This window comes from Nannospalax galili, unplaced genomic scaffold, assembly GCF_000622305.1.
Source record: "Nannospalax galili isolate Female #2095 unplaced genomic scaffold, S.galili_v1.0 scaffold265, whole genome shotgun sequence".
NCBI lineage: Eukaryota > Metazoa > Chordata > Mammalia > Rodentia > Spalacidae > Nannospalax > Nannospalax galili.
The window spans coordinates 463,672-529,898 of NW_008353747.1; the positions used below are offsets into that span (position 1 = coordinate 463,672).

A 66,227-nucleotide genomic window follows, 5' to 3' on the forward strand; every position below is an offset into this window, starting at 1 on the left:
AAAAATCCAGGGCTGGAGATATAGTTCATTAGTAGAACACCTGCCTTGTATGTGCAAGGCCCTGATTTTAATCCCTACCACCACCACCAAAAATCTATATACCTTTGTAAAAAATTTCAATGTTCATTCATTTAAAGCTCTTGTCCTGAAGGGAAAATTGCAGAAGAGATGGGGGGAGATACACAGTGACATAATGAAAGTGAACAGCTAAAACCATCAGGAGTAGTAAGAGCTGTGAAGGGCCATCAGGCAGAGCTCTGCGGCTGTTATTCTGAATAGTGGCCAGGGAGTCCTCACCAAGGTGACATTTAACTAGTGGTCTGAAGAAAGTGAAGTCTGTGACTATCTAGAAAGAAGAGGGTTCCAGTCATGGGGAGTGACAAGAGCAAGGCCCTGAGACCAGTACTGAGGAAGCACCTGGAGGGTTTGTGCAGCCGAAGCTAGTGAAGGATGAGAAAACAGAATTGTGATGGGAAGAGGAGACCTGGCCAGATCACATAGGACCTGTGCCTGAGGGGCAGGGGAAAGGGTTAGAGCAGAGGAATGGCAGGATGTATCTTACATTTTAAAGGCTTGTCTGGTGAGGATAGATCTTGGGGTAAGCAGGGAGACAGGTGAGAAGGCCCTTGCAGGAGCCCAAGTGAAAGATGAGGTGTGGCTTTGACCCAGAATGGCAACCGAGTGAGCTGAGAAGTGGCTGGGTTGGGGGATGTGTTTTGAAGGTAGAAAGGTTAGGATCTGCTGAGGAGTTATGTGAGTTGTTCAAGAGAGGAACTGAAGATGATTCCAAGATTTTTAGCCTGAGCATCAGAAAGAAGAAATTGCCGTTTACCAAAATAGGATGGAGAGAACTGGTTTGGGGAACAATGAAATTTAGACATGTTTTAGGTGCCTGTTGGAAATCCAACTGAAAGTGTACTTGTACTTCTTTTTTCATTGAAAATTACTAAAAGTAAGTCTTTTACTTTATATTCTCTCTCTCTCTCTCTCTCTCTCTCTGTGTGTGTGTGTGTGTGTGTGTGTGTGTGTGTCTCATATTGAACCCAGGAATACTTTATATATACTCGGCAAGCATTCTACTGCTGAACTATATCTCAGGCCTCTTTTTGCTCTTTATTTTGAGACAGAGTCCCCCTAAATTACTCATTCTTTAACCCAGGCAGGCCCTGAACTTATGGTCCTCCTGCTTCAGCCTCCTGAGTAGCTGGGATTACAAGCTAGCCCCTTTCCCTTTTTATCTACTTCTTTTGATGGATCAATTGTTTGTGGTTTGGTTTTGTCCCCACCAGTACACATGTGAACGTGACTTTATATTATCTAACACTCTTTTTGCCCTCACGTAACAGGTTTGTCAGAGCTGAGATCTTTCCACCCCTTTCTTCCCCACTCCTTCCCGTCTCATGCTTTTTGCCTTTCCCTTGTAGGAGGAGATTATCTTACGTTATGACTTCAGATTCAACTATACCCAGAATCAGGGCCGTTTCCGGAACCGTGTCAACTTGATGGGGGATGCTTCCCACTATGATGGTTCCGTCATGCTTCAAGCAGTGAAGGAGTCTGACCGAGGTGTCTACACCTGCAGCATCTACCTGGGAAAGCTGGTGTTCAGGAAAACCATTGTTCTGCATGTGATCCAGGAAGAATCCCAAAGTATCTAATATTTGGGGGGAGGGGGAGGGCCTCTGCTGGTACCCCGGTCAGGTCTAGAGTGAGTCAGGCTCCAGATATGTGAAAGGAGGCACAGATCTCAGGGACCTTGGCCTTGCACCACCCTGAGAGTGACACCTCCTTCAGCCTGGTTCACCAGATGCCTGGCTCGCCTTGCCCTAGCTCTTGTTGGTGCCAGGGAGCTAATATGCAGTGAACAACAGGCCTCTGCCAAACTCCAGTCATGGCCAGGGCATTCCACTGCTGTAAAGATCTGAGAGCTCAGAGGTAGAGTGGGATGGAGATCCCAAGTTGGTTTAACTTATTAGCTTCAAGGGACTCACCATATGCTCTGAGTGAAGGGAAAATGGTCCTAAGCTGGTTAGGGATAGTAAGCAACAGAGAGAAAATAGGAAAGTACCAGAATGAGTAGAGGGTTTTCTGATTAGACTTTGTATTCTGACAGACAGTGTGCATCAAGGCCAAGTGTATGTAAGAAAATAAGGCTCAATTGTGTTGTCTGAGGGAGATGGTGGGGGTAAAAGTTAAACCATAACTCAGCAGTCAGGATGTGGCCTGTGGACTTTGTCTCTCACTAGAGCCTTCAGGAGCTGACTGTGGTTGACTGGGGGTGGGGGAGATGGCTAGAAAGGAAAGTACCTCAATGCCTCAGGCCAGACACCCACTTCTATGGAGATACCTTGTCAGTAGCAAAGGATCTCAACTGAAGAGGGCAGTCGGAGAGGTGAACTTTCTTGAACCTTCATCTCTGTGTCTTCATTCTCAGAAATGTTCCCTCTACTTCACAGAGAAAATACATGCCATAGTGAGGAGCGGGGCTCACTCCCTTCTGAGGCCTCCTTACCCACCCACAGACGTGTCTACATCTGCCCCCATTCTTATCTCCACCCACCATCCTGAGGCTGATGAGCTCCTTCCTGCCCTGGGTGCTTTGAGCATCCTGTGCTCTGGCATCACTCATTCCTCCACCAGGGGACCTCAGAGCATGACTCTGTGAGCCCCCCTCCCCCAGTCCGTGGGTCTCTTCCACTCAGCTTGTGAATTTGCTCAGTTCCTCCTCCTACCTGTCCACTTCAGCTTTTGTCCTGTACTTTGGTTTTCCTTATAGCAGCTTTGTGGAGTTATAACATACAGTCTACCATTCAGGGTGTACAGTTCAGTGGTTTTGATGTATTCAGGGTGTTGTATGGTCACCATAATCAATTATATATTTCTTTTTCAGCATAGCCAAATGCCTTACTGAAGTTTCACGTGGTGTCTACCTGGCTTATTTCCCATTAACACCTCATTTTGCTGGGCTTGGACTTCTGTTCCTGTGTCTGTTCTAGCTTACATCATCAGTGGTGCTCCAGTGGCCCATCCTCAGTCTTTTTTACCACAGTGATATTGGACACTGTGTTTTACCTACATTCTATGTTGGACACAATTAGATAGGCACACTTATATATGCACAATTATGTCCCTTGGTATCTTATGGAGGTTGGTTCCAGGATACCCCACCACCTCTCAAATACCAAAATCTATGGGTCCTCAAGTTCTTCATATAAAAATGTTACAGGATTTGCATAGAACTTACACGTATCTTCCTGTAAATTTGAGATCAAGTCTAGATTACCGATAATATCTAATATAAATAGTTGTTACATTATATTGTTTAGGGAATAATGATAAGAAAAAGTCTATGCACAGATATAGTTCTCCTCTCTAAATATTTTTAGGCTGCAGCTGATTGAATTCATGGATGAGGAATTCATGAATATGAGGACTGGTGCACGTGCGTGTGTGTGTGTGTGTGTGTGTGTGTGTGTGTGTGTTATGCATGCATATATTTTGACTCATCAAATTTCCCAGATCCTTCAAACGTACACGGCTGTGTAACTGGATGCCTGGGAGTGGTTCTTGATTCTTCCTTCTCTAATCTAACAGGTGACTCAAGCCTATCATTTTTATGACTGACTTTTGAGGCCATCTTCCTTTTAGGCCTTCACCTCATCTTGGTTCTGGCTGTCTTCTCTTCTGCATTGGACTGCTGGTCTCTAACCATTCTCTGTTTATTCTTAGCTAGGGCCATCTTTCTAAATCACAAGTCAGAATATCCCATTCCACTACTTATAAACTTGCAGTGATTTCTCCATTGCTCATAGCAAAAATTAAACGCCAAAAAAGCCCCACTCTTTCTCCAGCATAATTTCCTACCACACCCTCAGATTCAGCCTTTGCATGGCACGTGCTGAACCATTTCCAATTCCTTAAAGCACTCTACTGTCAGGACACCAGACCCCATGCATAACATCGTCTCTGCCTTTCCCGATACTGCTAACAGCCTAACACACTGAATGTTTCTTTTAGAATTCACATTAAAATTTAACATTTTCTGGCAAATTGCTTTCTTATGCTCTGCACAGAATTGGACACCCTTTTCTCTATGCCCCTTTGCACCCCATATAGACATCTGTCGTGGTGCATGTAGCAGCCTGTGGTTTTCTGTTTTCGTGTTTGTTTCTCTCCTTGGAGACAGGAACTGTACATCAGTTGTCTTTGTAGGCGACCTCTATGCCTAGAGATGTATGGCACAAAAAAATGTTTGATATATGTATTTAGAATGGAGGGTACCAGATGGGTGAAATTGCTTAAGGCCCTATTTGGCATTGTGACTATATGGCTGAACATTGTAGCATATATTTTTTTCTAAAACAATCATTTGCCCATTAAAAAAATCAGCAGCCTCTAAAATGCCTGTTATGTTTATTCATTTGGAAAACCAAAGTTTAAAATAGAATTGTTGATGCAAAAGTGTGCTTCATTATAGGTAAAGTGTAGCCTCGTCTGCCCACCATAATCTATACTTTAGGGCTAAGCAAAGGATTAGACTGGCAATCTTAGTTTAATGGAGATGGTGTCCCCAGTGTGCTAATCTGGATGGACCATGCCTTTTCCCTCTGCTTCCTGACCTGGCAGCTGTGGTTTGGCATAGGACTGTTGGAGCTCTCCACTCTTTTCTAGAATACTGAGACCCTCTCCTTGCTTTCTCCCTTTCCCAAGTGTTGGTTCCAACAACACCTAGACCTGAGATCCTGGATGGGAATCAGCTGGTGATTATCGTGGGGATTGTCTGTGTCACTCTTTTGCTGCTCCCTGTTTTGATATTGGTTGTGAAGAGGACTCACTGGAATAAGAGGTACAAGACCATCCATACCTTCAGTTGGGAGGCTGAGAGTGTAGACGGCTTCTAATCCAAAGTGGAAGAGTGGTGGGGCCCTAACTGATGCTATCACCGAAGGGGTTCCAGTTAGAGTGAAACCACCTTAATGGTTGCATTAGCATCATTGCAGGTGACTCTGCCCCCTTTGCTCACCATGCTTTGGAAATACCTGGACATTCCTGTACTATCCTTACTCGCCTTGGTGTTACACAAAGGTTACCAACTCCCTTAAAAATGGGAGTTTAAGTGGAACATAATTAAGAGTGTAAATCTCATGGGAGAACTGTAACAAATACAATTCACTGCTCAAGAGAAATAAATTGAGGGCAGGGTGAGAGAGGGCCCACGCTGGCTTTGAACTTACGATCCTCCTGCCTTGGCTTCTTATGTGCTGGGATTGCAGGTGTGCACCACCATGCCTGGCTTGAAATATGTTTAAAGGGCTGAATTTCATGGATAGCTCTCCTAGGTTCTGAGAAATGCCCAGATGCCAGGACATGGATGCTGTAATTTCACTAGCCCATATCTTTGTTTATAGAACTATTAGTGAAATATGTTGGCAGGGCAAGTTGATCTTCTAGTTGAAATCATGACAGTGGAAAAGGGCCCCATGAAGACCAAAGAATGTTGACTATTTTTTCTTCTTTGGCTGTGCTGTATATTTAACCCCAACACTTGTCCATTCTAGACAAACTTTCTACCACTGAGCTATACCCACAGCCTCACATTGCTGATGGTTAAGTGACTTCCCAGGTGAAAATAGATTCTAAAGAAGGCACTTGGGCCTGTCAGTGCTACACTTACATTTCCCCCAGCATTCTCTGTTTTGGCTTTGAATTTGCTTGGCCTTTCTAGACATTTCAGCCTAAGACCAAGAACCAGTGGGTTCCACTATCAGCTTACCTCCCTATGGGACCTCAATGTCTGCAAGAATGTCAACATTCCTGTGTTTATTGGTTTATTCTAAAGAAATACTGCTATCCTGAGACCCCCACATAGTTATAGTCACTGCAATATTGCTTATTATTGGAACATGGAGTTATTGTGAGTACAGCATCTCTCAGAAAGCCAATGATTTGATGAATGGGTGTTCTGTTCAATGCACCAGTACATACAAGTCTGCATGTGCAATGACATGGAGTGATAGCCAAGAAGGTTGTAAGGGAAAGTATGAAGTGTTATCTTGTTTTTATAGACAGGAGGTAATATGAAGCTCATGTCAGAAGCATATGTTCAAATTTATCCTGTCTGAGAGTTTACTTACACTGTCATTGACAGAGGTTCAGAAGGATAATTCTAAGGATAATTTTAATATTGTTAGTGGTATGATACTTAAGATAACCATCTTGCGGGGGTGTGGAAATTACTTGGGAGTATCAACTTCCAGCAGTCTACATTCTGTGTTATTTGATTAATTTATAATGAGAATATACAGCTTAACAATCAGAAAATGTGAAAAAAAATTCCATTTTAAGAGAAAAAATATGGTTTATTGTCAAACTTATACCTTTATTTTTCTTCTTTTTTTAAAAAAAAAAATCTGCCTTAGGCCAAAACAGAAAAAGAAAAGGAAAAGGAAAGCACATTTAGTGACAAATGCAGGAGGCAAATGGCCAAGAGACCAAAGATGAAAGGCCCCGACAGGAAGGGGTCACAGCACACAGCTTGGGTGGACGCTGGGATAATTTGGTTTGGCTCTCCCTGGGAGAGGCCGGGAGCCCTGGGACCTACAGTCTTGCTGACTCTGTGCTGCTCACTGGTGGGTCAGCTACATCTTCCTAGTCCTCGAAATGTCAGAAGGATGACACAGTCAAACCTCATGGCCTCTCTCTATTCTGTTACTTGAAATTATACCTCCCCTATGCCCACATGTTCTCTTCTCCTGTCCTCTTTTCTCCGTTTTTAAAATGGGGTCTCTTGGGCCTGTGAGATGGTCTCATGACCTGAGTTTAATCCCTGAAACCCATGTAAGAAGCCAGATGTGGTGGCTTGCCTGGAGTATTGCAGAGGGCAGAAACAATAAGACAGACCCTGCCTTGACAAGGTGGAAGGAGAGAACTGATTTCCAAAAGTTGTCGTTTGATTTCCACACACATGCCCACACTTACACGCACACCCCAAACACAGTAATAATAACAAATTAAAAAATGGGGTCTCCACATACTGCCCAGGCTGTCCTTGAACTCTTGGGTCCATGCTTGGGAAGCATCTGGGACTTCAGGTGCAGGCCACTGTGCCTCTACCTCGTACTATGGGACAGAAAGTTGTTAGAGTGATAATAGAGAAGCTATATTTCAATGTAAACTATCCTCAGTATGGCTTCCTGTTTCCTTGCTTATAGGAGTCTAGAACATAGTTCCTCCCCAGGGTTTCTCTTTTGATAAAGTGATGTAGGCAGGCGTCCCATTTGATGCAAGGGTCCCATTCAATGTGGGGTCCTTTCTAGCTACACTTGAATAAACAGTGCTGAAGGATTAATTTCATGTGCCTTTCATGCCCTGTAGTTCTACAGCCACTGTGAAGAGCCTGGAGAACACAAAGAAGGCTAATCCAGAGGTGAGAGAGGAACTGCCTGCCCTCTGAGGGTGAGGAGCATGCAGATGGACACACTCCAGTGTGAAACACTGGGGCAGTGCAGGGTGGAGGTTGTGGTTCCCTGTTCCCTTGGTAACTCTGTCTTACTCATTAGTGTTAGCTCTCAGCTTGCAGGCCAGGGCCTAGGGCACTGCATGACTCAGGAAGCCTTTATTACTGCAATAAGGCTTCTGAGGAATGGGCCAAGGCAGGGCAGGCTCTCCAGATTGGTCTTGGGCAGCAGATTCCGGGATAGGTGCAGGAAAGAGCCCTGAACTTGGAACCAGAAAGTTCTACCACCTGCATGAGCTAAGGAGTTAATGGTTAAGAGTAAATATTCAAGAACCTTTGGAGAGGATCAGGAAGGACCTTTCCCTCCAAGGTAGTTTTATAAATAGGAACAGAGAGCTGGATTAATTTCCCCGAACTCCTATATTCTCTTTTTCTCCTCCGTTCTTTCTCTCACTCCTCCCTCCCTCCTCCCCTTTTTAACTTTTAGAAATTTCTCTTTGAATAGTTACTTTTCTATCTTTTGGATTGTTTTTTGTCCCAAGAGTAGGATTTTTGCCCAACATGGTGCAGATGCCTCCAGAAGCCTGAAAATTTGTTACTTTCCCAAAGAGTGACAGGACTGTGACTCTCAAAGTCCTCAGACCTCACAGATGATATTCAGGGAGGGCTGTCCTTGCCATTGTCAATCCTCTGAGAGATGATGCCAGTTAGCTGATAATGTTATCTTGCCATGACTCTAATTGGAAGGAAGTAGCCATTATTGACAAAGATGTCTGGCAAGATAAGGGTTCCCTGCAGCTAAGACAATGCTTAGAGAAGCAAAGATGTTTGGCTTTTGAGGCAAACAGTTTGGTTCTTAGGTTGATGTCCTTTCCTGGTGAGCTAATTTCAGGGAGACCAAAGACCAAATTATCATTATTGATGACAATTCTCTAGTCTCTGTATCCCTCTGAATTTACTGGCTTTGGTAGCTGATGCCCTGTGAACAGTAGATGGCCTCATTCCTGGCTGACTTTTATGACTTTTGTATTATTTTCCCCCTTCTAGAAACATGTCTACTCATCGATAACTACATGGGAGGTGATGGAAGAAGGACCACGTGGACAGGCCGAGGCCACCTACATGACCATGGTGAGGACTGGGCCCCAGGTAGACCAGTTATCAGTTATCTGGAGGCAGAGCCCATGCTGGGAAGGATACCCTAAGCTCTGGGAAGTAGGAGGCTAGGCCACCTGGAAAGGTTTTTGCAGAGGACAGAGATTTTTTCCAAGTAGTAGAAAGCTGGGAAACTAAAGTTTGGTTAGGATGAAAAGTCATCAATATAGAGTATGGGTAAGTAAGGAGGTCTTCCCTTCATTAGCACAGTTCTGATTAAACTAGACCATAATAAAGTGTATTAGGATCCTTGGAGAAGGCTTAAACTACAAGAAATTAAAAGGAAGAAGTAGGTGTATAGGATATAGTTCACTTGGTAGAGTGCTTGTTTAGCATGCATGAAGCCCTGGGTTTGATTCTCAGCACCATATAAGCAGGATGTGGTAGTACATGCCTCTAATCTCAGCACTAAGGAGGTAAATGCAGGAGAATCAGAACTTAGGGTCATCCTCAGCTACCTATCCAGTTTGAGGCTAGCCTGGGATGCATGAAACCCTGTCTCAAAAAAGGTGGGGGTGCCAGGGAAATGGCTTGGTAAAGCACTTGCTGCATAAGCATGAGGACCTGAGTTTGAATCCCCAGAGTCCACAAAAAGCACTGCAATGCCAGTGGTTCTTGGCAAGATGAGAGGTGGAGACATAGCCTGGTGCAGGTGGCAGACAACAAAGAAACCCCATCGCAAACAATGTGGAAGGTGAGGACTGACATCTGAGGTTGTTTTCTGATCTCTGCATGTACACAACTGCATGTGTGTGCCCACGCTTATACACACAAACACATGTGTATATATCAGACACACACAAAGACACACACACAGACCCCTCCTCCCGGAAAAGATCAAAGTAGATCCTTTATGGCCATTAGATTTGTTTACTCTGGGATTTATTACTACCTTTGTACAATCTAACAGCCATTCTGGCTATAGTCTGAGTTTCAGAAAATGCATGAAATGATTCCTACTAGATTTCTCTGGCAACGCAGAGAAGTAGAGCACCCAGAAAAGGCCCCTTGCAGTGCAGTGAGTAGGGGTAGGACAAAAGGAGTCAGGGGGCAATAGTATAATGCTATTTGTAGACTAATTATGGGGCCCCGGCCTGTGATGGAGCTATATTCTGCTGAGTTAAGGAAGGCTGGCCTCCTGTGCCTGTGGGACAGTGGGCTGTGTTTACTCCTGTCATATTGCACAGAGGACACATGACTCTCAGTTGATTGCAGTGGAGAAAGTTCTGCCCAGCCACTGTGAGATCAGAAACCTGGCCCTGTTCCATCAAGTGAAACATTAGCTCCTCTCAAGCCATGGTTGAATACAGTCATTTTCTCTTACATCCTGCCAGTATTGCCATGTGACGCTCCAGCAATGTGCCAGACCTCTCCTGGCTTTTAGAGACCTGCTGACAAAGCTACCTCTGGGAGCATCACCCACAAACACAGTTTGTAGAAAGTTTTGAAGTGGAGATGGCGTAGGAGTGTCTGCTCTTCATAGTCCTTCCCCAGGTGTAGTGCAAGGAAAACCGTGTCTCTGTCCCGTTGATACCTCTGTCCCCTTGATGCAACAGATCTACTACAGTATGGGTAAGGTGAAGCCTAGGCTACAAACCCAGAGACCTCCAGAGCTGGCCAAGTTATTTAGAAATACTATGTGCCAGGCTGGGAAGATGGCTTAGCAGTTCAGAGTGCATACTATTCTTGCAGAAGACCTGAGTTCAGTTCCCAGCACCCATGTCAGCTAGCTCACAGCCATCTGTCATGCCAGCTCCAGAGGATCTGACACCTCTAGCCTCCATGGACACCTATGCTCATGTGCATATACCTCCCCCCACATATACCTAAGTTTTAAAAATCTTAGTAAGAAAAGAAACACTATGTGCCAAATTAAACAAGCCTGTTGGAGGCTGGAGAGATGGTTCAGCAGTTATGAGCACTTCCTGCACAATCATGAGGACTGCAGTTCATATCCCAACACCTGCATAACAAGCTAGGCATCCTGAAAATGCCAGGGACTGTGGCTCCAAGGGATCCAAGGTGCTCTTCTGACCTCTGTGCAAGCATAGGTATGTGCGTCTGCATACATGTGTGCGTACACTTACACAGATACACATACAAAGCCTGAGGGTAAACTCTGGCTGCTTGTTTGAAACTTTAGCAGTAGAGGTGTTCTCTGATAGAGACTGAAGATAAGGAGACTTTCATTTTGTTGTTATTGACTTGATTAAATTGCTTTAATGTTAAGTCTGTATCCTGGTTTCCTGCATCCGTAAATTCAACCAACCACAGATTGAAAATATTTGAAAATATTCTGTAATGAACTTATACAAACTTGTTTCTTATCACTATTCCCTAGACAACACAATATACCACCTATTTACATATAATTTACATTATATTAAGAAACAGATCAAACTGGCCAATGAACTCACAAGTGTAGGTAGTGTGCCACATGAGTGGCAAGTTTTCACTAACACTCGACTCTGGCCTGTGAGTGGAGTTTGATAGTAACTTTTTCTACAAGTAAAAAGAAAAAAAAAAGAAAAAAAGAAACAGAGACAATTTTAAGTCTACAGGAGAATGTATGTAGGTTATATACAAATACTATGCTATTTTATATAAGAGACTTGAAGATCTATGGATGCTGGTACCTGCAGGATTTCTGGACCCAGTCTCCCACTGATCTTTTCAGAAAGTCCCACTATACTTTCTCAGGATCTACGTGTGGTGGTTTAGATCACAAATTTTAGATAACTGGACCCAAACCCTGCCTCTGTGCCTTAGCAGATAGATGATAGTTAGAGGCCTTGCTTCCTTCTCTTAATGTGAAAAATTGCAGGGTGTGCTGATACACACCTGCAATCTAGCACTTGGGAGGTAGAGGCAGGAGGATTCAGAATTCAAGGTCATCTGCTATATAGCAAGTTCAAGGTCAGCCTGAGCTACCTGCTACTCTGCCTTAACAACCCCCCCCGAAAAAAAACAACCAGAATAATACTTCCCTCCCTGGGAGTGAGGACCCAGAGAGGCAATGCAGGTTGAATTCAGTACTGTGCCAGACACATGGAGAAAACCTCAATGAATGACAGGTACAATTATTTTTCACTACTTGTTTTTTCTTTTTCAACACTGAGGATTAAACCCGGGACTTTGCACATGTGAGGCAAGTGCTCCATGACTGATCTATCCCCCAGCCCTGAACTATTTCTTACAAATGTGTTTTCTTTCTCTTTCTTTCTTTCTTTCTTTCTTTCTTTCTTTCTTTCTTTCTTTCTTTCTTTCTTTCTTTCTTCTTTTTCCCCCACAGCACCCAGTTCGGCCCTCTCTTCGGTCAGATCCAAATAAACCAGTTGGAAAAAAGTCAGTTTGCGGAAACCCCCCAACAGAGCCAACATTCTAGAAGGAAGGAGAGAGCACTTCATCATAGCAGTGGCAAAGACTGCTTTTGATGGGTCCTAAGCCACTGTGCCAGCTGTTTCAGACCTCTGCTTTTCCGCTGATCTTGGCCTCCATCAAAGGACTGAAGATAGAGGGTTTGAAGTCTGTCAGGAAGACTGAACAGCTCCAAACAAATAGGCACTGATAAGGGGAGGGAGCCCATGGACTTGGCCTCAAGAGTGGGATCCTGGCCTGGGGAAAACTGACTGATCTGTTTTGTAGATGCATGCACGTCACTGGACCAGACCTTTCATGTAGACAGTGTTTTCTTGTTACTGTTGTTTTGTGGATGAGCTACTAGGAAGACTCACAGAAATACAAACCAACCCAAATGATTCCTTTCATAAATTATGACCAAATAAATGTGATTTATGGGAATCATCCATTTTTATGCCTAGATGAGGGACAAATTAAGTTTGGGTGAAGAATTTGCAGTGTGGAATTCCTGGGAAAGCTGATGTCCTTGGAGTAGATAGCCACAGTGACTCCACACAGGGACTGGTTTGGTCCTGGGGAAGCTTTAGGGATGGCATATTGAAAGTGGGATATGAGTACAGCTCTGGGTTTAACTCAGCGGTTCTTCCTTGCCACTGGGTACAGCATTACTGGTGGCTCCTTGCTGGATCTTTGGGGCTTGGGCATCTGTCTTTTTCAAAAGTGTTACACATGGGTTGCCAAAGCAAATGCTAGTTGTTGAGTTCTTGGACTAAAATGTAAGGTTCCTATACTTTTTGGTTGTTTTTATAAAATTTGATAGAGTTGGTCTTAAAATCCTTTAGTTTTTGAACTTGACTTCTAGCCCCTAAGGATCAGCTTGGGACTCAAGTTCTGGTTACCTTTCCTGACTACCTTTCTCATTCTCTACCTATCTTTCTCTTCACTTAGCCAACCAGGGCCCAGGTAAGTCTCCTCTAAATCTCCCTCCCTCCCTTCCTTCTTTCCTCCCTTTGAAGTACTGAGGATTGAATTTAGGGTCTTATGTATGGTAAGCAAGTGCTCTACCATTGAGCTACATGTCACCCAGCCCCCAGGTCTCTGATTTCTTTGCTTCTTTGAGACAGGGTATTGCCCATAACTAGATGGTAAGATCCTAATGCTGAAGACACCATATACTTTGGTTGCAGGACATAGAGAAATCAATCTGAAATTGACTGGGAAACTTTCTCCTTTGTTGGTTAGCTTTCATAGTGCCAGAAAGTGCTATGCACGTAACTGAGGGAGAAGACATCAATGATATTACCTAGTACTGGACCCTGCATGCTACAATATTGACCTACCAGGCAAGATGTGCCCATTGGTGCAACAGTGGCACGACTGTTAAGGGGAAAACCTAACCACTTTCTGACTGTATTTGAGGCCTGTTCCATGTGTCTGATACTGTGTCAAAACCCTGTAGCTGGGAGGTCATAAGCCCTAGGGGGAATCTAATATTATTGTTTTGGTAAATGCTCGTGTTGTCAAAATGCCTTCTACATATTTATGTTTATACTCATAAATTAGTGCTGCTCTCAATCTTGGTCAGAGAAATTTCTGTTTGTATTGAGTGACAGTTAATACAGAGACTCATAACTGATCCAAGAGCTGAAAATAAATAACTGTTGAGTGCTCAGCCCTAAATGGAACATCTGTATCAACCCCCCCTCCCACCAAGAATCAAGGAACACTGCCAAAGAGGGGGTAGAAAGAATGTAAGAGATGGAGGATGCTGTGAGATGCTAACTTCTGGATATGATGCAGCTATTGTAATCATGAACTCACAGCAGCTGTGGTTATCTGCACAAGATCTAACGAGTCAACAGTTCAGCACTGATGGGGGAGAGGCTTACGAAGCCCCATCCCTAGCTGGGGAGCTATTAGCAGTTGATGACTGCTGGGAAAGGAAGAGTCAATGTTTTTCAGTGTGGCCATTGATAGGTTGCCCATGAGCCAGTTGATGTCCCCACACCCATGAATATATGACAGTGTTAACTGGATTTGGTGAAATATTAAAAAATAAAAAAGAGAACACGAAAGAGACAGGGACTTGCTTTGTAGCCCAGGCTGACCTGGAACTCACTATAAAGCCAATACTGGCCTTGAATCATGGATGATCCTCTTGACTCAGCCTCTTGAGTGCTGGGATTCAAGATGTAAACCACCACATTCTGCTTGAGTCTCTGACTTCTGATCTACTCTTAAGTGGGGCAACTTTTTTTTTTGTTTTTTTTAAAAAATATTTTATTTTTATGTGTATGAGTATATTGCCTGCATGTATGTAAGTGCACCCATGTTGTGCAATGCCCATGGAGGTCAGAGGAGGGCATCTGATCCCTGGAACTGAAGTTGTGGACAGTTGTGAGCCACCATGTGGCTGTGGGAATTGAACCGGGTCCTCTGCAAGAGCAGCCAGTGCTCAGTAGAGCCATCTCTCCAGCCCCAGGGGCTACATTTTTGAATGATTCCTCAAACTCTCCCAAAACGGCATGCCTGTTTTGAGTTCATTCTGTTTCACTAACTAATTTTGGTTAACCATTGAAAAGAGTCACCAATTTTTTTCTTTTTCTTTTTGGTAAGTGCCACAGAGCACCTGTTATTTCTAAATAAGGAATACGTCAATATGTGTCAAAGGCAATATCCTATCCAGGATATACTATGGACACATATTGGCATGAGAAGTTGGGGATGGGACTTCATGACTAAAGTGTTCATTGAGGAAGTGGCTTCTCTTGTGGCCTATTAAGTAAAATTCTTTCTTGGGTTAAGGAACCCCTTTCTACTTCCTTAGTGTGTTTATTGGAGGATGGCCTTCAGGATGCAGAATCAGATGGATGGATGGTGATTTCACATCTGTTGTTCGGGACTGAGACTAATTGGGGTAAGAGCTGGAGAGTAAGCTGGACAACTTTTCCATATGACCCTCGAAGGGTACTCTGGAAGTATAGATATGTCCAGCTTTAGATTTGATTCATTCAGGTTGGTTTCCATCCTGGGTTCACCAAGTAGAACTGAGGAGGAGGAAGGGCAAGCCCACATCTCTTCCCCAGCCCTAGTTCCCCACAAACCGTCCTTTGATATATAGGCATAGAGTCAAAGTTGAGGGTAGATCCACAGCTATCAAATACTAGCACTGCCTAAACCCAAAACGGCACTTCAGGGACCACCAAAAAGACCTGCTTTCTCTATTACACTCGTCTTCCACAGGGGATTGCCTGTTAAATCCAGCAATGTGTAGGTATACAGGGTAGGGAGAGGGCTTTGAAGTAAATGGCTTGGTTTAAGTCATGGTTCTGCCTCTTGCTCTCTATACTGAAAAGTTTGCTTGGATTCTTTGAGGCTGTTTCCCATATAAATGCTCTTGACTTAGATAGGATCAACCGTCATAAAGTAAAAATATCATGAGTTCAAAGTGCATTGAATACAGCTGAATGCACTATCAAAGCTTACAACACACCACACTGTAGAGGTTTGGCTGTTCATGGGCTGGTTGTGGTCATGTTGCTGACTGAGAATGGTGACTTGCTGCCATTGCTAAGCATAGTGAGAGAGGATGTTATTACCTGTTGCTAGCCTGAGAAAAGATAAACATTCATCTACTAAATGCATATGGCTTTTGTACCATCATAAAGTAGAAAAAAAACCATGTCAAACTATGTTACACTGAGGATTATTTATATAAAAATGGAGATTCATGGGATTTAAAATATTTGTTTGTGTATGTTTTGGTTGTGGGTATTCTCTCTTTCTATGTGGGTTCTGGAAAGACTCAGGTTGTCAGGCTTGGCAGCAAGTGCCTTTACCCACTGAACCATCTCTCTCCAGGCTAGGATTTTTTTTTTCCCCCCAGTGACTAAATGAAATAGCTTAGGCAGTTGAGCCCACTAACTCTGTCAGGTTTGTTTTTCCAATTTGATTCATCTCTCCAGTTCTTGCCATTCTGAACTGTTCTTTTGTCTTTGGGTTCGGATGGGAGGTGGGAAGATGGGAGGGGTGAGAGGAGTAGGAGGTGTTTGACACAAGGTCTCCCTTTGTCGTCCTGCCTGACCTGGAACTTGTTCTATAGATTTAGAACTCACAGAGATCTGCCTGTCTGTGCCTCCCGAGTGCTAGGATTGAAGATTTGTGCTACCATGCTGGCCTCTTTATTTAGTCTTATACACTAGCCAGTCTGTGCCATTCAGTCTTAATAACAAAATTAAGTGGGATAGATGACGGTGCTTTCTGGTGATTCAGCCTCAGTGCCTCACTAATTTTGATTTCTTTGGGCACAAAGTCTTTTAACAAAAGTACCTAAATTTCTCTTCCCATCCAAAGAAAGCAAGGGTTAGGAAGCTGACTTAGGCGAGGTCTTTTTGAGATTGAGAGGAGACATTCCGAAGGTCGGGAAGGCTGCTGGAGATCAGGTGAGCCAGGCCTTTGTAGGAGAGCCTTTGGCAAGCAGTTTAGTTACTTGAATTTTCAGTATTTTTGGTTCCTAGAACAGCAGATGCTCCCATGTTTGGTTTCGGGAGCACATAGGCTCTTGCCAAGAGAAAGCAGAACCAAGGGTTGAGGGGGTAGGGCACCCATGAATAATGGAGAATCTAGCAGTTCCAGAATCTAGCTTTTGGAACTGGAGTCACCAGCTTGTCTCCTGCGGCCTGTAGCTGAGCCTCCTCTAAAGGGCTTCCAGGTCTTAGCTCTTTTGTTTCTTCTTATCTAACCCCCCACCCCATCAGTATGCTCATGTGTCTATATTGGCAACTTTCTTCCTTAATATGCTAAATCTGAGTGTGCGTGAGTGTGTGTGTGTGTGTGTGTGTGTGTGTGTGTGTGCGTGTATGTGGTTATGCTGACACAGGCACTCCAGTTTCTTAGAGCTAAAATGCCTTATGTTTGATATACACTTTATTCCAACCCAGACAGGTGGGCCTCTTCCTAAGCATGAAGTTTCTCAGGACCTCTGACCTCTGACCAGCTAGTTTGCAGATGTGGTCTCAGCTTCTTCAAGGGAGGTCAGGCAATCCATGACCACTTCTGTAAAACCAGGGTCACAGAACCTCTCTTCTTGGTCAACAAAATAAGGGAACTTAGAGTTTTCTCACGCAGCTAAGATCTTTATCAGAATAACAAGGGTAATGGTGATTTACCTGTTCTAGAACAGGAATAGAGAGTTCTAGACCACTCAAAGTTACCTGTCTGAATGTATGCTGTGGTCGTCTGTGTCCTGGCTCTGTCTTAATCTCTCATCTATCCTGCCTCACCACCACCACCACCACCACCACCACCACCACCACACCTTTTTGTTTAAAAAAAAAAAAAATCACACGAGCTTCCTGTTCCATTTCTCTTTGCCTTTCCTGCTTTACAGGAAACTTCTCCCTTCTTGCCTGCCCAAATCTATATGCCTTCAAGGCTTTGTTTGAGTCTCACCTGGATGATGTAGTTCTTAAATCTTCTAAGATGTTTTTTCACCTGATCAAAATTTTATCTTCCTTTGCCCTATGTTTCATGAGTGTGATAATTTATCTTCTCTCGGACAAGCTACTTTAGGCTTTATCTGTGACCCTCTCCATCTCTCACTCCATGGGGCACAGCTCCTTGCTGAAGAGAATACCTGGGGAGTAGAGTGGAGCAGCCGGTACAGGGAAGCACTGGACCCGGTAAAGTCAAGCTGGTAGAAGTCCTGCCTCTTTCCCAGACACAGACATCCATTAATTCTCATCTGCTCAGAGATCAGTAGAGGCCCATGCTGTACTCAAGACTGTACTTAAAGAGCTACAGTCTAGTTGGGGGTCAGTTGTGTGAATACATACAAGCCTTGTTCCTGTTAGCACAGAGATCACAGTGATACCAGAGGCACCTTTGCTACCTCTGACCCCAGCTACACCCCCTACTCACAGACAGGCCTGTACTTCTGTAGAACTATGAATTTGTACATCTATTTCCATGTCTTGAAGGGGAGCCCTCAAAGGCAGTCTTCATTTCTGGGGCTCCAGTTTTTCACTCAGTGTCTCGCACATGAGGCCATCAAATAGATGTTCTACTGTATCTGTATCTTTGCTTTCTGTGGTTTCAGTTAGAGATAGCCAGTTGTGGTCTGAAGATAGTAAATGGTAAATTCCAGAAATAAATCATTCATAAGTTTAAAGCTGAATAACATCGTGGCATTTTGTGCCTTCCCGTTCTTCCCAGGCAGGACATCTACTGCTTTCCTTTGTCCAATAAACTCATGTGGTGTAAGCCACCTACTCATTAGTCACTTATTAGCTAGCTCTGTTATCACATTTTCTGTCATGGTAATCACAGTGGCTTTCTACTACCTACTATCTCAGTAATCTACTTGGAGGGTGTGTGTCTTTGAATGTATCTTCTATGGATAATGGGGAACTATAATACTTGAGTTTGTTGAATGAGTGAGTTTGCTGGTAAATAAATGAATGTACCAGGGTCACAAGAGCACAAGAGGCAATTAAAAAATTAGGAATAGGTAGCTTTGGAGCAGGTGTGGGATGGGTGGATGTGGGTGCACACACACACACACACACACACACACACACACCACATGTACACTCTGGGAATTGAACTCATGGCTTGGAGTATCCCAAGCATATGCTCTGTTACTAAGCCACACCCCCAGCATTTTTGAGGAGACTATGAGTTTGCTGAGGATACAAGAGGAGAACATTCCCAGCAAAGGGAGCTACAGAGATGGGAAGCATTGTGTAGGCTTTAAATACACCTTGCCTGATATGGAGTGGCTTGAAAAGGGTATGGGACAGAGGAGGGGGTCAGTGAATTGAATCCCTGCCATGAGTTGCTGTGCAGATCCACTGAAGCTGACACTGAAGCTAGAGGCTTGTCCTTGGGTGCTGTCCTCTTCTCCACCCTTCAAATCTGGCTTGTTCCAACACCCTTGCAAACTCCTAAGTTGAAGGTGTTTCTTCTAAAACTTTAACGAACTTAAGAATTTTCTAGAGGTCTTGTTAAAATGCAGATCCTGATTTCTCAGGCCTGGGATGGGGCCTGTGACTCTGCATTCTTTGCCAGTTCCCAGATGACACCAAAAAAGGCCAGCAGGGGGACAATACTTTGTTTGAGAAATTAGACTCTAAGGTGAAAGTCCGTGGACTATGCATTCCAAAGGCAAAGGGAAACTGCTCTGGTTTGGATTATTTCTGACTGCTTCTCCCAGCAGGGTAGGTAATTGAGTGCTGTCCAATACAATCTTCAGTGATAAATGGCAGTGGACGGAAATGCCAAAACCACAGGGTTTCACTCCCAAAAAAGCCTATCTTTGATTACTAGTGTTGTCAGTCTACAAAACACCTCTGTGAGCTTCTGCTTCCTGGGCTCCTATTGGCTCCTGTGGGAGGCAGAAGAACTGGGCTCCAGTGGGCTATGGGAGGCTCTGACATAGCCTTCTATCTCCTGGTCCCTGATCTGGACGCTACTGGTCCTTGATTCTGGCTGAGTTGAACCAAGACTATTTGAGGTCTGAATACTTACTCTTAGCCAAATTCTAGGGTGAATCATAAGAATTTTAGGATCATTTCTTGCCTCAATTGACTACTAAATAGAAGCTTCTGGACATAGCATGAGATCAAGTGAGACAGGAAAGCAATTTCCTTCTGTTTCTGGGCCTCACTGGCACTGTTGGCTGCATTAAGAAAAAGGAGGAGGCCGGCTATGTAAAACTAAAAATCTCTGGCAACGGTACTGGGCTGAAAAGTGTCTGCAGCAGCCTGCCTGGTGGTGCTGCAGACTGGGACTTGGCCGATGGGCCAGAGCTGAGTGGGAGGCCTGACTGCTGCCAATGTAGCCCTCTGGGGACACCTGTGAGCTGCACCCCATGGAAGAGGGCTGGGGCCCTAGGATGGTAGGGATGGGACCTGTGAGGGTCCTGGGGGAGACTTTCTCTTTTCCCTGAAATTCCCACTTCTGAGCTGTGGCTCTATGGAGGAGCCCCTGGAGCTAGCCCCTATATTGATATGACAGAGGTACTGGGTCAGGGTCTGTGCCTGATCAGGACTTAGGCAAGCAGAGACTTTAAACTGTCACTCCTCTGCTTTCTCAGAACTCTGCCTTGAAGCTCCAGCTGGCTTTGCATCAGCTTCAGAGACCTGACTGGATCTTAGTTCCTTTTGTTTGTGGTTTTGTTTTGTTGTTTTACTTTTTTTTTTTTTTCTGTCGTTTTGAGACAGGGTCTCCCTGTAGCCCCAGCTAGCCTGGAACTCACTATGTAGACCAGGCTGGCCTCTAACTCACAAAGATCCTCCTGAGTGCTGGGATTAAAGGTGTGCACCACCATTCTGGGCTTGTTTTACATTTTTATCTTTCCAGTTCCCTGTCCAGATACTTTAGTTCCTTCAGGCCTGTCCCTATGCAGCAGTTGCCTCCTGATTAGTGAATATCAACTCTCAGCCTGGACTGTGCAGAACACCCATACACCCTTCACGGCCTGCCCCTGTGACGCCCACTTCCCCCATCTATTTCCCCCCTGGGATTTATTTATTTATTTATTTTTATGTGCATGAGTATCCATTAATATAATCAATACCCAATCTATATTTACTTTCCTCCAGTTGTCTAAAAAATATCCTTTTCCCATTAATTTGTTTGTATCAGGGACTCGCAAAGATTCATGTTCTATTCCATCGTAAAATGTCTTGGGTTTTGACACCAGCCTTCACATGTTCTGTTTTCCATGGAAATGTTAGAACGATGAGGAAGCATTACTTCCTGAAACTCCCCATCTCACTTCCCTGATCTCTTCCCAAATAACAGAACATTGCTTTCCTTTCTGGGGGATGTGTGTGTGTGTGTGCGTGTGTGTGTGTGTGTGCGTGTGCGTGTGTGTGTGTGTGTGTGTGTGTGTGTGTGTGTAAGTGAATGTTAAGTGAGCGTGTATGCACCGTGGCGTGTGTATGGAGGTCAGAGGATAACTTGCAGGAAGATCTCTTTTTCTACCATGTGGGTTCCAGGGGATTGAACTGAAGTGGTCAGGCTTGGCAACAGGCACCTCCACTGGCTGAACCATCTTACTGGCCCTTGGGGGTGTTTTTAAATGATGAAAAGAGCTTCTTTATAACAGTTTTGAAATAACTGATTGCTCTTTCTTTGTCTCTCTGTATCTGTCTTTCTTTGTCTCTTCAGAAGGATCTTGCTATATATCCTAGGCTGGCCTCAAACTCATGGCAATCCTCCTTCTGCCTCCCTAGTGCTAGGATTTACAGGCATTTGCCACAATGCCTGATTCCCTCTAACACTTTTCAAAATCTAAAAATTATTCCACATGTTGTAGAAAGGCAAGATTTGACTTAGTTCTGGTTTCAGAGAGTGAAAATTTCGGGCAACTTTGTTTTTTCCAGAAAGACTTTTTTTATGCCCTCCCACCTGCTTTCTGAAATCCACCAACCACAATATTTACTCCATCCCCCTTTTTCTCTCTTTCCCTTACACACCACCCCCCTCTCTTTTTAGCAGCCACATACAAGTCGGCCATATTAGAGAGATGGAAATAAAGCTTCCTTAATGTTGTCTATGTCTTTGAAGTACATCCGTGCATTTTCTTTTTTAGCATCTAACCATTCCTCCCTCGTGGTCCTTTGGTCCCTCAATCACCCTTTCCCATAGCCCACCTGCCTAACATCTCAGTCTTTGAAAATGCACAGGGATGCCTGGCTACCTCGCCCTGCCTTCAGTCTCACGGGGCTCAGTCTGTTTTTCACTTTGGGTAAGTTAGACCCACATCTGCATGCTCCTGAGGGTTCAGAAATGCAGCTGCAGTTGAAAGAGGAGGGGGCAGGGGCAGGAGGGAAGGAAGACATTGTTAGCGCTTCCCTCTGTCCTTGGGAAGGGGTGTGCTGGGGACTGGGGGCATTGCTGGAACTGCTTAATGCTGGGGCTGCTTGGTCACAGAAATGTTGCTTAGGGGCTGGGTGTTGCTTGGGGGGTGAAAATGATCAAAATGATCTACTTTGGGTTCCCATGAAGTAGACCCATGTGGGGGGGTGGGGCAGGGGCAGAACTAGGATGCTTTGCAGTCCCTTCAAGGATATATAGTGTCCTGGGACTGGCTGGTTTCTTAAGAGATTCTTTTGTGAACCTTGCTCCCTGAAATCCAGCAGATTTAAAGTATTAGAAGACAGTGTTCTGGAGAGTTGGGGGCAGAAAGTTGAGGCTGGATCTGGCTTCCAGAAAGTCTGTCACACAGATTTGTTGGAATGTGTGTGGGAGTAGGTGGGGAGTAGGCTTGAGGATGGGCTCTGGGTTGGGAGGAGAGCTGCCTGCCCAGCGCAGGTGCCAATGGAGAAGGCACCCCTGGCTTGGGTCAGATGGAATGAAAGGGGGCTCAGGTGAAGCGATCCAGGAAAAATAGAGAAAAATAAATAGAACCTATGGCTGGGAAGGGTGTGGCCCTCTACAACCAGTCTTAGAACTATCCAGCCCAACCTTGCAGACCACCCTGTCCTATGGTCCTAATACTAGCTTCATATCTGAACACTCACAGACTTCATGGTAGGCAGGTAGGTGGGCTGCAAAGTTATTTGTAAGCCTGCTTGTGTGTGTGTGTGTGTGTGTGTGTGTGTGTGTGTGTGTGTGTGTATATTTCTGAGACAGGGTCTCACTATGTAGGATGGTATGGAATTTACTATGTAACCGGGCTGGCTGGAATTTGCAGCAATCCTCCTGCCTCTGCCTCCTGAGTACTGGGATTACAGGTGAAGGCCACCACCAAGGACTGTAAACCTGCTTTAGAGATAGTTTTATTCTTGCTCCTGAACTTCCTCAGCAGTGGCTGAGGGTCAAGTCCAAGGATTGTAGGTGGGATTATGCCTCATCACAAATCTCTCCTCTTCTCTCTCTCTCTCTCTCTCCCTCCCTCCCTCCTTCCCTCCCTCCCTCCCTCCCTCCCTCTATCTGTTGGGTATTAGGCTGGAGTGCTAAACAGAGACATACAGAACTCCTGGCAGCCTGCAAGATTAGTCTCTAACAATTTCCTTCTTGTGGAAGCTTGGAATTAGACTTGGGTTTAAAATTGCCTTTATGCTTTACTTCATAATCATGGGCAAAATGCTAACCCCTCTAAGTGCAAGTTCTTTCACGGGTAACTGGAGATTGCTTTCTGCCTGATGAACTTGTAGGGAGGGGCCAGTGATGAACACCTTCCATAAGCCCAGGCACAGTGTATCCTGTTTGGTCTTCACAGTTGTTGTTTGAGGTACATACTATGATTATGTTCATGTGGCAGGACAAAAATACAGGCACAGAGAAGGTAAGTAATCTGTCCAATAAGATCACATGACTAGCATAAGGAAGCTGAGATTTGAACTCTCTCACATGTCTGACTTGCACATTCTCTTAAACATTGGATTCTACTGCCCCCAGTGTTCAAGAAAGGGTACTGATCTATTAGCAGTGATTGATGGAAATTGATGGAAAACTCTGTAGTGCAGGCTAAGAGATGGGGAGGTGGATAAGTTGTCTCCCAGAAAATCCAGAGCCAGAGGACAGAGTCCCTTGCTCAGGAGTTAGCCAGGGTTTCATGCCAGATGGACTGCCTGTTACAGTCATACCTAAGTGAAGTGAATATCTAAGGGGCTCTGGGAACAGGACCAGAAGACCTGGGCTTGGGGAACATGTCTTGGATGAAGAGATTTGTGCATCAGGGCTTAAGAGGTAGTGGGAAGATGTGGAGACTTCCGATAGATCTGCAGGAGTGGAGACCTTAAATTTGAAGCATGCCTCTGGTACCCCATACTCTGGGCAGTGGAACTTGGGTGGCTGTAACAGCATCCATCACTACAGATGATAGGAGGGGCAGTATGTTAGGGGTGGGGCATGTGGGGATGACTGTAGAGGTGGCAAAGAGAAAGGCCAGGCTGAGAAACCAACGGTACCCATGCTAGAAGCACAAGAGACTAGTTTTTGGCTTGAGATGTTTGGAATGATTTGGCTCCCTTGGGCGCTTCTCAAGACCATCAATTTTTCAGTTGCTGGTCTGGTCATCAAAATATGAATTATGTAAGAGGGAGCTTAGAAAGTGGAGTCTGGTCCTCACTCAAGCCTACTGCACATAGTTCCTACTGGGGGCAGAACCTAGACTTGGGAGTAAAGTGCTTTTTTTTCCCGGCAGTAAAGTTTTACTGAGCACTTGCTACATGCTATATGGCATTCTGGGTGCCAAGGACATCAAGATGAATAAGAATGAGTTCACCAGAGCCTCTTGAGGGACACAGGCACAAACAACAGAAATGCAACACTGTATGTACCATAAGGACATACAGTCATAATAATCCTAGAAGCAACCTTTTGCTAACTGCTGTGTGCTAGGCAGTGTGCTTAGCTTATACATGCAGCAGGTTGTTTAATTCTCGTAATGGCCCCAGGGTGAAGGGGGCTACTGTCGCCTTTCCAGAGCCCTATTACTGTCTCCTGCATTACTGTGGAGACTGAGGTGCTGGAAGGTTATCAGTCTCACCCTAGACATACAGGGGCTCTTAGGGAACCAGTCTTGGTTACTACACCACTCTGCCTCCACATCATGTGGAAGAGATATGAACAGGACCAGGGGAAGGACCAGGCAGTGGGAAGACTGTGTCTTAAAAGTGAAATCTGGGGGTGCTGTGGAAGAACCCCAGTGCAGACAGAGAACAAACTTCTCAACCTGAAGCAAAAACATGTCTGAAGGCCTGGTGGAGGGAAGGAGAGGAAAGTCAGAACTCTGGGGTCACTGGAATAAGGATGTGTGGAGGGATGGGAGCTTGTGGGAGACCAGGCTGGGAATTGCAGCTAAGTTCCTGGTGGCAAAGGGCTTAGAAGTTGTGCCCAGGAGCGGGAACTCTGCCCTAAAAACAGCAGGGAGCCCCTGGAGACTTGGAGGTGAGGACAGAGGACAGCTTGCTTCTGGCTACCTGGGGACCCTGGACAGGAAGAGTGCATGGAAAGGCAGGTGAGTAATTGGGGCAGGATTTCACATTTGCCCGGGAGGCAGGACTGCCCCAGAAGATTGCCTTTCTGTTATTTTTTTCTCTTCTTTTTTTCCTTTCTTTTTCTTTTAAATTGTGGTAGGGCTGGAAGGAGAAGTGAAGGTTTTTCATTTTCAGACCCTGGGCAAGACAGATTTGGCAGATGAGCCCAGTTTCAGGGTCTCTGCAGGATGAACCAGGTAGAACTGGGGATGACTGGGGCCTGCGGGACTTAGTTGTATGGTGGCGATGGGGTGTCCAGCACTGATGGTGTCTGGAGCTGAGTCAGAAGCTGCACCTGTACTGTGTCCCTTTGCTCATTATTGCCTTCCTATGTACTGGAAATCATGATCTCGAGATCTCAGACCTGGTCCTAAGTGGGACTTTAGGAATGTTGTGGTTGCCCCTCTTAAGAGAAGTTCTTTAACAGGACACTGCCTGCTGGGGACCCTGCCTAGAACCAGGGGCTAGACCATATAGACATTAGGAGCTCTGTTTGCTGGGACACATGAGAACGACAACCATATAACCCCTCCCCCTATCTTCAACCCCTTATCTCAACCTTGTCTGGAGCCAGGGTCTGAACCCAGGCAGCATGGATTCCAGTTCTAATTTTGTCATTTCCTGGCTGTGGACTCGGGCTACTCATTTAATTTCTTTGTGCCCCATTTCCTCATCTGAAAAGTGGTGGGTGACAGTTGTGCGTACTCAGCAGGTAGCATGTGGAATGCCCGAAAAGCGTGTCAGCACTTTGGTGGTGGTTGTGATGAAGACCTGTCTGTGGGCCTGGATCCATCTATTTTTTTCCCGAAGCGGTACAATTCATCAGGAGACCGGGCTCTTGCTCACAGCTCTGACCTTGAGCAATGCTTTCTTGAACTGTGGGAGGCCTCGCCCAAGCCTCTGGGATTCTGGTGAAGCCTCTGGCTGAATCTTGGACCAGCAGGCAGCAGCCACATTCCTGGCCTCAGCTTGTCGTTATTCTGTGTGCCTTATGGCACCTCTTTCCTCACAGGTAACAGGATGGCACTAGATCCCTAAGGCTCTCCTAGCTTTGGCTCCCTTTAGTTTGATGATCCCCCACCCCGTACCCCTTTTCTTTCCTCTGGCAGATGAGCCTTGCGTATTGACCTCTATGGCCACTAGAGGGCACACGCATCCCATTTGATGCCTCTTGCAGGGTGCGTGTAGGGGGAATCCGCATTGCACCTCTCTCCGGGTCCCCTCACACCAGCCAGAAAAGATCCCTGGTTCCTCCACAACTCTGCCTGACACAGTGATATGCCTGATCCTTCTACAGGAGATAAAGGGGGGTATCTGGTGGGGTTCAAGTTCAAACTGCTGAGGCGGGACGGAGACCGACTGAGGGGGGTGGACTTCACAGAGCCAGCTGGTTGTATAGCACATTGCTTTTTTGGTGTGTGGGGGGTACTGAGAAGGTGGTAGCCCTTTCTAAAGAAGGAGCTGGAGAGGCTGGCACCAGCATAGAAGGTAAACTCAGGACGAACCTCCAGCCGTTCCTTCCCTCAGATTTCTCAGCCTCTGCAGGGTGGGGGCGGTGTTGGTATTTTCTGCACACCTCCTCCTTTCCTGGCGCTGTACCAGGTGCTTTTGACTGGATATGAAGGTGCAAGAGCTAGGAGCTGGGTTGTGTTCCTCCTGGCAGGGGCCCCATCAGCTTCTCTAGTTGGTACCCCTTTTCTGAATATTTCAGTGCACACCTGGAGTTGTTGGCCCTGCAAGTGAGGTCCATATGCCTGAACCCGTCTTCAAAGCTCAGTGGGGACCTGCTGGGCCAGCAGTTTAGAGAACCTCCTATCCTTAAGTCCTGAGGCTTTCTGGGTCCCTTGTCCTTGGGATGCGCTGAGCAGAAGGATGCTTTGGGCAGACTTTGCTTCTTGGCCTGCAGGCTGGGGCACTGCTGCTTCTGGGGGTGGGGCCAGTAGCATTGTGTAAACAGTATAAGAACTAGGAGCCCCACAGCCTGGCTTCTTAACCAGATCTGGGGTTATCCCAGGGGGCTGACTGGAAGGGTCAGTCTCCAAGGTACCCTCAGGCCTGGAGACTCCCTCTACCCCACCTCTGAAGCCCTTTCTGGTCCCAAAGCAGAACCGAGAAGGAGAACCAAGGTTTGCTGAACACCTAGCACTTATTTTAGCTATCCTCTCTGCCCAGAGATGGGTGTCATGAGCTGGGTTTAAGGAGGAGGAGGATGAACACAGGGAGGTGAAGGAATCTGCCTTCATTCTCACGACTGACTGAGGCTAGAGCTGGAATAGGGCTCCTTGTTTCTGCCCCTATCTGTAGCTGTAATTCTCACCTTGCCTACTTCCCAGCTGTCCCTGGCCACCCTCAAGCCTTTTAGTGACTTTATGACTCAGTGGAATATTTCCCCACTCCATAGACTGGCCCCAACAGTCTGTTAGCTCTTTTTCAGATGTCTGAAGGTCATCCCAGCCAGGGAATGTTGCCCTTGAAATTCCTTGAGACTTGGAATTCGATCCCCTCCAAACTTCAAATGGCTCTATCCTTCTTTTAAGTTAGGTGCTACCTAAATGTTATTCTCTGAGAGCCCTGTTCCCTGACCGTCTTAAATAAAACAACTCCCCGCTGCCTCACTTTAATCCTTATAGCCCATGCCAAGTGTCACTCCCAACAACCATATTCTTATTTTTGTTACTGTTGTTGCTAGATGTCCCCTCACCAGAATACAAGCCCCATGATGCAGTGACTCTGCCTCACACTAACCTAACAACCCCCAGGACCTAAGCACCTGGTGTATAGTAAATGATTTACGTATATTTGGCAAATGAATGAATGAGAGCTGGGGATGTGGTTTAGTTGGTCGAGTGTCTGCCTAGCAAGCATAAAGTCCTGGGTTTGCTCCCCAGTACTGAATAAACTGGGTGGGGTGGTGCACACCTGACTATATGAGGAGGCTTGCCTCAAAATAAATAAATAAATAAATAAATAAATAAATAAATAAATAAATAAAGTAAATAAATAGACCCAAAAATAAAAAATGAAAATGAGTGAATGAATGACAGGGAATGTTACTGCAGGGGGTTTAACCCAGGGCCTTGAGCATGTCAGACAATCACTCTTCTCTTGAGCTATGCCCCCAGGGCTATTAATATTTAAGTTAATATTTTGAAATGAAGTTTTTACAGACCTGACAGAGAATCTTAGAATTAAGACTAGGGCTAGGATGAGGTAGTCCTGAGTGCAACATTTGAGGAAGTATTTTTGTGCCCTTGAAAGTGAAAGTTTCCATAAATACTGGGTCCTAAGCAGCTCTGATGTTCCCCAGCCCTAGACTCTGCCTTGCTTAGAAGACCCGGGTGGCATTTTTTTCAGCTACAGTATCCAGGTCCTGGTCCAAGCCTGATGCCTCATACAGGACTCCACAGAACCTTGCATTCCCATCCTGCCACTTGCCACCTGCCACCCTGGACCAACTCTTTGCCAAGGTGTTTCCGGGCTGACACTTTGGCCCAGCAAAGATGATTGGAGGTGGTTGGAGAAGAAGGGGAAACTGAGGCAAGCACAGTGAAGCCCCTTGTTTGGCAGGGGAGTGGCACTGGTAGAACTGGGGTAGGTGGAGGGGGCTCCCAGCAGTGCTCTTGTAGAAGGCTGGAGGCCATTCAGCCATCCCAGGCCTGGTAGACAATTTGATCTGTTTCCACCTGTGCCCATGTTGCCCTCCCTGCTGTATCCTAAGGACCACACTTGGCATCCCTTATGTGCTTTGCTTTCCTACCCAACTCTTGACTAACAGCAGCAGTCAGGAGCCCAGGCTATGGCCCCCAGCTCTGCTCTGCCTCTCTCCCTCCCCTCCCCACTGGCTATAGAGGGATTACTCCCACCCCAATCCCTGTCACTCAGCACCTTCATCAGATTGTGGCTTTGTCTGCAGTGCCACCTGGGTGGAGCATGGAAGTCACGGTCCCTAACACCCTCAATATCCTCAATGGGTCTGATGCCCGCCTGTCCTGTACCTTCAACTCCTGCTATACCGTGAACCACAAACAGTTCTCCCTGAATTGGACTTACCAGGAATGTAGCAATTGCTCAGAGGAGATGGTGAGTCCTGGGTGGAGAAGGAAAATGGGGAGGCACAATCCCTGAAGCATGAAGCCTACCTTTCCCACTCCTGCTTCTGTACTGGACCAGGGCCCCAGGAACACTCTGGGTGGGCTGTCTCTTGGCTTAAGACATGAGGTTACCACAACTGGGTGGTATTTCTGGGGTTAACTCCCTTACTTCCCCTGTGGAAGATTGCCTGGGAGGAGGGCACGTCTCCACTGTCCTCAGAGCCCCTTGTTCATGCGACTGCCCATGCTGTCCTCTACCTCACTCCGCAGTTCCTCCAGTTCCGCATGAAGATCATTAATCTGAAGCTGGAGAGATTCCGAGACCGTGTGGAGTTCTCTGGGAACCCTAGCAAGTATGATGTGTCAGTGACCCTGAAAAACGTGCAGCTGGAGGATGAGGGCATTTACAACTGCTATGTCACCAACCCACCAGACCGCCACCGTGGCCATGGCAAGATTTACCTGCAGGTCCTCCTGGAAGGTGAGGGTGACTGGGCTTCTAGGGATGGGGGTGCTGATTCTTCTCTAGAATTCACTTAGAGCACTTCTGGGAAGTTGTGACCCCCTAAGGTGGGAGTAGCAGCTTGTGTTGGTGGAAGGCATCCATGCCTTCCTTCTGGTCCTTGAGGGGAGAGGTTGACCATGAATATATCTCTAATAATAATGGCAGCTCTCACTCTCATTTGGTCCTCACAGATAAGAGCTATTTTATTCCCATTGTAAGGATGAGGGAACTAGGGTTAAAGGGAATAAATTATGTAATTCATATCTTCTACAATCAGATCTCAGATTCCATCTGATCTCAGTGTCCATGGTCTTCAGTATCCCCTTTTAGGGGGTAGAGGAGCTTGTTGATCCCTTGAGATTTGGGGGTGGGAATACGCAGAGGTCAAATAGTCTGGGTTGCTTTACTATGACTAAAGTCCTGTTCATGTAGAAGAGTCAAGTCAGGTCTCCCTCATACTCTGGGGAGCAGGGGTGAAGGGGTGAAGGGGTAATGGAGGATATCTCTTTTCCAGTCTCAATGCTCAGAGGCTCTGCTTTCTTTTCCTCAGAGCCCCCGGAGCGGGACTCCACAGTGGCAGTGATTGTGGGTGCCTCAGTGGGAGGATTCCTGGCTGTGGTTATCTTGGTACTGATGGTGGTCAAGTGTGTGAGGAGGAAAAAAGAGCAGAAGCTCAGCACAGATGACCTGAAGACTGAGGAGGAGGGCAAGACGGATGGCGAAGGCAACGCAGACGATGGCACCAAGTAACTGACGGTGCCGTAAAGCCCCTCCCTGTGTCCTGTCTCCCCCCACTCTCTGCCCTGTACAGTGTGACCCTGCCTGCCCTCTGTTGGTGTGCTTCTCTTGAATAGGGTCCTGGGGTCAACCTGGGGCCTCCCTGAGCACCTCACTTCCCATCCCCCACCCTATACCAAGGGTGACCCACCTCCCTTCCATCTGAGAACTGCCATGCATCTGGGATGAGTGGGCCCTGGGGAGAGCAGACAAGGGCTCCAGCCTGCCAGTCTCTGAAAAGTCGGGAGGCATGCATGGAGTCCCAAAGAAAGGATGGGGGGAGGGCAGTGGAGAAAGAGGTCATCTCGCCCAGGGCTTGGTTTGGTGGTGGCTTCAGAGAGGACTGGGAGGTGGTGGGGAGGGTGTCCTGTTCTGACCAGGGTCATCTTGGGAAGGCCTCGTGGTGGCTTTGCTGTGCTCCTCTGGCTGCTCCCAGCCCAGATCAACTATCAGGCTGGGGTGAAGGTGGGATCCTAACCTTTGTGGGGGCATATTAAAGGGATGACTGTGCATTTCCAGGGCACTCAAGGAAAGCTATGGCTGAGGCAGGTCTGGACATGAGGCTTGGCCCGGGGAGCTCTGTTCTGACCTTGTTTCCATTGTTAGCTGCTCCCCCAGGAGACTCTGGTTTGCTGTTGGCTACTGGTTGCTTGGGGGATGCTGGCAGGGACAATACTGGAAAAGCAGCTGCAGGTAGGATGGTGCCCCACCCTAAGGACTCACCAACAAGAGTCCTGGGTCAAAAACTGGCTGAGGGACCAAGGGGTTTCATGAAAAAAGTTTGGCTGCAAGACTACCTTCTCTGACAAGGCCCTGACCAGCAGGAGCAGGAGCAGGAGCCGAGGCTCAGAACTGAGGGGGCCCCTAGGTGTAGGGGGCAACTTCCAGCAGGGCTTCAATTTGGGGGTTTCCAGCTGCCCTCTGCAGGGCTTTCATCTGACTTTTGGCAAGAGGAAGATAGGGAAGGCCGGAGGGAAGTGTGAGAGGAGGCTTTGGAGCCTCTGAGCCCTGCCCCACAGCTCACTTTGTGGGGAAGAAAGTAGCGTGTGTGGGACACCAACTTCACTGCTGTTCTGCTCCTTCTGAGGAAACTGTTTAAGCCTGGAGAGAGGGAGAAAGGCAGGCAGAAACTGCCAAGCAGAGACTACAATGTTGGAAGACCCTCAGATGATAACTAGCCCAGTCCCTCCTACCACAGATGGGGAAACTGAGGGTCCCACCCCTGTTCTGGCTTCTCCACCTCCAGTTTGAATAAACTGAGCTTCCTGGTGGGAGACCCTCTGGGACCTGGGAGGCATGTGTGTGGTACATCTAGCCCTGCTACCCTCCCTGGAGCTCAAGTGGCCCCTATAAGCTCAGGGAGTTAGCTGTCTAGGCTTGGGAAATGAGTGTGGTGGAGAAAAGACCACGATAGTCTCAGGGACCAACCCTTGCCTCTGCCCATCAGATGGCCAACTAGAAGACAGAATGATAGCAGACAAGAGGTTCAGCTTAATTCACTTCACTTCAACAACCATTTATTGAGTGCCTGCTCTGTGTCAGGCACTGTACTGGGTGCCAGGGCTGCATCCAAAGCCATAACAGAGTTGGAAACTGCCAGATCAGCACTGTAGGACCAAGATTCATTTTTTTGGTGCATTTACTTCCATCTCTGCAGCCACTGCTTCCATGATGAGAGCTAGGGGAGAAGGAAGGGGCTCTAGAACCTGGGGCTCAGGAAGGTTAAGAGTTCAACGGAGGAGAGAAGGTACCACTTAGGAGGGCTGAAGAGGCCAGGTAGGGTGGGTGTGAAGTAGGGCATGGGCACCCAGCCAGAAAGCTCCTGGGTAAGGTGAGTTTAACCCTTCTGGAAATTCTAAACTCCTTGGCTCAGTACCTAACTGCCAATTAACACACTGCCAATGGGAGTGGGCTAAGCCACCAGGATGCCTGGAGCCAGGCCTGTCCTTCAAGCCAACAGCTAGGACTGGAGAGGTGGGTGGTGGGCACCTCAAGCCAGCTGAGACCAAGGGTGGTGGCATATATTTATGCAGTTGTCATTTTTGGTCACCTTATATGTGCCCTCCTCTCTCAGGATGAGGATCTGCACTGCCAGGACATTTTTCTCTTTCTAGAACTCACTTGGGTAGGTTACCTGCAAGATCCCCTAGGGTTATTCTAAGAAATCCTGTCTCCTTTAAGAAGCTGAAGGATCCTGGGGTCTTTTTTTCTTCTTTGCCCGGACTGAGCGGGCCCGGGAAAGTAATGTCTGTTCCTGTACCTCAGGGGTCAGAGCGAATACTGCAGGGTCAGACACCATCTCTACCCCAGGTACTTGCCTTAGCATGGTCTCAGAGCTGCCTCCCACAGGGCAGTGAGACCAAGAGCAAAATGGGGCTTCTGTGAGTGGAGGTGGGGAGCTGTGAGGTGTTTCCACAACAGCCACGACTCAGCCTTGCTTCCTAGCTTATGCCAGCAAGCAGCTCTCCTGCTGCAGTGTGGAGTTCGGGCCCACTTCTGGCTGCACGCTCCCACCACTGTACTCTGCTGGTTTCAATCTGCACTGCGCTCAACCACCCCTGCCTCTCCTGCTCTCTCCAAACCCCCTCCACACACCCCATCTGTCACTTACTCCTAATTAAGGGCCACTGCAAAGAGATGGGCTGACTAACCCATGGGATTTAGCTTATAAGAACAAAGCACAATTTTTCAGGACTGAAAAATGCCTTGAGGTGCCTTGGAACTGGCTTTGGAAATAGCTCTCTGCCCCTCTAGCTGTGGACTCCTCAGTTATTCCCAGTTTATAATAAGGAAAAGCTGACTGGATCCACATTTCCTTGGGAGTCTCCATGGGGAAGTTGGGCTGGTAAATATTTACAAGGTCAGGTTAAGCAGGTAGACAACTGGAAATACTCGCCAGGTCCGGGAAGATGATTCCAGGCCATAGAAATGGCTTGGTGCAGTTGGAATGGATGATATATCAAGAACTCTTTCTTCCTACATACGTCTTAAGGATAGACAGCCTATGTCCCTTGCTGTGCCTCTTGCGATGTCTTCCTTTATTAAAGCTTGCTGATGCATTTGTACATAGCTTTTCTATATAGGTATAGATATATTATATATACAAAATATAAAACATCTCACTATGCCCACCCCAAAATTTACATTGTGGGAGAGAATGTGGGAAAAGTCACATTGTAATCATGTCTCGGTTTTTTTAATTGATTCACCAAAGGCACATTATGGAATGTTCTTTATGTTCTTTAGGGGAAAACCTGGCTGCGTAAGTACTTATACAAGTCTAGGTTTTTCATAGTGTGGTGGTTGGAGGTGGTGGTTGGGAGGGGAGAGAAACATAAACAAATGATCCTCTGTGACCTGACTACTGGGATGTATCTGCTTCTGGGAGAAGACTGGGTTTCTTTTGCAGTTTGTCTGATTGCTTGGATATGTTGGCTACAATAAACACACTGTCTCCCCTGAACATCTCTCTAGTGTGGCTTTTTTCAGGAGTGCAGAATGGGGTAGGGGAAGGTTTTGCCTGGAGCCTGATGGGAGCCCCTGATGCTCCATCCCTGGTAACACCATGTGTACTACTGGATCTGTCTATCTGAAGACCTCAAAGCTTTTGCCTTGCGAGGAAGGGGATCAACCTACTCCTCTCTCTATAGGCTTTTCATCTCTTTGCTCTTCCAGACTTCAGAGGACTCTGCCCTCCAGATGAAGCACTCTGGGACAGGTGGCTGAGCACCCACTTCTGGGAAGGCTTTCGGTTATTTCTGGGATGGAGACAACCCTCAAGCACCGAGGCTAACTGTTCTTAGGATGTTGCCTATTCTTTCTATAGACAGATGGGCCGTCCTTCCTGCTCCCCGTTTCTTCACAGTGCCTGACTAGGCAGACAGCTCTCATGGCTGCTCTGGATTCTGGAAAGATAGAGGACAGCTGGGCAGAGTCTGCGCTGATAGGGGAGGGTGGCTGCTGGGAGGAGTAGGTTGCTCTTGTCTCATCTGCATATTATATATCCTATTTCCATAGTGCTGAATCAGCCTTAAGAAGTTCAAGGGTCAGGGCTGGAGAGATTGCTCAGTGGTTAAGAGCACTGACTGCTCTTGTAGACGACCTGGGTTCAATTCCCAGCACCCACATGGTGGCTATGAACCATCCTTAACTCCAGTTCCAGGGGAATCTAAAGCCTTCTGACTCCCACAGCATTGCATGACACGGGTACACTCACATACATGCAGGCACTATACTCATACACATAAAAATAAAAATAATAAATAAAAATATTTAAAAAGAGAAGTTCAAGAGTCAGTGAGATGGCTCAGCAGGTAAAGGAGCTTGCTACAAAGCTTGACGACCTCCGTTTGATCCCCAGGACACACAAGGTAGAAGGACCCAGAACCAATTCCCACAAATTGTCCTCTGATCTACACATGTACATGTGGTACAGATACATGTACACACACACACACACACACACACACAACGTAATATAAAAAAAATAAGTTCAAGACCAAAGTCAACCTTCTGTCTATAGTCTCTACTGTTTCCGGCTTAAACTTGCCCAGTAACTGGGAAATCCATAAGTAATTAGCTCGCTTTTCTTTTGAATTTCTGCCTGTTCCCTGGGGATCCAGGGACCCTCCCTGGTAGTTAGTGGTCAGTAATATTCCAGGATTGGTAAATCTAATGGCTGTGGGGACCATAGTTGCTACTGGGTGAGACAGCAGAAAGGAGGCAGCAGTATTAATCAAAGGTGGCTTGAGAAAGAACCTTGGTTTAGGAGGATGCCTGTTCCCTGGAGCCCCTGAGTCCTTCCAAGGGTGGGGTGTCAGGGAAGGTATCTTTCTACTCAACAGAAGGAGAAATTGAGGTAAGAGACCGAGTAGAGGAGGTCCTGGAGAGTCTGGTTCCTTCCAGGGTGTCCATAGCCTCCTGACACTCAGCCAGGTCACCACCTTCCTCCTCTTGAACTTTTCTCTAAGATCACTTGGAAGACCAGGACTGGGCCTGGCTTCTGGGAGGATGGGATTCAGGCATCTGTACTACAGTGATGTCTCTGACCTGGTTGGGGCTGGGTAAGGTAGTTTTCATTGCAGCTTGTGTTGCCTTGCGGGGAAAAGACTAACCCTATGATATCCCCAGTTCAGAATTGGTCATTGGCTTCCTGAGTTCCTTAGCTAAGGTTGATGCCTTGAGGAACAAACCCAGTTGTTCCTTCACTATCCCGATGAGAGAGCCACTTGTGGGATAGGAATATGGACCTTAAGGAGTGGAGTATGCAAGTCGATATTTATAACCTCGAAGATGGGAGGGCCCCCACGAATGCGTGCCCAAGTATCAAGATCTTACAGGGGAAACTGAGGACCCGAACTTCCTAAGGCTGCATGTTTAGTCAAGCACAGAGATTTTTGTAGTGGGCTCCAGGGCTGCTGTCTTCTCTTCCCACTGCCCCCATCTAGCGCTGGGCCTGGCACTTGGCACAACTCAGGGCAGCAGCCCATGGCAGCCCAGCTCCTGACCTGCCCAACCCTAGGTAGCCTATGTTGGTATAGAAGAGGCTTATGTTTCCTCATAGCCTCAATTTTCAAAGTCAAGGATAAGAGAGGGAAAGTCATGTGGCTGACTGATGACCAAGGCAAGGCTAGAGCTTAGGTATTTCCTTTCCAGGTAGAGGCCCTCCCCAGGCTGACCCACTGTCCATGGGCAAGAAGACCTCTTTCGTTTAGCTCCACCCCTCAGAGTCCCAGATCCACACTCATTAGCCTGACTTTCCTCATGTTGGTTTGCATGCAGGCTCTTTTTAGGTCACTCTTCACTCCCTCACATTTTGCATGGGAAGGCCACCCACATACTTCAGGTGGGAGGACCCTAGCGCAGGTGGGCACCTGGATGCAGGACAGCAGAATCATGTCTCACTTGGTCTCCTGGCCCTCAATGCCTTCACCATTGGCTCAGAAGGTCCCTGCTGCAGGGTCTCTATAGGAACTGAAGAGACTCTTCTTAGAGAACCATGCTTATCACAGGTCCTCACCCTGAAGATCCTAGGTTCTTGTCCTTTCTATTTCTTCCTGGTGTCCAGGGTGCCAGCTACTCCTTAAGAAAGGCTCCTGCCACCCAGTAGGTGAGAGCTTCTGGGACCAAGGAGCAGGATATACAGCTGGGATCCAAATCTTGAATCATAACATGGTATATAGATACAGATATGTCCCCATTCCCCTGCAGAATAGAAAAGACCTCTGGCTAAGAGTAGGGAGATAAGTACTGGGGTTAGAGGTGGGGGAACAGATGAACTGAGAGTGGATGAACGGAGGTGGCAGTGGGCACTTGGTGATGCAGCTTTGCTTTTTTTTTCTGGCAATAATGACTTTGAGAATGCAGGAGGTACTCTGAAAAGGGGGACAAGCAAATGCTGGACACCCAGCTCGACTTCCTGAGGATCTATGAAAAAGGCTGTCCCTTGTAGCCCTGACAAAGTCACCTTTATGCCAACCCTAGCTGCCCCTGCTTCTTAACTGGGATTACAAACTGTTTGCCCAACAGTTTGCCCCCATCCTCCATGAGTACAAGGGCAGAGGAAGAGGATGTGCTCAGCAAGGAAGGGAAGTATGCATCTCAGCTGTTGGCCAATACACTGGCACAGGCTGTGGTCTCAGAGATCAGACTTGTCCCATTCTGTCCAAGGCAAAATACTAGGACCGGCTGGCAGAGGCAGCTATTGATGCAGTGAAAGTAAGAGCTGTGCAGACGCTGAGTTTCCCGAGGTAATGAGATCCCCATTCCAGAAAGTATTCAAGCATAAATTGGAGATGTTGTCCAGAAGATTCAAATAGCAGAGTATGTCTTTAGATAGCCTTGAAGACACTAACAAACACCCTCACAGCCTTCATTTTAAGACTCAAATGAGAGAGGCAAAATCAACTCTTGCTTGCTTGGAGCTAAATATGTCTAATGCTCAGGACCTTGTCGTCTTGTTCAGTTATGCTCTTTCCAATGCCTTGTCTGTATCCTTTATACCCCCCTATTTTTTACATTTATTTATCTATTTGTGCGGGTGTGGGGGTGTGGTGTGTGGAAATCAGAGGGACAACTCGAAAGAGTCCATTCTTTCTTTCCACCATGTGGGTCCTGAGAATCAAACTCAGGTTGTCAGCCTTGGCAGCAGGTGTCTTTACCTCCTGAGCCATCTCACCAGCCCCACTTCTACTGAAGTCTTCTTTACCAGATATAGCAGTGGTGTGGTGGGAGTGTTGGCAAACCCCTATATATATAGTGAGAAATAGGCTGGGAAAGGGTGGGAAATTTGAAGCCAGCCAGGGCAGTGGATTTCCCTGTCTTTCCAGACAAGAATACATGTCCATGTAAAAGATAAGAGTCCTCTCTGTCATCTCCTTAGCCCTCCTAGCTCTGTCAGTCTGATGTATCCCTCTACTGCCCCACAGTGTGCTCACACCGTGCAGCTCACCAATGGAGCTGACCCTGTTGGTAAGACAAGGGATGGTTTTCATGTCCCACCTAAATGGGCTTGAATGTCAGTTGGTTACACCAATAGGATCAGCCACTATTATTAAGCACCTAGTCTGTGCCTGACATTGAGCTGGGTATTCTGTCTGGAATTTCACCTAGTCATTGGGACAACCCTCAGATGCTCATTACTTTCTCACTTCTAGATGAGGAAACCGAGGCTCTGTTGTAGTAAACACATGTACAAACAAAGTGGTTAGGAGATCACAGAGTTGAATTCAAGGCCAGGACTATGTGAGGCCAAGGCCATCACATCATACCATAAGGAAGGACAATAGATTGGCTTTCTATAGTCCAAGGACTTAGGGGCAGGTGGAGGAAGGGTGAGTTGAATCAATCTCAAAATGATCACGGGTGACGTGGTGATGTAGGGATCAAAGGGAGCAGAGGCAAAGCTTTCCTAGTGGACCCGGAACATTCCACCCCCACAAGGTCTGGCCCTTTGACTCCTGGGTTCTGTGTGTACAGTGGCGGCCTCTGCTGGCCACCCACCTTCTTTCTTCTTGGCCCCTTGTGCCTCTTTCTGTAACCGAAAGCCTGTGAACCTTCTTATCTACTGGCCTGTCCTCTTCTTGTCCTCACTCCTTCTCCTCAGTCTCTCACACTAACTTCCTGAAGCTGCCTTCCACCCTAGGAAGATTTCTGCTTACTCCCACGCTTCTCCCACCTCCTCGTCCTTCTTTTCCCTCCCCTCTTTTTTCCTCGTCCCCTGCCTTATCTCCTCTCTGACCGTCCCCCACCACCCATACACAAATGTTCATGGAGAGGACAGGACTAGAATACTCAGGGATGCCACATGATTTTGTACTTTTGACTCGGGTTCCCATTTTAGGGTCAGGACCAGCCCAGGTTTCCAGGAGCACATGTGACCATCGGCTGATATAACACTCTTCATGAACAGCAGCTCCAGTGAAGGATAAAGCTCCCTAACATCCCTAGCCCCCAGCCCTCTTGAGTCCCCACCTTCCACTGGGAAAAGGGTAGGGCCCATGGAGACCCAGAAAGCAGTTAAACAATGTAGCTCTGGAGTGCTGGGTAGGATGGCTGAGGATCTGCCCAGGAGCTTCAGTCCCCACCCCATTGTGGTCCCCAAGAAAGAGGTGCCCAGGACTCACCCATCTCTGAGCTGCCGCAAAGGAAGCATAACTGTAATCTGCTTCTGCAAGCGGGCACACACCCCTCTCCAGCTTGGGACTGTCCAGTGAGTAGGTTCTGCTTAGGATGGTACAGCTCCCTCCTCCCTCCCCTTTCCTCCTTCCAATGAGCTCATCTGTCTGGGGCTCCCCATCCCCCTTTGCCTGAAAGGATATTGGGACATAACCTGGCAGAAAAAAAAAAAAAAAAAAAAAAAAGGATGGTTGAAGGGAGTGACTGCTTACCTGCTGGTGCCCTGAACCTGTAGGAAGTAAAGACAGGTGATGAGAGGAAAGGATAGAACACTCCCTGGGAAAATGGCTTAGAGAGAGTTTAGCATTACACCAACTTACTGATGCCCTGGGAGTGCTGAGAGCTGGCTGAGCTGGGCTGGCCATGCAGCATCTTTAGCTGGACTGTTCAGCTGCGTGCCTGCTGGTCGGTCTGGTGCATGATGTCTTGTTAACCCCTTCAGCACCTGCCAAATGTCAGTGGATGGTGAGTGAGGTGAGCGCTCTGAGTGGGAGGAGGAAGGGGTGTGATGGGGAGGAGCTGAGAGCTGACTCAGGTGCACCAGAAGGAGGCTCCCAAACATTGGTCCAGACAGCATCAGCCCAACCCCCTGCCCAAGTGGGAAGAATTTTGGGAGTGTAATGCAGAGAATCTGGTGCCTGCAGACGTATCTCCTGAGATGGGAGCCCTGCTTACAAGTGAAGGGTATCTCAGGGTAGTCAAGGCACAGATGCAGTTCTTGGTGTAGATCCAAGACCTGAAAGGGGCCCTAAGGTGAGGGCGTGCAGCAAGCTCTCTGCAGAGCTCACATTTTCTGTTTCCCAGAGTCCAGTCAATGACACTGTGCTCAAGAGCCTGCAATTACCTGGCAATGCTCTGATAGGAGTGCATGAAGGCTTCTGGGGGAGGAGATGGGAGAGAGAAGCAGCAGGCAAGGGCAACAGGGGAACCAGAGGGGGAGGAGGCACTCTGCCAGGCTCCTGCAACTTAGAAAGAGCGCCTCTCAAAATAGTTCTAGAGACCTCATCCTTCTCCCAGTTCCCTTCCTCCCTGCACCCTTCCTCAAAACACAGGGTCTTGTTGGCTTTCTGGGAACTGACAGGGTAAGACTATCTTCCATCTACCTTCCAGGGTCACCTGTAGAAGGTGATCCTGCTGGACAAGTGATTGTCTTCTGGTATCAGAACAGCTCTGAGGCTGGCAGTGGAGTTCCTGCCTCTATTACTGATCCTGCATCTCCCTTTCATTGATTCTTCTAGGTGCTCCCCTCCTGGAATAGGAACTCCCCCCCCTTTCCCTAACTCTAGTCCTCTAGGAGAGCAGGGAAGTAGTCTCTCTGCTGAGTCAGTTGTCTGGTCTAGTAGGACCAGGGCTAACTCCTTCAAAGAAACCTACCTGAATCCCTAAGGGAACATCTCTTTCCACTTAGGTCTGGGCTCTGTCTCTGCCAGCTTGGGAATGGACAGTTCTCTGACAGCTGTTGGGCTCCAGTCCAACCTATCTCAGTGTCTCTGAAAACTTCAAGGGATTTCTGAGCCAGGCCACTCAGACCTGCATGCATGATCCATGCCAGGAATCAGGTCTGTCAGGGCCACTCCAGGGGCTGTTTTCTGATTAGGGCTCCCCTTTTCCTCGGAGGAGGGTAAGGAGCCAAGTGCTGTCCATTTCTTCCCATCCCCAGTGACTAGGGGTTTCTAAGAAGAGTTAATCTGGAATTAATTTTTCCAAAGGTAGTAGAGAAGGAACTTTGACCTTTACCACACTGTTCCTAGATCCCCTCAAGAGGAGGTAAGCTCTATTACTAGACTAGGTTTCTGAGATTTTTGTTTTTGAGGGAAGTGCTCTATAAATGTAAAACTCTCAGCCCACTAATGTGTTTCCCAAGTCCTTGTTCTGCCCAGCTGGGGGCCCTCCTGGTGTTCTTCAGAAGAAAGCTGGAGGAATATGGAGTGTGGAAACCAAATAGCAACAAAGAACCAACCCTGGTTTTGTCTGTGACATTGTAGGTGACCTTGGCCCACACATTTTCCATCCCCGGGCCCATGTGTTCATCTGTGAGGGGCAAGTGCATCCTAAGGACCCTTCTTCTCAACTAAAGAATCCAGTGAACAGTGAGAGAGGAGGGAAGTGGGGGCACTGGAGGGAAATGGTCACCTTTCTCTGTCACCAGGGTCTAAAGATATGCCTAGAGTTCTATTCCCCCCTCCCTTCCTGTTTTCCAGGCAGGGGTCACTTTCCTTCCCCTTGGCTTACCTCCTCTCACCTCAGCCTACTGCTCTGAGAAACATGACCCTGTTGTAAAAATAACATGGGCAGTGTGTATGCCTGGCCCTATTTGCTAGTGGAAAGACCTCCTAGGGCAAGCAGAGGGCAAGCCCAAAGACGTGGAGATGGCTTTGCCCCTGGGGCCACACAGGTTTCTTTGAGCTCAGCTGTGCTGTGTTCACCATGCATTCATAGGTCATTGGGTCTTCACACCTAGATCCATTTTCATGTTTGCAAGACCCAGGGTAAGATACAAGTGCAAACAGTACACAGGTCTAAATGTAGGTTATAAATCAGGTGAAATCACTACAATTTATCTTTTTATCCTCTGCCTTTCATTGATTTTTTTTTTTTCCTTCCTGATACTCTAGAAGATCAGGTCCAAAATGGGATTTTCAGACTGATTTCCTTCTCTCCTCTGTGTTTGTCCTGCAGCTACTGGGGCTCTATTTCATATTCAGGAATGTTCCACCTGCACATCAAGCACATCTATCCTGGATTGCCTTCAGACAGCTGTCTTTTGGCCACTTCCGAGGTCCTTGGGTATCTGCTTGATATGGTTGGCTTTCAGAGGACAGACCGAGGAAGACCCTGCTCAGACACCCTGAGGAGGAAATTCCAGGGTCCTGGATTCCCTAATACCATTTAGAACAGAAGGAGATGCATGCCCTGCTGTGGTCCTGTGAACTCTGCCCACAGGGCAGTGGCATGGGCAGAGACAGGCCAGCATGATCCCTAAAATCAGGAACCCAGGGCAGTTGTCCCTGTTGCCCTGGGCTATGGGTGATGCTGCTGTGGAGGACTTCAGGACAAACATCAGGGGTTCACCACTGGCAGATGAGGAGCAGAGTTTTCCAGAAAGTTATGTGACTTGTTAAGGAGGTCTCCAGCAACAAGTGCAGGGTAGCAGCTGCTGGACAACCTTGAAAACCAGGAGGCAGAAGGAAACAGCGAAATTCTCTAATAAAATCCTTGGACACTTAAACTTTTGCATACAACCCCAAGGGTCTCTTATGACCCTGAAGTCTTCCAGGTACCCAAGTTGGGAAAGTGGGTGGCTGATGTGGTGCTGTGTTTACAGCAAAGCAGGGAACGAAGACACATTTTCAAGTGTCAACTGGTCAACTGGAGGGAAAGTGTCTTGGATGAAGGACAGTTGGGTAGTTGAGTAGGAGTTTTGAGGGGGGGGCATCTCTGCTGTTTACACTGACTGACTCTTCCCCGCCCAAAGAGCATTATTAGAAAAAAGCTTGATGCCTCCAAGTGTCTGTAACTCAGCCCTCTGGCATGGAGTCCTCCAAAAGGAGGCAGAAGTATCTGCAGTTTAGATTCCAAGGAAACCGGAAGCTTTTGGAAGAGGAGGACTGAAGGGGCTGACCTAAGCGAGGAAAAAGGCGAGGCAGGGATGCTGTGTGGGACGGTGAGCTAGGGCGCCGGCCACAGACCGGCGGATTGGTTGCATGTGGACAACTTTCTCACCAGGACCACGGTGGTTTGCAAGGACTCTGTAGAAATGGATGGTGGGCGGTGTGCAGGGACACTTTGCAGCGGAAGCTCGGTTCCTCTATGGCCTAAAGGCAGTCCTCAGAGCCGGCGAGCAGCACGGCAGGAGGCGGCGTGTGCGGTCCCTCGGCTGCACGCGGCCGGCCACAGCCCGCAAGTCCGCACACGCCCACCGGCTGCGGCAGCGCTGGCTGCGGACATCCCTCCTGCAGTCCTGGGAGAGACAGCCGCTGCCCTTACTCGCGTTCTCTAAGCAGAACAAAACAGCCTTCCAACAAGCCGAAAAGCTCCACCTCTACTCCCCCGTGAACTCTGCTCCTAATTGGCAGCTCAGCGCATGGGATGATGCGGGCGGCTGCGGGCCGGGCCTGCAGTGACAAGCCGCAGCATCGCAGTCCGACCCGAGAGGGAGAGGGCAGCCCAGTCTGGTTCCCGGGACCGCGATCCGCCGCGTACCAGGCAGGGTGCGCAGCCAGTGGGGACGCCCCGGACTCCGCGGCGGTTGCCGCCCCTCCTGCGGCTGGAGCGCTTCCAGAACAGAGGCGCAGCCTCGCTCTCCTCGGCGTTCGCTCCGGCGTCCTCCCTCCAGCTCCGGCGCCTCCTCCTTCATCTCTCCAGCAGCGGCTCCCGCAGCCGGCTCCAGGAGGCGGCGGGGCGCGCTTCCCTCTCCTCGTCCTCCCCCCTAGTCTAGCTCTATCCCCGGTAACTTTCCCGACCCGAGACCCGCGGTGCAGAAGTCCCGGGCAGCTGCAGGGCCGACTGCCGACCTCAGGCGGAGAGCGCGGCGGTGCCCAGAACTCCATCCCCAAGCCCTCTGGGCGCTCCGGAGAGAACAGGACCATGTCCCGGGCTGGGGACCAAGGCAAAGCCCCGGAGAGATGGCTGGGCTTTGGGCTTTTGGGTAAGGCAGCCCCAGCTTTATTTCTTCTCTCGCCCGTTTCTTCCCCCCCCGCCCCACTCCACCCTAAAGAAGGGGACACTCGAGAAGAGGGGCACCTTAGACAAGGTGGGCTTTGAGAGTGTGGCACCAAATGAGTTCCTTGACCACAGTCTTCCGCTGGACGCCTGTGCTCCCTGGGGACCGTCACCCTCTCCTCACCAGCCAGCTAGCCTCTAGATGAGCTTTTTTGCTTCGTCTGGTACCTTCAGTCCTCTGGAGCTGGGTCTTGGGGCTGCAGCGGGGGAAGGGTCTGCTGCCTTGGCTGTAAGGGGATGTTAGGGGGGTTGCTCGTGTGGTGGTGGCTGCCACTCTTGCCTAGTACGGTTTACCAGCTTCCCAGGCAGCAAGCATACACTGGGTGTGTGTCTTCCTCCTTGCCCCCCTTTTTTGCTAGGCTCCTCTGCCTTCCAGAAAACTCCACATTAGATACTGGCAGTGCTTGGAGGGACTTAGAGGACCATTTAAAAAACCACCTTTCAAGAAGGGCCTTGTCTCTCTTCTTGTAAAAAGATTCCAATTGAGGGAAAGACCCGTTTGGCCTGCTTCTGGCTCTTCATTTTTGGGAAGACTATGAAAACAGAGGAGACATGTCGGAGGACACAGAAGGGACAGGATATTACTGATGTCTATTAATAAGCACACCATGGTGTTGAGTGTTAAACTCGAAGAGATTATTAGGCAATGATATTTATTAGTCCAGGATGTAATCTTATAAATCAAAGCCTGTCTTCAATGTAACCCGACTCCATCTCTGGCACCTGTGCCTCTTCCTGTTTATATATGTTGGATTTGGGTTTTGGCAGTGCTCTCCCTTCCCCCACCATTGGGCCAGGCACATGGTGGAGGTATTTGCCCTGGAAGCAGGGGACACAGAGGCCTGAAAGGGAAGCCATGGCTGCTCCTCCTGCACCTGTAAATTGTGTGTAGACCTGTTCTGTGGCAGGGACAACAGCATTCCTTTGCTCCTGACCTGAAGGTTTACTTACCTCCCTAGGGCTAGATGGAAGACATTGGAATTTTCTCCTGTGCCTTGGCATAGATGTTATTAGGGTTTCACGGTGACTCTTAGGAAGTGGACCTCTGAGGTCTGAGGCTCCCCTTCGTGGGATGTGTACAGTGCCATTGCATACAAGTCCCCACTCAGATCAGCCCAGGTCTCCATGGTGGCAGTGACAGGGGTGAGGAGGTCTCTGAGGCACTGAAATTTCTCCAGGTATTAAAGTGGTCACTGTATACTCTGGGCTGCCTCACCTTTTGTGTCTGGTTGGCCGATGGGGTGCCACGCTTTGGATTGCTGGACTATTCATATAACTAGGCTTCAGTGGGCAGCAAAGAGGGCCTTGAGAATTAGGGAGGTAGGATGAGTGGAGAGTGGGACAGAGCTTTGGTAGAAGTGGGCAGGGACTTTAAAACCATAAGAAGACGTTTTCTGTGAGGAAGCTGTGGTCCAGAGAGGGAGGGTAACCTGCCCAAGGGTACGTGACCAATTAATGGTCAAGTGGGACAGAATCGAGGCCATCTGGTGAGGGAGAAGGTCAGTAGGGCTTGTGTTTAGCGCTGGAGAATGAGTGAGGCTCTGGGACATGGCATGGAAGGATATCGACTGGGGTCGGGGTATAGAGCTTCTGTTTTTATAGCTGGGGAGATTGTGTCCCAGGGGTCCTATCCCTCTCTTGCCAAATAAACTTAGCCTCTTAGACTGAGATCTAAGTGATTTTTTTTTTCTTGATAACCCAACAAGATACCCTTTTCTGAGATGGAGAAGCAGGTTGCAAGGCTGTATCATTGCAACTGAGGTTGCAACTGAGATTTACACGGGTTCCCATCTCTTCCTAAGTATGTAACTGGTAATATATTGTTCTGCGCACCCCTTCCTTTTTTCCTGATTTGCTTAATTGCTGTGATCTGTGTTTAATTATTACTTGTGAGGGTGCTGTGTTGCACAACCCTCTTTCCCTTGGTATGTATTTATTAAGGGCTTGTCTAATGAGAGCACAATTAAAGAGAGAGTGTTCAGTCCCACTCAGGAAGAAACCAGCAAGGGTAAGCCAGGAGACACTGGAGAAGAGGGGAGGAAGGCTGAGGGCAATTTGCATCTGGAAAAGATGATTAATTCTTCAGATCCACAGGAAACATGCTTGTGGGGACAGAGAAGGCTGGGTCCCCAAGCCCTTATGACTGGCCACCTCCTGGTAGGATCAGCATTATAGGATCCAGGAAACACCTTGCCTGTTGGCTTGGTGCCTCAAGGTGCTGTAGGTATGTTGTCATAAGCCATGGATGATGTCTGATAACACCACCAAAAGGTAGGACAGACGCACTGTTTGGACTTGTTTGTAAAGCTGGTTTCACTGAGCTTCCAGTGCTGTCTCAGGGGCATGCCTCTATCCTGGCAAAGCTCCTGGGGGTGGGCAGGAAACAGGCAGGCAGGTTGCCTAGGGCGAGGAAGCAGAAATCTTTCCTTTGCAAGGGCCCAGAGGCCTTGCCTGGCCCAGTACTACCTCTGATGCCCCCAGGGCCTAAATCTCAGGAGGGGTCCTTGTTCTGCTGCCCTCGGCCCACTTTCTTCCACCCTGTTCTAACTGAGCCTTTCCTCCTTCCCGGGGCCAGAGTGTCTCAGCTGAGTTTCTGCTTGCCATGCACAGCAAATCCTTGGAGCTAAACTTAGAGCAGGCACCATCCTGTCCTCTTTCTACCCCCTGCCCTGGCCTGGGTGTTACTGATCCGGGGACTTGGGGGAGAAGTGATGGAATGGTTTGCAGCCTAGTATTGACCTTGAAATGTACAGTAGTGTTCATAGAAATCCTGCTGGTGTGAATACTTAAAAACATGTGCTGAATATATTTTTTTGGTATGTATGTGTTCATGTGAGTGTACATATGTGTGCAGGTATGTGCGTAGAGGCCAGAAGTCAACCTTTGGTGTCATTCCTCAGGACCCCTTCCATTTTGAGACAGGGTCTCTCATTTGATCCTCCTCTCGTTGCCTCCCCAATTCTGGGATTACAAGCCTGCACTGCTGTATCTTCTACTTTTACATGGGTTCTTGGTATTTGAACTCAGGTCCTCATACTTGCTAGGCAAGGACTTTACTTTTGAGCTGCCTCCATAGTCCCTAAATACTTGAAAAAACAAAACAAAACAAAACAAAAAACCCAAACCAAACCAAGACAAAACCCTTTGGTACAACTTGAGAATCCCAAGCCTGTCTTTCTCTTTGGACAAAGTCTCAGCAGCGTAGCAGGGACGGGGGAACTTCTGAAGATGGCTGCTGATGGCTAACTGACTTAGGAAAAGCAAAGCTGTGGGACTGAGGATAGAATTCCACAGGACCCTGGCTGGGGAGACCTCTTCATCAGTCCCACAGTTCGGGGGTGTTGTGGGAAGTTAGGGGACCCCAACTTGCAAGTATACCCACAACGTGGGGCTGGCATTCTAAAGAGACAGGTTTAGGGTAAAGCAAGAAAGTCCTTTACTTAGAGAAATAACTACTTGGAAATAATCCAAAATGTGGTAGAGGGTGAAAGCACAAATCAATGTGAGCAGCCTGGAGGCTGTCTCGGCTGACAGTGGTCATTAAGGAAAGCTGGTGGCGCCCCGGTTATGTCGAAGACTGGGATGGGGGCAGTCCTGTCCCTATCTCTGCTTTCAAACACCATTCTTCTCTCCTCTAGGAAGCTCCTTACAGGCTCACGTTTTGGCTTCCCACCAAGCTGAGAGGTGGGAAAGTTTACAGCCATCCTGCCCTGCTCTGAGGATGCGCAGGATGGATGTGGCACCGCTGACTTTCTCAAGGTCAGCAGGCAGACTGGGGCCTGTTTGGTGCCTGCTGACCAGTCCATTTCACATTTCAGCCTTCAACCTGCTGAAGCAGCCCTCCAGGGGGCCCTTAGTGGATCATGACCAGACTTCCTTCTCCCCCACGCACAGTCTCACAAGTGAGGGCTTGTGGAGTCCCAGGTTTTCCAAAGCACCAACCTCCCAGATGCAGCTGGCAGGACTTTCTGGTGCCCGACTGGATGGGTTGTGCTGTGCAGAAGACAGTTTGCCTACCATCTCTCAGGTCTCCACCTGGGCGGGGAAGACTCTGTGGAAATCATCTCTGCCAGTTTCCATTATCCCTTCCAGGCTATGGAGGACACAGCAGTGCTTCTTCACTCAGCCACTCCAAGAGTCCTGAGTGTATCAGAGTCAAGTCATTCGCATCAGGCAGAATTACGCACTATGTGGTGAGCTAGAACTTAAAGAAATAGTGTTTTCTATTTGGGACTCTTTTTGCTTTTTTCTGTTTCTATCTATTTAAAGCAATCAAAAGCATTTTCCCAAAACAGTCATGGTGGTACGTGCTTGTAGTCCCAGCACCTGGGGAGGTGGTCATGGAAAGATGAACAGTTAGTTTAAGGTCATCCTTGGCTACATAATGAGTTCCAAGATAGCCTAGGCTATATGAGACCCTGCCTCAAAACAAACAAAAAACCTCATTTCTCTTTTGATGTACCTCTGTGCTCTTGAATAGCTCATTTGAGCTGGAGTTGGGAGGGAGGAATTTGACCCTGGATGTGAGTTAGTTACTCCATCTTTGCCTTTGCCAGGACCCTAGTTCCCAGGACTAGGTACCAGTGAGCACTGGAACATGATTGTTGAGTTCCTTGGAGCCCTGTAATTACCAAGAACCAACATACCTTCCTTCCTTCCTTCCCTCCTTCCTTCCTTCCTTCCTTCCTTCCTTCCTTCCTTCCTTCCTTCCTTCCTTCCTTCCTTCCCTCCTTCCTTTTTTTCTTTCTTAAGCCGGGGTCTCACTGCAGCCCAGGCTGTCCTTGAAATCATACCAATTTTCCTGTCTTAGCTTTCTGAGTGCTGGGAATTCAGATGTCAGCCATCACATCTAGCTCAGGAAACTTTTTTCATGTGTGTGTGTGTGTGTGTGTGTGTGTGTGTGTGTGTGTGTGCATTTGAGTGTGTGAATGTGGGCATGCAGCTTGTACATAGAGGTTGGAGGATGATCTTGGTCCCTGGCCACTTTGTTTGAGACACGGTCTCTGTTGTTTCTCTACTGCAGATGCCAGGCTAGCTGGCTCACAATTTTCCAGGGATTCTGTCTCTACCTCCCATCTCCTCATAAAGTGCTAGGATTACTGACACTTGTGCTGCATATCCAACTTTTACATGGGTTCTGGGGATTCGAACTCAAGTCCTTACACTTACATGGCAAGCACTTTTATCTACTGAGCCATCTCCCTGAGTTGGAAGATGCTTTCAGTGCTTTCCTGTCTTCTGCTCTGCATTCTGAACCTGGGTTTGTAGGGTTATGGGAAGAGGAGAGCAGAGCTTCAGGCTCCCATCCTCTAGTGCAGGCTCTAGGTTGAAGAGCAGGCACCTAGGGCTGTTCCTGTCCTTAGTCCTCTGGGGAGAGCTAGGGTAGAGGACAGTAGAGGTGAAACACGAACCAGGGGCTTCGAGCCCTGACAGAATGGCTCTTTTGGAGAGGAGAAAGCAGGTATATTTCTGAGTACTGGCTGTCCACTTCCTGGTATGTGGCCTTTATGAGTCTATTTCTTTGAGCAATTGACTAGCAATAAGAAGAATAACTATAGATTAGGATAAGGATTAAATGATGTAGTCTATATAAAAATAGCCATCCTATCATAACATGAGTACACAATTCCAAAGTGGTCACTTACTACGTGGCCACTGGGAAAAATCACTTTACCTCTTTGATCCTTAATTAAAAAATTTTTTATTATTTTTATTTTATGTGTATGTGTGTATTGCCTGCATGTAGGTAAGTGCATCTGTGTCCTACAATGCCTGCAGAGGACAGAAGAGGCTGTCGGATCCCCTGGGACTGGAGTTATTGACAGTTGTTAGCTACCATGTGGGTGCTGGGATTCAAACCCAGGTCTTCTGCAGGAACAGCCGGTGCTCCTAACCACTAAGCCATCTCTCCAGCCCCAAAGAATTTTCATTTCTAAAGACCAAAATCAACTTTATTATTTCTAAATATGTACATATGCTTTTAATATAAACATGTAAGGGTTTTGCTGTGACAACTAGTTTGAAAACCAGAAGTAAAGCAACTGCCAGAATGTAGGGTCAGCACAAAGAAAGCTCTCTAGAAAGCGTCCCCTCCCATGCCTTCTTTACAGTGAATACTCAGTCAGGCCAGCCGAGGATGAGGAGGGCACTGCAGAGTAAAGACTCAGGGACATATGGGTGCTGGGATTCAAACCTGAGTCTTCTGCAAGAATAGTCAGTGTTCTTAATCGCTGAGCCATCTCTCCAGCCCCTGATTTGTGAAATGAGAAAAATTAAACCTACCCCTTGGTACCCTATTAAAAGTTGGAGTGAGTGTGTGGGAGTCCTCTAGCATAGTGGTTTTCAAGTGTGGTGAGAGAGGCCGGCTCTGAAGACTAACCCAGTCAGTTGCTACAAGGGCCACCCCACAGCTGGCTGTACCTGTCCCCCGGTGATTCTGAATTGCATCAATGTTGAAAACTGTGGCTCTGCAATTATTTCTGATGCGTGTGTACATATCACACCATACCACACACACAGATGCACAGCCACACAGAGATACATGGACACATGGAGACACAGAGACAGACATATACACAGGCTAATTGAAATAACGTCTTAGCAGAAACTGGAGCCATGGTGGACAAAGTCTGGCTATTTCTGGCTTGGGACTATGGAATGCTGGAACTGTCTTCCTGATTAACCTGAGGGGAGTTTTTTTCTGGACTTCTCTAGGCTCCACCTGTCTCCAGATGATCTATAATCATATGCCATGGTGGAATAATAGCAGGCTGAGAGGTGTCAATCACAGCAAGTACTCTACAAATATGTGCTATACTGCCGTTGTAGACAGTAGCAGGGGTCAGGACTGGGTTACTGGGCCATAGAATGTGTTTTCTGACCTGGTGGGCTAGGGTGGGGGTGCAGTCATTCTGCATCCAGAAGCAAAGGGGGCACAAGGTGAGGGGATACTAGAGAGAGGGTGCAGGCTGCCAGCTCTGCTGGGAGCTCCTGTCATTTGGAAGCATCTTCATTACCTCTTGTGGGCAAAACAAGAGCAAACTAATTTATGGTGCAGCAGGAGGGAATTAATATAGACAACAAGGGACTTTCCAGAGAAGTAAGATGGGAGTGGGTGCTCCGTTCCCCTCGGGCAAGGAAGATAATAAGCATCCACCTGCAGACTCCCCTCTCTGCTTTGCGAAACGACCTTGAGGCACGTGGGATTTCCCTGAGGAAGGTGCCAGAATGGAGAAGGGTCAGACATTTTACAGGCATCCAGGAGGAGGGCACGTGTGCAAAGCCTAAGTAAGGGCAGAGGGATGCCCTGCGGAAGGGGTGCCAGGGGCTTGGCGCATCACCGTGGCTGCTGGGGTGAGAGGGCACAGCGTGGGTACTGGGGTGCTGGGGAGGCGTCTCCAGAATAGGCGGGAACAGGGGTACACTGTGGAGCCCCTCACCCTACACGTGAGCCTGGCACTTGATCGGAATCGGCCTCAGCAGCAGATCTGGCTCTCTCTGCTCCATCCTGCGCCCTCGCTGTCTCTGGTTCCAACCTGCGTCCGTTTCAAGTAGTCTAATCCCAGCCAGGTCGGTCCTCCTCTCTCAGGATCCTACTGGGCAGTAGGAGGCCCTGGGCTCATTAGCCCCGCAAGGTCCAGGCCTGCGATGTCCCTCTGTCCCCAGCCGTCAGGAGCCCAAAGGCGGAGACTGCGGCGGCCGCACTTTTCCTGTTCCACACGACGAGACCCGCTCTTCTCTGTCCCCCAATCTCTAACCCCTCAAACGTTTCGAGGGACGCACCCCAACCTATGGAAGTTGCAAACTGTGCAGGTAGGATGGAACCCGGCCACTTCGCCTGCACTGGAGGGGTGCTGCGTCCCAAAGTGAGGGGATGGAGCTGCGGGTTCCCTGCAAGCCCGCCAGGTCCTCCTTTTCTTGGTTTGGGGTGACCCCTTGTGGTTATCCAGAATACCACAGGGCCACTGAGAGGCCTAGAATTTAGTCTCGTTCAGGTGACATGGATATTGAAATGGGTGGCTCAGGTCCTATACATGCTGTAGAGAGAACTGTCTTCCTGAAGTTGACCTCGAGGGTTCCAAAGGCCTTCTTGAACGACCAAGCCACTCTTCCCTGCCAGAGCATCCCCTCCCAGAGCTCCTGGTGGGGTTTTTATTAAGGGAGGCCATATTCCTCACACAGGCCTCTTCCTGCTCCCCATGTGCCTGTCGCTGGAGGTGTCTGTGGGAAAGGCAACCACCATCTATGCTGTCAATGGCTCGGCCATCCTGCTGCCCTGCACCTTCTCCAGCTGCTTTGGCTTCGAGAACCTCTACTTCAGGTGGAACTACAATAACACCGATGTCTACAGGATTGTAAGTGGGGTGCCTGTGTCCTCCCTCCTGTGTCTGTTCATCACCCATGGGTGCTTTCCATTCCAGCTGCTAGTCCCTTGTGATCTCCATTACAATGACTCCAAGAATCCACCTTTTATTCCTTTCTCCCAGGGTTTGGGTAGGAGGAGTGTTCAGATGGTGATGCCAGATTTTGGGGTCTGTTGGAATTTTTGGCTAGATTTCACTGTCTGGTTTTAAGAGAAATCTGGAATTTGGGCTGCTTGCATAAAAATCAATATTAACAAACATGCGAGAGAAACACCTTTGAAAGGCTTGGAGACAAAATGAGCAAGGGATGGGGATCACTTTGAAGGAAAGGAGAAGAAACTGGATGAGTGGGGTGAACTGGTCACAGGTGTTTACAGAATTCTCTGTAGTCTGGCAGGGAATCTCCTCCCAGAGTAACTGGGGAAGCCCCAAGAGTCCAGCTCTGAGTAGAATTAGACACTAGCCTCAGAGGGTGCTGATGAATAGAGCTGTAGCATTGATCCACGTCCTGACAAAGGGACAGGATTCAGTGTGACAGAGGACATAGCATAAGTAAAGGCTGAGTGGAAATGCAGAGTGAAGGTTGGTGTGTGTGTGTGTGTGTGTGTGTGTGTGTGTGTGTGATTAACAGAGCCATTGTGCAAAAGGCTTTTATGAAAAGAGGAGTCAGCATGCTGCAGTCCAGGGAGAACTTAGTGGAAGGATTAGCTTGAGATGGGCAGAATTCAGGTTAGCCAGGTAGAGCTATTGGCACTGGCAGAGGAAATGAAAATGGGCAAGGTATGTTACTGAAGGGTCTTCCTGGACCTGGACAGGGCTGGCACCTAAGAGAGGGTGCTGTGATGATGTCTTGACACTTAATGACTCCCATCCTTTTCTGCCCCAGCTCATAGATGGCATTGTAAAGAACGAGAAGTCAGACCCCAAGGTGAGGGTAAAGGAGGATGACCGAATCACCCTGGAGGGTTCCACTAAGGAGAAAATGAATAACATTTCCATTCAGTTGCGTGACCTGGAGTTCAGTGATACCGGCAAATACACTTGCTACGTGAGGAACCCCAAGGAGAAGGACTTGGCTAACTCTGCCACCATCTTCCTCCAAGTGGTTGATAAATGTATGCAGTCGGGGAGGATGAGGAGTGGGTAGGACTTGGGGTGCCTGCCTCCATGTTACCTTGAAATGGCAACATGGGCTACATTGGAGAGAGTTACCGGTACCTCTGGAAACTAGAAGAAAGTCAGCTACTGAGTGGCTTATGGATGACACCAAGTCTCTCTGAGCCTTGTTTTCCTGGTCTATGAAATAGACACATGGCAACCTCTGCCAGAGTGGCTGTGTGGGCCAGAGGAGTGATCTGGGAGTGTGTGGCAGCATTAGGCTCTCTTGGTATAGGTGGATTGTTCCTGCAACTTTGTACTGTGTTAGCAAGCTTTGGATGGCTCTCAGGTGTTATACTAAAGGGTGTGGTAACAGATACGGTGTTCTTGCTTGAGGAATGTTTGGTTCAGGGCAGGACAAAAGACTAGTGGACAGTTAACGAAAATGGGGCAGCAGAATCAACAGCCAGTAGAGGCTCCTGAGAGGCAGATGGAATAAGGCAGGGTCTGTCCCCTCTGGAATTGGACACAGGTGGGCCCCGTAGATCATGAAGACACTTGTGACAAGGAGCCAGGTGGTCACATGACTCCAGCCTATGGAGGTAGCTAGAGCAACAAAAGCTGCTAAACAGGAGAGAAGTTAGGCTGGGCCCCTGGAAGCTGAGGGGCCTGGAAGATGAGGGATGTGGGCAGAGGCATGGGAAGGAGACTGCTCAATATCTCAACTATGCTGCCTTCTGTGAGCCTCACCCCAACCCCCCAGGAGTTCAATTCGGGCTATTCCAAGGATAGCGCCTGAGGCAATGAGCTTGGGGTCAGGTTGCCACATAGGTCCACCTCTTCTCCCTCATTTACTTTCCTTCCTGTCTCTCTACCCTGCACTCAGCCTTTACAGGAGGGAGAAGGAAAGAGGACCGACATCAACGGAGCTTTTCTAGGTGCTAGGCACTGAGTTAGACTTCTCATATTAGCTCCATGGCTCCTCACAGGGTCTTTGTGAGGTGGATTTCCTCTGTTTGTAGAGCTATTCAACCATCCATTTAAGTGGCAGAGGTGGTTCTGGGGGCTCAGGGTCCAGCATGACCAGGTTGGGGGATTTGCTTCCTCCTTGAGTAGCTGAGGGAGCAATGCAGTTAAAGAGTACACCTCGTGAGAGAATGTGTGTGGTGTTGTGTAGAAGAGATGAAGTGGTAAAGGAAGATGAGGGTTCACAGGATGGCCAGGGAAGGCCTCACTGGAAGAGGTGACACAGAGTAGGGACATCTGAAGGCAGTGAGAGGTGGAGTTTTTGCCTACAAGGATGGAATTCTCATGGAGCAATTTGAGGAGCACATTGTGACTCAAAGCAGGGAGTTTTAGGATCCCATTATGGTTTATTTCTGAACTTGTGTGTGAGTCTGTGGAGGAGGTGGGGGTGGTGAGGGGACCAGGCCCCTTGGTGTGCTTAGCCTGTTGGGTTCTACATTCTAACTTCTCTTGTATCTGTAGACCTGAGAGGATGGCAGCCTGGGTGGGGGCTGTGTGTGTTTGTGCTGACTTCATATGACTCCTCCCATCTCTCACCCTTCTCTCTCTGCTCTGCCCCTCCTCCAGTGGAAGAAGTGGACAACACAGTGACACTCATTATCCTGGCAGTGGTGGGTGGGGTCATTGGGCTCCTGGTCTGCATCCTCCTGCTGAAGAAATTCATCACCTTCATCCTCAAAAAGACCCGAGAGAAGAAGTGAGTTGATAAAGCCCCCGCCTCACTCATGTGCTCACCAGACCACTGCCCCTCTCGTCTTGTGGTCCCTAGAGTCCCCCTCCATCTGCCCTCTGCCAGCCTGCAGTGCCCCTCTGACTCCTTGTCCCCCACTTCTTGCTGATCCTGCCACTGTCCTGCAACCCTTGCCCCACCTCCCCGCCCTTTCCCAACCTCCCTCCACCTGTTCTTCCTCATCCCACTTTCTTCTATCCCATCCCATTAACCTTTCTCTTTACCTAAAGCCTACCAAGGGATTTAGGAAGCCTATTTATGTATGTGTGTATGTATGTATTTATTTATTTATTTTCATTTTTAGCAGAGAAAAATATGAGTCCATGTAGAGAAACTCTGAAATGGAAAGATCCTTTTAGGGAGATTGGAGATGCCTACTGAGAAATTCTGAAAATTCAAATGGGAAAGACAAAACTAAAGCCTGAAGCCTGGGCATGGTGGCTTATGCTTATTTTAGTAGTCCAAAGACAAACCGGATGGCCTAGAGTTCAAGGCTAGCCTGGGTTACACGGTGAAGATCTGTCTCAAAAAATAAATAAGTAAATAAAATAAAGTAAAAAAATGTGATGTGGCCTCTCAGGAAGCCCCAGAGTAAGTTTAGGTTTAATAACAGACATCTAAGAGTCGGGGTACAGCTAAGTGGTACAGGGCTGGCCGAACATGTGTGAGATCCTGCCTTCCACCTCAGCACTAGCAGGAGGAGAAAGATGAGCAGGTACAGAGGGTGTAAGGCTCAGGTCCAGAATTTTCTGGAGCAGTATCAGGTAGAAGGTAGTATTAGGTGCCAGAGCAGAGAAAAGGCAGTAGAAAGCCCTGTTCTGGGAAAGGCACACAATGAGGTGGGCTGCCTTTGGAACAGAGTGGCGATCTGAGGCTGAGATGTGGCAGAGTCCTCACTGCTGCTTCTGCCCTGCTGAGAAGGGAGAATCTGGCTGGAGAGGGCAGAAACTGCACTGATAAGATGGTCAGGAAGCTGGAGACATGGAGGGGACTCTAGGAAAGACCCCCCCCCGACATTGGCCAGGATGAAGACTGAGGGTTGTCTGCCTCTCTTGTGACCAGAAGCTGTGAGAGTCTTGCCCATCTTGAGAGGGGTCAGAAATATGGAACCTGACTAGGTTCTGCTTTTCCGTGGATGGAATGCAGAATTGGAAGACAAAGTTTTCAATATACGGTTTGAAAGCATTTAGAAAAAGCAGCAGTGATTCCCCCTGGTAGCACGGATTCCCCCTGGCTTTGCTGAGCCAGGGAGGTGGCTCACTGGGAGAGCGCTTGCCTACAAAACAGAACAAAACACAAGGCATGCGGGGTTATGGTTTTCTTGCTAGGAGGGTGGTAGATCAGGAAAGTGCTAGAGCTTGGAACTCTTCTTGCTATCCAGCAAATGACTACTATACTTTAGGCATTTAAAATATTTTTATGGATTCTTTGAGAGTTTCATATAATGAATTTTGATCTTATTCCTCACCCCAACTCCTCTCAGATCCAGCCCTACCTTCCTACTCACCCAACTTTCTTCTTCCCCACTCCCATCGAGTCCAATTTGTGTTGTCCAAATACTCTTGGTTATGGAACCTGCCCTGGAGCGTGGTCAACCTATCAGGGGCCACACCCTTAAAGAAAACTGACCTCCTCTCCCATCAGCCATCAAATGCCAATAGCTCCTTAGCTGGACCTCATGCCCACCTCCCTCCACTCCATGCTGGGATTTTGTCTGACTTGAGATTGAGGAGGTCTCATGAATGCTGCCACCATTACTGTGAGTTCATATATGTAACTGCCCTGCTGTCCAAAAAACACCATTTCCTTGTAGTCATCTACTACCTCTGGCTCTTGCAGTCTTTCTGCTCCGTCTTCCTCAAAGATCCCCGGGTCTTGGAGTGAGGGCTGTGATATAGATGTCCCATTTAGGACTGAGCAATTCACAGTCTCTAATTCTCTACATGTTGACCAGTTGTGGATCTCTGTGTCAATTGCCTTTTGGTGAAAGAAGAAGCTTTTCTGATGAAGGTTGAGAGATGCAATAATCTATGGGTATAGCAATAAGACATTAAGAGTCATTCAATACTATGTCAACTTAGTAGAGTATTAGTAACAGGTTCTTCCCTGGGGCCCATGACCTATCTAGTGACCAGATATGGGCTCTATCCTGTGGAATAGGCCTTAAACCCAACCACTAGGCATTTTTATACAACACCCATCCTTTTTATCTTAGAATTGCACTCAGAGTGTTTAGGTGACTTACCTAAGACCCCACAGCTAGTAAATAATGGGGCTAGGATTGGAAATCTGAAATCAACCCTCAACCCCTAAACCACTGACACTGCATCCTCCTGACTCATTGGGCATACCTGTAGCTCATGACTTTATTTGATGGCTAATTTTTGAGATATGGTATACAAGGCACTGTTCCAGGTGCTATAGAACATTCTGGAAGGAACGGGATTCTGCTCTTCAGTAAAAAAGATGAGTTATGTGCAAGAATAAATGTGGTACAAGGTAGAGAGGATCCGTGCCAGCAAAAAGGCACTGCAGAATGCTGTGGGCTTCCAAAGATGGGGCAACACGGGATATTTTGGAAGATACCATCTCATCCCTGGAGAGGAAGAGGAAGGTGTTCCTGGTAGAGGATTCTCTGAGAGCTAAGGCAGAGTCTGGGCAGTAGCCTGGGTCTATAGGACAATGGAGGAATGGGAGACCCGTGCAAAGGGGTTGGGGACAGATCTTTTGAGACCCAGGAGCCCTGGTTTCAAGGTAGCTGGTGAGGCCATACAGGGCCCTTGTGGTTTCAGTGGAGCAGAGGTACTAGGTGAGAAGAGGCTAGGGGCAAAGGGCAGCCCAAGAGAGGGTCCCTGAAGCATCGAGGAAAACCTTGTGTTAAAGTAAAATGCAAGGGGCATTTCACATAAGGTCTGTCACATGAGTCTGCCTTTGCCTAAGGAGGAGGGACTCTAGGAAAGTAGAAAGGTGTGGCTTTCCCAGGAGGTGCCTTCCCTACCTAACATCTCCCCTTCCCACCCTGTCCACCACCTTCTCAGACCTGTCATCCTTGAGGCCAGACCTGATGCCTGCCCTGCCCTTCTATAGAATCTCTTTTCCACCTCAGGTCACAGAGCTGGGCCCTATGGGGAGGAGCTCTGTGTTCCCAGAGCATTCCCTGGTGGCCTGTACCTTAGGCCCTGGGATGGCACAGTCTGGATATGTATTCTGGGAATGGTGCCTGGTACCCTTGGATCTGCCGTGTGAAGACATCAGACTAGCTAAGCCTTAGTGAGCCCTTTCCACCTGCCCCTACCCTTCTCGTATGTTTTTAGTTCTTACAACAACCCCATGAAGATAGGATCATTCTAGGCCTATTTTATAGATGAAGGAATGTGGGCACAGAGTTCTGTGACTTTGCCTCTTCCTCCCTTAGCTTTAGAAAGCTAGGGAGAGCTAGAGACACAGCTCAGTTGGTAAGGTATTTGTCTAGCATGTATGAAGTCCTGGATTTAATCTCTAGCACCATATAAACCACCACATAAAAATGGTGGTTTCATTCCTGTAATCATAGCACTTGGGAAGTGGAGGCAAGGTGAGTACTAAGTTCATCAGCCATTAGATAGTGACCTGGACTACACATGACCCTATCTGGAAAGCAAACAAACAGACCAGGGAGAGGGAGAGGGTGCAGGGCTGGGCATTGGAAGCCATGTCCATCCCCAGTTCACCAGTTCATCCTCTCTCCCTTCACCAATATCTCTTCCCCCCTCTCTCTTTCTCTAGGAAGGAGTGTCTTGTGAGTTCTTCAGGAAATGACAACACAGAAAATGGGTTGCCTGGCTCCAAGGCAGAAGAGAAACCACCCACAAAAGTGTGAGGTCCTGTTTGGGGCCAAGCAGCCAAGGAACCTCGAATTCTGATGGTGCCATTGATGCCTGCATCCTGTCTGTGGAACCCACATACTGAGACATCTGCTGCTTGGCTCAAACTGTAGTCTTTTTTGAGTAGGAAGGAGCAGGTCCTGCCCAAACTTCCCTGCTCCCTCTCTAGCTGGGGCTTTCCAAGGACAAGAGCTGGCTGGGGGAGGGAGCCTGGGGGAGGTCCAGGAAAGGGAAAAGGGGCTGGGGCAGTGTGGAAGGGTTGGTCCCCTGACATGTAGGAAAATGGGGTCTCCTTCAGGCTCCCCACCTCTTTGATAGCCCCTCACTTTTCCTTCTGATTTCTCACCAGAGAATTGGAGGTATCAGTGAGGGCTGTCCCCAAAGCTGAGCCTTAGAGATGGAAGGGTGAGCACTCATGATGGTGGGAGTGTGTTGGGACTCTGAGGTGGAGTCTGCTGGTATCAGGCCACTGTGGGAGATAATCTGGGCTTTGAAGGAGATCTGATTTCCAGAAAGTTCTTCATAGGGGAACTTCTATTTCACCCACCCTGGAACACCTGTCCACATTGTCCCAGCTCCCTTTTCCATGCCCTGCTTTTAATTTCTAGATCCTGCTAGGCCTGGCTGCCTTGGTCTTGGAGGATCCTAGCCTACCCAGCCCACTTCTGCTCTTTGGGCTGCTGAGGAGGCTCGTAGAGGGACCCCTTGATCCTTCTTGGAACACCGGAGTGCTATATGCATCTTTCCTGGGTTTTCTCCTTGGGGAAATTGGACTGCAGAGGTGGGAGAGATAGTGTCCCAGATCTCTCAACCACTGGAATATGTACCCCAACACTTCAAGGTGGGCAGCCCTTACCCTTGGCATGGCAGGACCATGCCACTTCCACACTCCCAGAGTTCAGCTTCCTCCACTCTTCCCCTTCTCTTCAAACAGCTGGTGTTGCTGGACTTTACTTGAGGGTTGGCTTTCTGGAAGCTCCCATCCCATTGGTTTGCTTCTCCTATGTCGCTCCAGCTCTCCTGGGCTGCCCTTACCCCAGGGCTGCCCACCTGAGCCTTGGGTCTGCCTTTGCCTCAGGGACCCTCTTCTTCAGATGAGAAGGCCCTTGGCTTTTCTGGCTGCTTCTTGTTCAACTGGGCCAGCTCCTCTCCCACCCTGATGTGGAGGAGGAGCAGGGAGAGGGCACCCCCACTTTTTGCTTCTTGCAGAACTGATTTGAACACCCCTGGAGTTAGATTGTGCCTTAGCTACTTGAGCCCTGGCTCCTATCCCCTCTTTCTCCAGCCCTTGCCCCTTGACCCAACTGCGTAGTCTGGTGTGACTCCAGTGGGGGTTCCCAGCTCCTGTTCCAAGGTCATGGAGTTATATTAATGATGTGACTGGTGGCACCTTGGAGACACCTGCAAGGTGCTCCCATCCTTGTCTCTGACACAGAGACAGATGGTATCAGATGTAGGACCTTCAGATGGGTTTGATTGTGTGGGTCCCAGTGATATACAAGATGTAATCCTAGGGGTCTCCATTAGATTTTTGACACTCTGTATTCTCCCTACACACAAGATGGAGAGGAGAAGCTCTCCATCTTGGAGATGGGAGTGGGTATGAGGACGGCTTCAGGGCTCTGCCCAGAAGCAGTTGCAGGCTTCCCCCAAGGTGAAAGTTGGTGAAGACTGAGGAACAATAGCACTCGTGGAGTGCCTGAGGCTATGGCCAGTACCTCTTGCTCAAGTCAAGGGGCTCACAGTTCCCTGCCTCCTCTCCTTCCATCCTTCCTTACCCAGAACCCATTGGGGGCTAGAGTACAAATTGCCCTCCTGCTTTTTTTTTTTTTTTTTTTTTTGATTAAGACAAGGTCTCCCCGTAGCCCCAGATGGCCTGGAGCTCACTGTAGACCAGGTTGGCCTTGAACTCACAGAGAACTGCCTGCTTCTGCCTCCTGAGTGCTGAGATTAAAGGTGTGCACCACCACTCCTGGCTTCTGGCTTGTCTGAAGACACTGTCTCAGAGTCCTCAGGACAGAGCAGGAGACAAGGTCTCATGTAGCTCAGGCTGATCTCCAACTCCCTATGTAGCCAAGACTAGCCTTGAACTCCTGATCTTCTGCCTCCATCTCCTGAGTGCTGGGATTACAGGTATAAGCCCCCATACCTTGCTCAGAGTTTTGAGAGCAGACATGGCACCAGAGCCTCCAGCCATTCAGGAAACTTCTAGCTGCCTTCATGCAAAACTGCTTTCTTCTTCTTTCCTTGGCACCAACACTGGAAAAGACAGTGTTGTGGCTTCTTCTTGCTCTCTTGAGAGGAAGCCAAGGCCAACAGAATGTGAGAGGGGGGGTGTCACCCTGCCCGCTTCCTGTCCACTGTCGGCTTGTAGGCCACCCTTGCAGCTTCTCTGGGCTCAGCTTTCCCATCTATCTAATGGATGTAATAATACTTACCTACCTCACAGGACTGTCGTGAGGCTTGGCAAGTCTTGTTTTAAAAAAAATCTGCTTGGCTTGGAAAGGCATCAGGCAACAAGTCTTCTAACTGTAGAGAGTGTTGCAGCACTGTCCTGTCCTATGCTCTTCCTCTTCCCTTTGAAAACCCATAGTCTTTATATAACCTTTGGAAACTTGACTCCAACTGATGCTTAAAAAGCGTCTTGTCCGTAGCTCTTGCTTTTCGATGGGGTGATTGGGACCGTAGAGAGGACAGTTTTTGTTATCCTGAATGCTTGGGGAACTATGGACTTTTAGTGAGTGGGGGATAAAACTGCTAAATTTAATCTTCTCAACAAAGAATATCTGGTCCTATTACCAGCTTCATGCCTGTGGAGAGACATTGCCACATATTGCAACAAGATGCGTACTCACAAAGCCATTTTCCCTAGTCATACCCTCAGCGTAGGCAAGTCTTCAGCAGTGTTCTGAGGACCTGTGAGGGTATTCCTGGGGTTAGCGGGGGTACAGAACACTTCTTATACAATTGATCTTGGGAAACCTGGACACATGCAGTTGTGCTGACAGTGATGCCAGTGAGACCAAAGACAACTACAGAGCTCCTCATCCTTCACCTCCAGTAGGACATCTGCCTTAGACGGCCCAGCTTCCTCTGGCTGTAGGAAGTGAGCAGAGGGCAGCAGGAATCAACTTGTGATGCTAGACAGACCTGAGGCTTGGAGCCGGGGAGGCAAGAGCATACTTCTGAGATGGTGGGAGGTGAGGGCACATATTTCCACACACCTGGGCATACAGTGGTTGTGGCATGGGTGTGTGGAAATGTGTACCTGTTCAGTCTACAGGTTCAAAGGAATGACTGTGTGTGCAAGGGGTAATGCATGATGGGGGACAGGGCTCTTCACTTTTAGGAATCTGAGCTGGAGACCGAAGAAGGGTAAGAGACAGAGAGATACACAGCTTATACTCCTAGATTCCACGTCTCTGTGACTCCATCTCATGGTCTCAGACAGGAGCCACTGAGGGAGTGCTAAGAGGAGGGATTTGTGGGGGAAATCCTATAGCTTGCTGCACTTTACTTTGTCCCAGGTTGGACTCCCTGCCCTCCCACCTCCCACCTCCCACCAGATATGCAGTGCTTTTGACTCTTTTATGCATGGTTTATTTCTCTGGCTTGGATGGCAATACCCATAGTCAATTTTTCTTATATAACTTTCTAGATCAAACAATGCAGTGATGGGACCTCAGGTCCGCAGTGCCTCTGGGAGGCACAGATGTGCACATGCCCAGCACTGGCTTGTGTTCAAGCACAGAATGAATGCAATTAGACTGTCTTCCTCTGCAACACGTTTTGCATTGTAGACTTGTATCTAGCTTCGCTTTGGATGAAATAAAAACTATTTTGTAATAATTTGGGACTTGGGGGGTTTTGTGTCTGGCTAATTGGGAGTTAAGCTCCAGCTTTATTTCCTACCAGATGACAAATTCACCTTCTCTGATCTTCGATCTTCTTGTGTCTAAAATGTGACCTGCTTTGGTGCGATAGCACATGTAAATGCCTGGGGGTTCCTGACATATGCAGACATTAGGGTTGTTTTTGTTCCTGCCTTTTGGTGAGGTAGCCCTTTAACAGTGGAGTCCATGCCAGAGCAACTGATGACTCAGAAAGTGATTCTGGACTCATTACTAACAGAACATTTCTCCCCCAGGCCCTCAACCTCCAGTTTAGCATTTGTATCCAGGTAAAAATCTACTTCAAGTGAATGTCTGCCTTCAGAAAGGGGTTTCCCTGCTTCTGGGCTTAGGGCCAGGCTGAGAAGGAACAGGGAACAGAGTAGTCTTCCTACTAGGCTTTGGTTGTAAAATGTATCCCCTTGACTTGTGTTTGAACACCCCATCCCAGCTGGTCCTGCCATTTTGGAATGAGAGAGTTGTGGAACTTTTAGAAGGTGAGGCCTATCTGGAGGAAATGGGACAGGCCTTGAGGTTTACAGTCTGGCTTCTCTTGCCCCATCTCTGTTTCCTGATCTACCCAGGTGTGAGCAAACAGCCCAGCACTCCAACCTCTACACTCTTGAGTTATTCTTGCTGTCATGCCTTCCCCACCGTGATGGACTGGTGTGTCAACATAAACCCTTCCCTTAAGTTGCTTCTTATCAGGGATTGGTCAAACAATGAGAGAAGTAAGTAATACAGACCCCTTATAGGTGGCAGCCATGTTATAAGACCCCCAGTGATATCTGGAATTGTAGATAGTCCTGAACCCCTATACACACACTGTTTTTCATATACACACATACACTCCTATGCTAATGTTTTGTATATAAACTAGGCACAGGAAGAGATGAACAGAAGCAGTAAAAAATGATAATTTTAATTGACCATAACAATTAATATAAATAATGATTAAGCATAAATAATAATAGTTATAAGAATGTGGTCTCTCTTGAAAGAGTCATGTCAGGAATTAACATTTTCAGATCATGGTTGACCTCTGGTAACAAACCATGGATCATGGTACCAGAGATAAGGGGGATTTCTGTCTATGTCAGTGTGTAAATGTTTCCTTGCTACCTGAAGTTTTATCATAACATAAATTTTAACTGTACCACACCCCTCTCTTCAGTGGATTCACCTCAGACTGCATTTCAAAGAATGCCAAACACTAAGTTCTCAAAAGATCTTGTTAAAAGACTCTTTCTCCTGAGGTAGGTGTGGCAGCACACACGTGCAATCCTAGCACTTGGGAGATGGAGTCAGAAGGATCAGAGGTTCAAGCCCAGCCTTGGCTCCATAGCGAGTTTAAGGACAGCTTGGGCTATTGGAAACCTTGACTCAAAAACAAAACAAAGCAAACCAAATAAACAATCTGCCTCCTGTATGAAGGACCCGGGAAGGAGTAAGGTTTCAGGTCTGTCCCAGCCAGCGTTGCTCTTCCCAGCCTCACTCAGTGGCTGTGATCGGAGCTCACGTCCGGAATGGATTCTCCATCTGGGTTTCTCATGCTGTCCCTCACCTGTCTTCAGGTGCTGCTTGTTTCCTGGGACTTCCTGCCACTTCCCTACCAGCCATTCACTCACCAGACATGGAGGCTCCTGGGCCAAGTCTGAGGTTTTTTTTGTTTTTTTTTTTTAACCCTTTTAGAATGCTGCACATCAAACTTGGAGTGACCCCTGTAAGCGTCGGCACCAAGGCCAGGCCCCACCATAGCTCTGTTTCATCCCTGCTTCCTTCTCTTTTTTTCTTTTTTAAATTTTATTTTGTTTTTTTTTTTTATTGTGGTGCATACTCAAAGTTTATTTATAGTAGAGATATTCAAAAGTTGAACACTTCCAAGTTTTAAACATTTAACATCAGTAGTGTCTTAAAAGTTTCATGCCACTTCATCCATTGACTTCTTAGATTTTTTTTTCCTTAGTAAAAGCAGATGTTTTACCATATATCATGGAACAAGCTCTACACTGAATTATTTACACGTATTAATTCATTATACAATCACTCTGAAAGATAATAGCAAGCTGGATCTGGGACTTGTGGTCTTATCTACAATTCTGTAAAGATTCTGTTGGAAAAGAGAAGTTGGTCCTAAAATATTGGTTCACATATCTTGAGAATACTTCTTTTCTGATAAGATCCTGTTTCTTTCTTTTTTTATGTACTCTTTCTTCTTTTATTTATTTTTTATGGGGTTTTTGGCTACTTTAACATTCTCCCTCTGAAGAGGTAACCCTAAAATCTTTTAAGGATTAGATAAAAGTTCCCAAATAGTTTCGATATTTTTGGGCTTTGAAACAGAGTATGTTGCTAAGAGGCCCAAGGACATTGTGAGTTTTAGCCAAGAAACTGGCTACTTTTCTTTGGGGTCTTTTTACCCTAACTGCCTAGCCAATTCCTACCTCCTATTCTTATCACACTATCCTCTGAAGAGGTTACCCAACTTGAGGATAGGGAATTGGTTCGCAGACCGCTCTGGCTTCTTCCAGGCTGAACAGGGACGCAGGGTGAGGCAACTGGAGTACCCCTTCAGTGGGTCTATCTAAAAGACTCCCAAATTGCATAACTTTTGTCTCTAAGGGGAGAAGAAAGTCCTTGAATCATGAATGGGAGATGTGAAGGAGAAGTAAAGGCAAGAGTAATTAGCATTATAAGTTCTAGACAGGGAACTAGAAAAAAGAATGGGGCAATTTTCAAATGTTCATATGAGAGTCCATTGCAGTTTCTTGACAAGGGCTTCCAAAAGCATCCCTCTATTGGGTTCCTCCTCATTTTTTTTTTCTTTGAAAATTTTCTGATTTATTTATTTTTAAATTTCTTTTTATTGAATTTTTTGTATTTCATACAGAACATCTCAAACAATCTTTATTTTTGTTTTATGTTCATGAGTATTATGCCTACATGTATGTAAGTGCACCTGTGTCATGCAGGGCCCGCAGAGAACATAAGAAGGTGTCAGATCCCCTGGAACTGGAGTTACAGATGGTGCCTAGCCACTATGTAGGTGCTGGGATCTGAACCTGGGTTTTCTGCAAGAGCAGCCAGTGCTCTTTTTTAAAGAATATATATACATATATTATTTATTATTTTTATATTTTATGCGCATGAGTGTATTGCAAGCGTGTTTGTAAATGCACCCATGTTATGCAATGCCCACAGAGGTCAGGGTGTAGGAGTTCTTGGATCTGGAGTTACTGACTATTGTTAACCCCCATGTGGGTGCTGGGATTCAAACCTGGGTCCTCTGGAAGAATAGCCGGTGCTCTTAAGGACTGCACCATCTCTCCAGCCTGAGAGTTGCCAATATTTGAAGCACAAAGAAAATATGGCAGAGCTAAGTCTCTGGAATTTCATACATGCATATAGGGTGTTTTGATCAAATCCATGCCCACTCCCTCCCCTCTAACATTTCCCCCTCTGAAGAGGTAACCCTAAAATCTTTTAAGGATTAGATACAAGCTCCCAAATACTTTTGACATTT

General features: G+C 47.7%; 3 protein-coding genes across 7 annotated transcripts in view; all 3 read left to right on the plus strand.

Moving 5' to 3' along the window:
• Jaml (junction adhesion molecule like) overlaps window positions 1-12,956 on the plus strand; it is a 27,868-nt gene extending 14,912 nt beyond the window's left edge. For 2 of the 3 annotated variants that reach the window (XM_029554962.1, XM_008850903.3), the window contains 5 exons: window positions 1,425-1,650; window positions 4,711-4,846; window positions 7,375-7,426; window positions 8,504-8,587; window positions 11,904-12,956. In XM_029554962.1, coding sequence (XP_029410822.1) covers window positions 1,425-1,650; window positions 4,711-4,846; window positions 7,375-7,426; window positions 8,504-8,587; window positions 11,904-11,996 — 591 coding nt within the window. In that variant the 3' untranslated portion in view covers window positions 11,997-12,956. Of the gene's footprint in view, window positions 1-1,424; window positions 1,651-4,710; window positions 4,847-7,374; window positions 7,427-8,503; window positions 8,588-9,193; window positions 9,306-11,903 lie in introns of all 3 variants that reach the window. The other variant, XR_001872860.2, reaches the window with a different exon arrangement.
• Window positions 12,957-21,468: 8,512 nt separating this feature from the next.
• On the plus strand, window positions 21,469-33,799 carry Scn2b (sodium voltage-gated channel beta subunit 2). 3 transcript variants are annotated; one of them, XM_008850905.2, is made up of 5 exons: window positions 21,706-21,725; window positions 28,318-28,500; window positions 28,877-29,043; window positions 29,325-29,535; window positions 30,110-33,799. In XM_008850905.2, exons 3-5 carry the CDS (start codon window positions 28,894-28,896, stop codon window positions 30,307-30,309), a joined length of 561 nt encoding a protein of 186 aa, XP_008849127.1. In that variant the 5' UTR covers window positions 21,706-21,725; window positions 28,318-28,500; window positions 28,877-28,893; the 3' UTR covers window positions 30,310-33,799. The 3 variants fall into 3 exon arrangements, with proteins under 3 accessions (XP_008849126.1, XP_008849127.1, XP_029410823.1); XM_008850904.1 differs by lacking the exon at window positions 28,318-28,500 and having other exon boundaries at window positions 21,469-21,725; XM_029554963.1 differs by lacking the exons at window positions 21,706-21,725; window positions 28,318-28,500 and adding an exon at window positions 24,871-24,944.
• Window positions 33,800-43,165: 9,366 nt separating this feature from the next.
• Window positions 43,166-60,650, plus strand: Scn4b (sodium voltage-gated channel beta subunit 4). The gene is made up of 5 exons (XM_008850906.3): window positions 43,166-43,660; window positions 51,916-52,088; window positions 52,984-53,212; window positions 54,789-54,918; window positions 58,717-60,650. Exons 1-5 carry the CDS (start codon window positions 43,600-43,602, stop codon window positions 58,808-58,810), a joined length of 687 nt encoding a protein of 228 aa, XP_008849128.1. The 5' UTR covers window positions 43,166-43,599; the 3' UTR covers window positions 58,811-60,650.
• The last annotated feature ends 5,577 nt before the right edge of the window (window positions 60,651-66,227 follow it).

Excerpts from the sequence above, each read along its gene's own strand:
- Scn2b (XM_008850904.1), top strand. The coding sequence starts at position 21,656 with ATGCACAGGGATGCCTGGCTACCTCGCCCTGCCTTCAGTCTCACGGGG. Across the intron at positions 21,726-28,876 it reads CAGTCTGTTTTTCACTTTGG|TGCCACCTGGGTGGAGCATG; the intron begins GTAAGTTAGACC and ends CTTTGTCTGCAG. Across the intron at positions 29,044-29,324 it reads GCAATTGCTCAGAGGAGATG|TTCCTCCAGTTCCGCATGAA; the intron begins GTGAGTCCTGGG and ends CTCACTCCGCAG.
- Scn4b (XM_008850906.3), top strand. The coding sequence starts at position 43,600 with ATGTCCCGGGCTGGGGACCAAGGCAAAGCCCCGGAGAGATGGCTGGGC. Across the intron at positions 43,661-51,915 it reads GCTGGGCTTTGGGCTTTTGG|GCCTCTTCCTGCTCCCCATG; the intron begins GTAAGGCAGCCC and ends TTCCTCACACAG. Across the intron at positions 53,213-54,788 it reads CCTCCAAGTGGTTGATAAAT|TGGAAGAAGTGGACAACACA; the intron begins GTATGCAGTCGG and ends CCCCTCCTCCAG.